We start from the raw sequence: 55,285 nt of genomic DNA on the forward strand, positions 1-55,285 counted from the left end.
GAATCCTGCATTCTCAGGAAACATGTTTGTCAACTTTGAGTGCAAAACAGAAAACAATAAAGAGAGAGCTTAAAACACTATCTCGAGAGAATTTCTCAGACATTCAAAATCGAGTGAGAGAGACTAACATGTTACTTAAATCTGTGCAGGTCCAAGCTTTGGCGAATCCCACCCTTGATCTGTTCCAACAAGAAAAAGATATTATGTCAAAATGGGAGTTTCTCAGGAAAATAGAAGAAGCCTATTTCAGACAGCGATCCCGCATTAACTGGCTAAAGGAGGGAGACCTAAACACTACATACTTCCATCGGATTATGCAAATGCGAAATGCTTTTAACGCCATTAGGTCTTTTACCTCTGTTTCTGGATCTGTCATTGATGACCCGCTTGAAATGAGTAACTTAGCCGTCAACCACTTCCAGTCCTTGCTAAATCCGGCTATCCTCCAGCCGCTTCCCGCTTCGTTGAGTTGGTTCCAGAGTATTTTAAGCTATCGATGTCCACCTGAGCTGAAACAATCAATGGTCAGATTACCAGGAGAGGAGGAAATAAAAACTGTGCTATTCAAACTCAATGCAAACAAGGCTCCAGGGCCGGACGGATTTACCTCAGCGTTTTACAAGTCTTCTTGGGGAATTCTGGGACAAGAGCTCACCTCGAGTATCCTTTAATTTTTCAATACGGCTTTTCTTCCATCAGCGGTCAACGCTACCATACTTGCTCTAGTCCCCAAAGCTCCTGGTGCTTCTTTGATATCGGATTTCAGACCCATCTCGTGTCTAAACACCCTGTACAAGGTTGTGTCCAAGTTGCTTGTCGCGAGGCTGAAGCCTGCTCTCCCGGATCTTGTACAGCCAAACCAAACTGCGTTTATCCAAGGAAGGCTGTTAGTAGAAAACACTCTATTAGCTGCTGAATTAGTAAGTGGATATCACAAAGAGAATGGAGCAAAGCGAGTTACTATTAATGTAGACATTGCAAAGGCGTTTGACACTGTTCGTTGGGAGTTTATATTTAGCTGTCTAAGAGGTATTGAAGTTCCTGAATTATACCTCAGATGGCTAAGAGCTTGTATTTGCACGCCATCTTTCTCTGTTGGATTTAATGGAACAGTTCACGGGTACTTCAAAGGTTCCAGAGGCTTGCGGCAAGGGGATCCATTATCTCCCTATTTGTTTGTCCTTGCTATGAACTGTCTATCAGCCTGTTTGGACAAAGCAGCGGCAGAAGGTAAGATCAAATATCATCACAAGTGTGAAAAACAGAAACTAACCCACCTGTGTTTTGCTGATGATCTGTTGATCTTTACGGATGGATCTGCCTCTTCAGTGCAAAATGTTCTACAGGTCTTGCGCGAGTTTGAAGCAGTCTCTGGACTAGCTATCAGTCTGCCAAAGACTAGTTTCTTTACTTCAGGTCTCTCCCAATCTGAGATTGATCACATCCATACTATCACTGGCATTAGTCACGGGCAATTACCAATTAGATACTTAGGCCTTCCACTTTGCACTAAAAAACTCACCTTATTGGATTGCGCCCCGTTGCTACAAAAGGTGAAGAGCCGGTTTAATGCTTGGACCACTAAGACTCTCTCTTTTGCTGGCCGGCTTCAACTGCTAAATTCGGTCATTGCTGGTATTTCTAACTTCTGGTGCTCCGGTTTTGTTCTGCCAAAAAAGTGTATTAGGTTATTAAACTCTCTGTCGAGTGCTTTCCTTTGGAAAGGCACTACAGAGGGTCACCATTCAGCAAGAGTCGCATGGACAATAGTCACAGCAGAGAAGAAAGAAGGAGGGTTGGGAATTAGAGACTTATTTACCTGGAACAAAGCGTGTATGGCGAAGCTCATTTGGCTTCTCTTCTTCAAGTCAGGTTCGGTCTGGGTTGCTTGGTTTAGATCTGCAGTATTGTCGGATAACATCAGCAAATTCGGGACTCTTAAACCTAATAGCAAAAACTCTTGGATAACAAACAAGTTTCTAAGGATTAGAGATGCAGTTTATCCATGGATTAGGCTAAAAGTGGGAGATGGAACTAGTTGTCAATTTTGGACAGACCACTGGAGTAAACTGGGAAGAATGGAAACTTATCTTTCTGATGTTGGACTTCATCAAATAGGCATCCCTCGTGGAGCTAGACTAGCTGATTTGTGGAGACGGGGGGCTTGGAGGTTACCTGCTGCAAGATCAGATAAAATGGTTAATGTGCATATTGAGATTTCAACTATTACCTTACTGCAACAAGCTGACTCTTACTACTGGTGGATCGATGATCACTCAAAAGACTCTCATACAACAGGAAATATCTGTTCAGCTCTAAGGGAGAAGTTACCGATTGTATCTTGGCATAGTATTGTGTGGATCTCTGGAGGAATCCCAAAGCATAAGTTCCTCGCTTGGTTGTTTGTCTTAAATAGATGCCCAACCCGTGATCGAATGTTGAGTTGGGGACTGCAGGTTGATTCCTGCTGCCTGCTATGCGCTACCGAACCAGAGAGCAGGGACCATCTCTTCTTTGACTGTTCGTTCTCTTGGTTGGTGTGGTGTAATGTTGCGGATCGATGCTTATACACCCCTTCTAGATCGTGGTCCGTTACTCTTCAGAGTCTTGGGTCATTCAGGGGACCTCGGGTCTTAAAAAAGCTCCTCCTTCTAGCCTGGCAAGCAACGATCTACACGCTATGGACGGAGAGAAATCATCGGCTACATCGAAGCAGCTACAAATCCTCTGACCTCCTACTACGCCAGATTGATACTACCATTAGAAACAGAGCCTCTAGCTTGCGTGACACGAACCCGACGCTCTCTCTTGATCTTTTTCATCACTGGTTCTCTAACTCTGCGAGGAGGTCGACCTAAGTGCAAAACCCTAATTTCTAACTGCGATCTGAAATTTCAACCTCTTCACTGATGAATCTCGGGGTGACAATAATTGAAGCTGGTTTGGGTGGTTGGTGAGCTCAACCGTTTTCTTGGTTTAATTACAACTACTGGTTCAAGTTGTGGTTCTCTTCTAACTAGGTTTCAAACACTCGGTTTAGTTTCTACCTATTTGGGCTTTCACATCTTTTATATTTAACTGGGCTGTGGCCCTGTAAAACTTTCTTTTGTCTTTCCTAAGTTTTTAATCGAATGCTTTTTAACAAAAAAAAAAAAAAAAAAAAAAAGATTAAAAGGTTTTTAATAATTTGGTAGTCTCCTTATACCGCCTGAGTCAACGAGACCTGGTCCGCTCTCTCACCCGTACAGTCTAATAATACTATCACGCGCTTACGTACGCGCTCCTTACATAGTTTATCATCAAAATCAAAAACTACCAAAATTTGATCTTTTGTTTTGCTTCGATCGTGTTTTTCTTTTTTAAATAAATTTGATCATCTTCTTCCCCTCCTATTTTTTTCTTGATTTTCAAATTCTCATCATCAAATTATTCTTTTGTCTTTCCCTTAAAAGATTCCCGGGAAAGCCAAGGAAAACGCGAGAAAATTAATAATCATTTCCTAAACTTTTTTTTTAATTAATGATTCTTAAAAACCTTCCAGCTCAAGTTTGGTAGCAAGTAAGCACAAACATTATTATTGATCTTAACTTTGGAGAAAGAAAGACTTTAAATTTCCTTCTGAATTTTCAAAAAAAACCCCTTTTTTTAGAAAATTAGTTGTGTTCTTTAAAGATATATATATATAGAGAGAGAGAGAGAGATTGATTAAGCTTTTTGAGTTTTATTGATTCTCGTGTCATATCAATTCTTCCCCCCCCCCCCCCCCCCTCACCACCGGAGAAGTCACCTAACTCGGCGGCGACTACAACATTCTTCCAGGTTCGTTTGGCTTCGAAAAATCGAATCTTATTCTCTCTGTGTGTGTGCCCATGAACTCAAAATTGTCTTCCGAGTAGACAAAAAGTATTGTCTTCCGAGTAGACAAAAAGTAAAAGTTTCCATTTTTATTTTAGAATTTTTTTTCTAGATTTCATTCGTTTGGTAGTTTCATCTGATTCAATTGCGTTTTTGGGTATGAATTTTTAAATCTAAAGTTGAGGTTTTTGATTTTGACTTGCAGTTGAAAGCAAAACCCTAGAAACCTAGTCTTCTCTTCTGGGTTAATCGGAGAAAGCTGATGAGGTCACGAGGTGATGTCTCTGAAGCTGATGGTAGATCAGAAGCTGGCTCTTCAAGAAGCGAAGATGATAATACACTTCTTAAGGAGAAAACATCAAGTTCGCTAAACGGGTCTCAAAGATCTGGCAAAAGTTTGAGAAATGACGAGCCTGGTGAGCTTAACTACGGTTCAGATTCTTCTTCTAAGAACACGAGCAGCAACCCTATTGAGTATACTGAGCAAGAACGAGCTGAGCTTCTAAGAAGGTTAGATTCAATCAAAGATCATCTCCTCCGTGGTGGTGGTGGTGGTAATGCAGTTGATAAAACTAAAGAACAAGATCAGAATCAGCCATTTCTTAGACCAGTTCATCTCCATGGTCCTAATCCTAACCCTGGTCCTTCTTATTACCATCCATATCCAGAGCCAGTTCCTTACCCTGGAATGTATCCTCAAGGTTACCAAGATCCTTATGGGTATCAAATCCATAGAAGGCCACCCCCAGTTCCTAATCCTAACTGGTATCCTCCTCCTGGTCATTACCCTAATCAGATGACTCGTCCATATCCTGTTGGTCAATATGTTGAAATTGGTTCTGATATCGTTGAGCCACATTCATACTATCCAGCTACACCAAGTAGGTATGGTGACTTGCCTCCGTACAGTCCTGTTTCTTCTCACCATCGTGGTGAGAAACTTACTACACAGTACAGTGATATGCCTCCCTATAGCCCTGTTTCTTCTTACCATCGTGGCGAGAAACTCATGGCACCTTACAGTCCGCGTGCCAATAACAACAGTTCGAGTTTTCAATCTTCGATGGGTTCTACAGGTCCTAGAGGTGGTTACGCAAGGTGGCCAAGTGATCTTGATTCCGAAATGGGTGGTGGTGCTTTTGCTCGTGGTTATGTTAAGAAAGCTGTGTCGGATACTGATGCTCGTCGTTGCCATCCTCTTGGTGGTGGTGCTCCTTTCATAGCTTGTCACAGTTGCTTCGAGCTGCTTTACTTGCCTAAGAAGAAGCTTTTGGCTCAGGAAAGGAGGCAACATAAGCTTCAATGTGGTGCTTGTTCTGAAGTTATTAGTTTCACAATCGTTGATAAGAAACTCGTTTTCTCTTCTGGTAATGAGGAAACCAACCTAGTCTCTGAAGAGGTTGAAGATAGAAGCACAACAAACACAGCGGTGGTAGAGGAACTTTCTTCTGTTGATTTCAACAACTCAGGTAGCGATCTTCAGTGTAAAGATGAAGAAGAACCAATACAGAGGAATGATCAGGATACTATGGTAAGCATCCGGTCTGAATCTCAACACTCGGATGATGAAGAGAGATCAAGCATTTCTAGTGATCAACAACAGAAGGAGGTCAAATCTGTTCGTCGGCGAGGTAAAGGCTCAAATGCGTCTGAATCAGCTGCTCCTGATACTAGTGCTAGTCTCCTTGAACTTTTTGAGTATTCTAATGTAAACCGAGCTGCACTCGCTTACGGAATGGCGCAGTTAGGTTATGAAAAACCGGATAAGCAAAAAAAGTCTTACATGAAACAGGACTCACCGAAACCGGAATCAGTAGCTACAGAGACAGAGGTTTCTTACAACGGATACTCTAACACAGAGATCTCTGAAGATTCAAGGTACTCAAACGGAAGAGAAGACAACAACAACAACAGACCAAGAAGCAGAAAGGGTAGTGAGTACGGGTCCACAGAGGTCACAACGAGGTCCTCTACTGATCTGAATGAAGATGAGATGAAGTCATTAGAGGTTTGGGTGAATGGACATCTTATACCGGAAGATCTTGTTAGCAGTGCTGAGAAAGTTGCTGGACCAATCCAAGCTGGAAAGTATTGGTAATAATACTTTCAACATTCATTGTTTCTCTCTTGGTTTTTGATTTTTGCCTGTTTCAGTTACTAATTTATGTCTCTGATTCAGGTATGATTACCGAGCTGGGTTCTGGGGCGTGATGAGTAAGCCATGTCTCGGTATAATACCTGTAAGTCCCTTCACATTGTTCTCTAGAATTAATTATTGTAACGGTGTCATCAAGTTGATGAAGAAATGGATGGCTTACTTGTTGTTGTTGCAGCCGTTTATTGAAGAGTTTAGCCATCCAATGCCTGATAACTGCGCTGCAGGAAACACAGACGTGTTTGTGAATGGAAGAGAGCTTCACAAGAGAGATTTCGAGTTACTAGTGGGTCGTGGTCTTCCTAAAGACAAGAACCGTTCTTACATTGTTGATATATCAGGAAGAATCCTTGATGGAGATTCAGGTGAAGAACTTAAGAGCCTTGGCAAATTAGCCCCAACGTAAGCATAAACACTTAACACACCAAAGTTAATTTTTTATGTTTTGAGATTTTTATTTGTTTTTAAAGTAAAAATGTTTGATAAACTTGAAAACAGGATTGAGAAGGTGAAGCATGGATTCGGCATGAGAGTTCCAAGATCATTAGCTTCATGAAAAGCTCTCCCACAAGTAATAGCAACACAACCAAATATGACTCTGCCTCTTTGTTACAATCTTCATATTATTTATTTGTTTTAAAAAAAAAAAAGTAATTGTAAAGTGTGCTTTTTTATTCACGACAAAGGGTTAGATTTTGATTTGACGATTGATTTTGTTTTTTTTTTTCTTCTAAAATTATCTTTGAGGAAAATATCTGTAATATTTTTTTTTGTCGCTGGTCTTGTACTCTTGTTAGTATAGGACGACGTAGACCTTTTTTTTTTTTTTTTAACTCTCCTCCTCACTGGTCAAACTGAGTTGCTCGGAGCTATCAGAACCCGGTTAGGAGGGGGTTATTAGTGTTATGAATATACAAACCGGGTTATCTCGGTGTAAGGTTTGTAATATTTATTTCCCATTCTTTTTCCTTTTCCTAACTGATTTGTGATTTTTTGGTCAAGAATACGATATCTTCATGTGTTGGAATGATATAAGTTTGATTATGAACTTTATCTTTTACCTAACTTGTCACCTCTTTTATACTAACTCTTTCCTTTTCAGTTTTCACTGATTCGTGATTCGTCCATATATGTAGAGTAGTACACTTCCTCGAAGGCTTATTACTGAAGTGGTCCTTCCTTACATGACAAAAAGACCGTAGGATCATGGCCCAATATCAATATCAACATAGGGAATCTATTCTTAACAGAGCTTCGTGGTCCGTTGGTTTAGTTTTCATGTATCGATATTTTCTTACAAAAATACAAAAATAATGAGTAAGAACAAAAAGATAACTAACCAGTAGCGAGCATGATAAAAACGAGTGAGAAAAGATTGTCCAAGGAATCCCTCTATGCAAAAAAAATTATAAGCAATGAATGGACTCACTAGTCACTAGAGTGTTTCCCATGTCTTCTCTAATCTTATAGTACTACTAAGCTAGTGTTAATTCATTCACACTAATACTACCATTGTAAAACTTCCACCGAATATTGAAACAGTAATACCATCATCATTCTTTTACCATACAAAAATTAAATAAAACTTGTAGTGCTTGCTAAAATAGTAAAATGCAAAGTTCCAAGATTCAAGAAAAGGTTGGTAAGTGTTGTAACGAAGGGCTGAGGAGATACAAACCAAAAGTTTAAGATAAAAGGTGTGAGGACCAAAAATAGGGCATGTTCTTCTTCACACATAACTCTCAACTTATTCCTAATAATATTTGAATATAAATATAAATTAAACAAAAGGACAAGGAAACCATTTTAGATTCTGAAAATCAATTATTTACATACCCTCTCAAATCCCCTAGTCATATTTTAACTTTCTTTATAAAAAAAACAAAAAACAAAAATACGTAACCTATAAATTTATATTATTGTCATTTTGTCATGATCTAAATTTAAACTCTCATAATATATATCTAGAAATTAGGAGGATATATTATAGTTTAATAAATACCGTCTAAATACCATCAAAAAATTATTTCGAAATGTCAAATTTATGAGTATCAAATATAAATCAATTATGAAAAATATAATCAAATAAAATAGGTTTCTTACATTTACTAAAAGTAAATAAAATGTTTTTTTTTTCTTCTCTCTATTTTATTATTATTTTTTAAAAAAGAAGTAAATAAAGAAACTAAAAACATCTCTTTCTTTCTTAAATCACAGAACGTTTTCATCTTCGAAGCTAAAACCATCTCTGGAGGCCAAGTATAAAAGGGACCATTGATTGAATAGCTTCACCAACTAATTTCACTTTACTGTTCTCTCTTCTTCTTCTTCTTCTTCAATGGAACAGCAATTAACACTTGTATTGCTTGATAGCCCAAAAGGCGCCAAGATTGTAGAAGACGCTTCTTTTCCTTCTTCTTCTTCTTCTGTTCCCTCCTCCTCCTCTTCCACTGATCATCGTCGTCATCGAACCTTGGTCAAGTTCTTCGTTTACTTGTCTTTAGTCGCTCTCGCTTACTATTTCATCATCTCCAGTTTCACCGTCTCTCCAATTTCCCCAAATTTGCCGGATACTTCTTCCGCAAACGGTAAAGCAATCATCTTTCTTTTGCAATTTTGGTAAAAAGATTACAGATTTTGTCAGATTACGGAGTCTTTAGGTTTCTTGGGTGTTTAATTTTGGAAACCCTAACCTCTAATTAATGGAAATTTATAAACTTTATCGAGTCGAGAATTTCTAATTAGGGTTACTGTGTTGTTGTGTTTAATGTTTACCATGTGTTTGATGAAATGTCTGTGTGAACGAACATTGTTTGTTTGCAGGTTCATCAGCAAAGTGTGATCTTTTCACTGGAGATTGGGTACCTGATCCATCTGGTCCTCTGTACACCAATCTCTCTTGCCATCACATTCAAGATTTTCAGAATTGTCTTTTGAATGGACGCCCTGATGTGAATTATCTCTTCTGGAGATGGAAGCCTCGTGATTGTGACCTTCCTCGGTTCAACCCATCTCAGTTTCTTGATTCTGTCAAGAACAAATGGTGGGCTTTCATCGGTGATTCCATCGCTCGTAACCATGTCCAGTCTTTCATCTGCATTCTCTCTCAGGTTTATTCTATATATTCTTTGGTTCTTAGGTTTCCTTAGACTACAAGTAATCAAGAATCTAAATTTATCTATTGCTCAGGTGGAAGAAGTGGAGGAAATCTATCATGATAAGGAGTTCAGATCCAAGATATGGAGATTCCCTTCTCACAACTTCACACTATCAGTCATTTGGTCTCCTTTCCTTGTCAAATCAGAAACACCGAACAACTCGGATATCCAGCTTTACCTCGACCAGCTCGAGCCCAAATGGACCGTGCAATACTCTAAATTCGACTACGTTGTCATCTCTGGAGGCAAATGGTTCCTGAAAACCACAATATTCCATGAGAACAACAATATCACAGGCTGCCATTACTGCCAAGGCAAAAACAACCTAACAGACCTCGGCTATGATTACTCCTACCGCAAAACCCTAAACCTTCTCCGTGACTTTGTCCTGAACTCAACCCACAAACCGCTTGTTCTGTTCAGAACTACAACGCCTGACCATTTCGAGAATGGGGAGTGGGACACTGGTGGGTATTGCAACAGAACGATGCCGTTTAAAGAAGGTGAGGCGAAAATGAAAACCGTTGATGATGTGATGCGTGATGTTGAGGTTGAGGTGTTTCAGAAATTTGGGAAAGGTTTCGGTTTGGGATCAAACATTAGACTACTAGACACGACTGGAATGTCTCTTCTCCGTCCAGACGGGCATCCGGGACCGTACCGGCATCCAAATCCTTTTGCTGGAGTTAAGGATAAGAGCCATGTTCAGAATGATTGTCTGCATTGGTGCTTACCCGGTCCAATTGATTCATGGAATGATGTGATGGTGGAAGCCATGCTTAACCGGGAACGGGAACTATACGATTTAATCGGTTAAAAGTAGTACTCGATGTTGCTTTGCTTGTACGTAGCTAGTTACGGTCTATATAGCCGTTCGTTTTCCCACTTGTTACTTTGTTAGTAAATATATATATGAAATTTGTAATGGTTCGTTTTACCAAGAATCCTTTAATATCTAAGGATGACTTTCGTAAAAACTAAGAAACTGATATGTCACTTCCAGTTGATCAATGAATTTACAAACATAATCAATTATATAGGCTAAAAATATTGAAATAATTAAAACAAAAAAGAGACATAGAAGCCTGTGATTATAAAACATCGCATCATCTACTTCACCACGCTTTATGTTTTGATTACTCAAATCTAGTGTGTATATCTCCAATCTTGTAACATCATATATTATTTATTACTCCCTCTGTTTTTGTTTAGATATCGTTTAAGGTTTATTTTTTTGTTTTAAATTACTTGTCATTCCCAACTTTCAAGGTAATTTTTACAATAAATTTTTAAAAATAATCTTATTTAATCTTTGCTCAAAAAAAAAAACCTTATTTAATCTAATACAATTAAAAGATTTGAAGAGTCACGTAGTCTATTTGCTATGGATATAAGAGGTTAAATTTGTCAACTTACAATGTTTCTTAATCTACTCAAAAATCTCTAAAATGACAATTAAACTAAACCGGAGGGAGTATTTTATAATCAAGTTAATAATGTTATTTTGGAATATTTTGAGAGTGTGTGCTAACCTTGAAAGAAAAACTTAGATGTATGCTATTTGAGGATAGTTCTAAACATTTATTACTACCAAAAAAAAAAAAAGTTATTCAACATTATTTCCTTCTTCAATTCTTCGATTAACACTGTCAGCTAGTCAGATCTCATAACTTCCTATGTTCTTTTGAACCTCATACAACTTCTTATATTTTTTGAGAATAAGCGTAACTTATGTAACAATGTTAATGAAGAATTGAAGAAGCTTTGGTGGGTTGATGGCATGGATATGAGGTATTTAACACCTTCTAGCATATATAGTTTACTAGAATCACATATGGACTTTGGTGGGTGGATGGCATGGATGGCTTTTGGTGATTCCTTAATGCCACTAAAATATATCTTCACCCATATTTCAAAGGTAGTAAGAGATTTTGCAATATATTACCATATATACCCAATTAGGTTTAAAAATTTAGCACGGATGTATGGCAACTGAGTGGTCATTCATGGATGTGTGGCAACTGAGTTGATGGAGACGATGAGCATATGTACATCATTCGCACCTTCAAACTCTGGAATGATATTTACAAACATCATCAAAAATTTAGCATTGACAAAGGTTAAGATGAATGAATAAATTGGTGTAAATAAACTGAATCAACAACAAAAATTTCTCGGCTCATCGAGTCAGGATTTAGGAGGGGTGTGATAAAAAACTGAGAGAACCTGACAAAAGAATAAGATAGTGTTTTAAGTGTTTATAGAAAAATAAGATAGTGCTTTAATTGTATTTATAGAAGAATAAAAAACACTACAAAAATATAGAGTATTTATAGAAGAATAAGATAGTGTTTTAAGTATTTATGCTATAATTGACTTAGACTTAATTTTATATAATTTTTTTTTAATAAACGATATCAATATGTTGGGCAAATTAAAAAAAATTATACACCGGGAAATATTTGCTTCTATAATAGCACAAGTACATATAAAATATTATGTTATTTTTGAGCGCCTAAACAAATTTTATGTGTCTACCTCTGGAAAAAAATCAATAAAAAATAAATTAAATAATGTTTTGGTTCTTCATTAATATTTCCTAAGGCAAAAGAGATTTCGGGGCTGTTATTGGAGAGGTGATTTATAAATCCATATTGAATTGTAAATTTTAGAAATCAAAATACATGGATTTTGAAATAACATGTTTTATCCTTAGATTTGAATCCTTCTATTTTACACTTTCAAATCCATTCAAATCCATTTAAAACATAATGTGGATTTTGAAATCCAAAAACAAATCATTGAATTAATAACATGGGATTTTAAGAAGTATTTATAAATCATAGAACCAATAACACATCATTTTGATAAGTATTTTAAAATCAATGATTGAATAACACATGATTTTTGTCTGGATTTCCAAATCCATTAAAATCATAGAACCAATAACCCCTCTTCATTTTATACTCTCTCAAGAAACAAATGGTTTAGTTAACATATGGAAAAAAAACAAATGAAAAAACATGGCAAATGCCAAAAAACTCTTTCTAAAGTATATAACAATAAACATAGTATAGGTAACATATGAAAAGAGAAAAAACAAATCAAGAGAGATTGAACAATTTTCACAGCAAAGCAAGGGGAAAGATATTGGGCCTTCGGTTAACAAATCTTTTTAAACATCAGAGCTATTGAGCCTTTAATATGTGAAAGGAATTTTGGCAACGTCGTTTAATTTTAAAGGAACAAATGAGAGAACTCGTGTCATTCTACTTAACCAGATGCAGCGATCCTGCCGTTTTCTTATAGCCTGTGGAGGTGGTCACTAATGACATAAGACATACGATGAACGTATATTCAGTAATTTGAGCAAGTTTTGAAAGATATCGAAACTTATTTTTTGACATTGGAAGATATCGAAACAAATAATGCATGATTTTAATAAATTTGTTTAATTTGTTTTCTAGTATTGATCATATATTAATTTGACTTATTTGGTAGATAACAACTCGTATATTGTTTGTTCATTATTATATAACTCGTCGAAATATATAGTATTAAATAAAATTATGAAACCATATCTGTTTTAAAGTTGTATTGATGTGACAGCCTTATAGACTTGGTCCTTTTAATTGATAGTATAATAATATGGGAAATTGGCAAAACTAAACTAAGAAAAAAACTAAAATTAAATCCCTAACTACTCTAACCATAATATGTATATAAACTACAATATGTACAATCTTGATTCTGTCAAGAACAAATGGTGGGCTTTCATTGGTGACTCCATCGCTCGTAACCATGTCCAGTCTTTCATCTGCATCCTCTCTCAGGTGGTTCTCAGGTTTCCTTAGACTACAAGTAATCAAGAATCTCGATTTAACTGTTGGATTTGTTATTTGGTCAGGTGGAGGAAGTGGTGGAAATCTATCATGATAAGGAGTTCAGATCCAAGATATGGAGATTCCCTTCTCACAACTTCACACTATCAGTCATTTGGTCTCCTTTCCTTGTCAAATCAGAAACACCAAACAACTCGGATATCCAGCTTTACCTCGACCAGCTTGACCCCAAATCGTATAGTTCCCGGTTAAGAGCCATGTTCAGAATGATTGTTTGCATTGGTGCTTACCCGGTCCAATTGATTCATGGAATGATGTGATGGTGGAAGCCATGCTTAACCGGGAACGGGAACTATACGATTTAATCGGTTAAAAGTAGTACTCGATGTTACTTTGCTTGTAGCTAGTTACGGTCTATATAGCCGTTCGTTTTCCCACTTGTTACTTTGTTAGTAATTTAAGATTTAACCCGCAGTACACTGCGAAACAATATTTTTAATTTTAAAAAATTTAAATTTCTATTGTATTTATTTGTTATTTTCTTATTGTTTTATTAATTTTTAGATTGTATAGTTATGAATATTTATTGGATTTTAAAAATATAAAATTTTACTGGTATTTGATATAAGTATTCCAAGTATAGGATTTTGGTAGTGTTTTCAAGGTTTTAATTCGTGTGTTATATGTATATAATACATTTATCTCCTAGTACACATTTAAAGTGTTTAAAAAAAAAAACAATTCCACTTAACTTCCTATATGGGATTAATGCCAACCCGTCTCACCAAAATCAAAATAAATTTTTGCGTAAAAAAAATTAAAATAAGTTTTTAATCAAGTTTAATTATATTAATTGTTTTTACCAAATTAGCATATTTTTATAGTTTATAATTTTCCTTGGCAATATATATAGTTTATGATAATTAATAAAATTTAAATTATTTTGGTAATTTCTCAAAAGATAAAAAATAAACCAAATTATATTGGGGGGGGGGGGGGTTCAACATATTTTACGTGACATTTTTTAAAATAATTATTATCATTATTTAGTCAATTCTTAAACACAAAACAAAAGGAAAAAAAAATAAAAAGACTTCAAAAACGTTTTTACGAAGAATTATTGATAAAAATCAAAAACTAAACAAATACCATTCAAGATTATTTTGCAAGAACTATAATCTATACCAAAAATAAAAAATAAAACCATAAAACAAAAAATCAAATAAAAACTGCAGAATAGTTGATATGTACAATTTTTTTTCACATTAAAGAGTATATAGACATATGAAAATAATTATTATAAAAAATGCTTAAATAAATAAGAAAGGGAAATTGGATCCCTTTAAAACATTGATATTGTTTCGACTGTATCATTGAGATTTGTAGAGATTATAGTAATCAAATAGTATAAATAGTGTTCAAAGTCGAAATCCTTATAAACCTAATCATGATGCAAGATTTGACTAGTACGTACTTTGAAAACAAATTGGCAAGTATCACCGAATGAAAATAACATTAGGGGAGAGTTCTCAAAAACACATATCGTCATCACATAAGAGGTTCAGTCATAAAGCATTGCAAAGTAAAGTAGTACTCGATGTTGCTTTGCTTGTACGTAGCTAGTTACGGTCTATAGCCGTTCGTTTTCGCACTTGTTACTTTGTTAGTAAATATATATATGAAATTTGTAAAGGTTCGTTTTAGGAAGAGTACTTTAATATTTAGGATGACTTTACAAACATAATCAAAACTAAGAAACTGAGATGTCACTTCCAATTGATCAATGAATTTATTAGGGATATAATATCCCACATTGGAAGTTAAGTAGAATCTTAAGTGGTATAAATAAGATATGAGCCTCTCCACTCATTGTCAAAATTTACAAACATAATCAAATATACTAGATATTCACCCGCGGTACACCGCAGGGCTATTTAAAAAAAAAAATGTTATTTGTTTTGTAGATTAACTATATTAATAACTAATATTTAATTTGTATTTTAAAAAAAAGAGTACAAACTTATAAATATAGATATATATTAGTTAGTGTAGAAAGTATTTTGTTTGAGGTTTATTGTTTTATATTATAGGAACTATAACATACAATTAAATAAGTAGTGATTTATAGATGGAAAATAATGTGTGTGTTTATAGAATTAATTACTATTGTTTTATAAAATTGGAAACTTAATATTAATTATAAACTTAATACTTAATGTTAAAGGGAGTTGTTCATATTGTTTTGGTAATTTTATTAGGATGGAAAATCTTGTTTTCCAAAATCAAAACTCAATATTAATTAATTAAATTAAAAAGAAATTAATAATTAATGAGTGGCATGCTTGTAAATATGTTCTAACTTCAGGATTTATTTGCTAAATGTATCCAAAAATGTATATATAGATACGCTAAAAGAATTGAAACAATTAAAACAAAAAATAGACATATAAGCCTATGATTATAAAAGGACGCATCATCAACCTCACTACGCTTGATGTTTTGATTACTCAAATCTAGTGTGTATACACTGTTTCGTCTAGTTTAGTCTACTTATTCATTTTTTTTATATGTAAGGTTATTTTGACTTTTGATTGCGTTTCTTTTGTTAGGTTCTCTCAGTTCTTTATCACACCCCTCCCGAATGCTGACTCGATGAGCCGAGAAATTTTTGTTGTTGATTGAGGTTATTTACACTATTTTTATTCATTCATCTTAACTTTTGTCAATGCTAAATTTTTTGATGATGTTTGTAAATATCATTCAAGAGTTTGAAGGTGCGAAGGATGTACATATGCTCATTGTCTCCATCAACTCAAATGCCATAAATCCATAAATGACCACTCATTCAATAGATTCACAAATGGTATGTACAGTAAAACCTCTATAAATTAATAAAGTCGGGACCATGAAATTGTATTAATTTATAGAGGTTTTAATTTATCGATAAATTAATAATTATTAATTTATAGAGAGACTTTTCAAATTTGATAAAAAAATATTAAAAATAAGATTTAAAATCTTTATAACTAATATTTTTATAAAATCAATTACAATGAAAATAACAATTATCATGTTTTGAAGATAGTATTCAAAGTTTTTTATATAGTAAAAATATTAAAAATGAACTCTTATAAAAATTAATGTGTAGATATATATATATATATATATATATTTAGATAGTTTTATATAATTATTAATTTATATTATTGATGGGACTATATATTTACAAAGAAATTTCAAAAAAAAAAAATTATTTTATTATATTATCGAATAGTGTCTAAAATTACACTAGTCCCAACTTGGGACCGGAGAAATTTATTAATTTATAGAAATTATTAAACATAGAAGCCTGTGATTATAAAACATCGCATCATCAACCTCACCACGCTTGATGTTTTGATTACTCAATGGTGTGTATATCTCCAATCTTGTGACATCATCTATCATTGATGTGGATATAATTTCTCATATGTCAATGCATTTATCATTGCAAGAAACAAAAGGTAGGACAAACAAGGGAGATATATATAGTCTCTCACCTTGCCAATGGGTATATATATATAAGTTTGGTAAACCTCTACTCCCCAAATTGAAGTATTTATAAGAAGTCAAACCCTATGGCAGAAGGAGCTACACTCATGCCTGACTAAACCAAAGCCCTACTCACAAATAGTATAAATTGTGTTCAAAGTCGAAATCCTTATAAACCTAATCATGATGCAAGATTTGACTAGTACGTACTTCGAAAACAAATTGGCAAGTATCACCGAATGAAAATAACATTAGGGGAGAGTATTTAAAAACTCATATCGTCTATTACATAAGAGGTTCAGTCATAAAGCATTGCAAAATTTTTTTTTCAAGTTACAAACATGGGAAGCAAAAGAGAAAGGGACAAGCGGAGGGAGGCCTAATTAGCCCTTAAGGGGAGGCTACGCTTTCCATGACGGGCTTCTTAGTCTTCTTCTTTGTCTTCTTCATAGTCTTCTTCTTAGTCTTCTTCTTCAAAACGTCGCGGAGGTGGAGTCTTAGCTGAGGCGGGGAGCTTGGAGTAGACTCAGACAGTTTCCCCTGAGTATACTCAGACAGTTTCCCCTGAGTATGAGATTCAGATTCAGATTCAGAGTCAGAGTCAGAGTCAGATAGCTGCTGCTTATCATAATCTCTTGGACGACGCTCATCGGCTTCAAACAAAAACGAAGGGGGGGGGGGGGGGGGGGGGGACGTACTAGGCCTCCAAACGAGCGACGTGTGGTGACGAGACGAGGAACAATAAAATTGCGAGGATACATATCGCTGAGAGATATAAAAAAAGAAAACGAAAAATAAATCAAAGCCTACAAAGCAATTCCGGTGTGCAAAGAAAAAAGTGAATCGATGATATCACAGATCGTATCAACCAACCAATTTGTATTCTCTCAAACGAAAATAGAATCTCAGCAAGTAAGTAACGCGATATTCCTAAGAAAACCCTATAGAATCTATATATGAACTTACTTAGAATTTAAGAACAAGACTAGAAGAATTACTCTCTTCTTATTAAATCTTTAGGAAAAATCTCTCAAAAACCTAAAGTTCTCTTGTTCTCTCAAACTCTCTAACTCGTTATATAGAGAGATCTCTAGAACAATTTCCTTTTCAAAATAGGCAAACTAACATTATTTAGATGACTCCTAAATAGAAATAATCCTATTCCATATCACAGATCAGGATGAGAAATAATCCTATTCCATATCACAGATCAGGATGAGAAAACCAATTTGCCACTTTTTTTTCAAAAAAGTGAATCGATGATATCACAGATCGTATCAACCAACCAATTTGTATTCTCTCAAACGAAAATAGAATCAGCAAGTAACCCGATATTCCTAAGAAATCTGAAATTTACCTTTTTTTTACCTGATTGAGACAGAGAGAGAGAATGAAATTTTTAGGTTTTCGTTATTGCAAAGGAAACCCCTCCCAAAGAGACAAGTGGCTGTGACTGGCTACTCCCACAAAAAAATCTCAAAACCCTAGCTAAATATTTTCATGAATGCCCTTTTTCAATCTCTTTATTCAAAAAAAAAATACTACTCTTTCCTTTTATTTTTAACGACGATTACGTCCGGTACGCTCATGTAAAAAAAAATTATGCAATTTGCTTTACTGGTTTATGCTCAAATGGTCAGTCGTCTTGGAACTTATTAGGCAATGCTTTCTCTCTCAGGTTTATTATATATATATTCTTTGGTTCTCAGGTTTCCTTAGACTACAAGTAATCGAGAATTTGGATTTAACGGTTGTTTTATTTATTTGCTCAGGTGGAAGAAGTGGAGGAAATCTATCACGATAAGGAGTTCAGATCTAAGATATGGAGATTCCCTTCTCACAACTTCACACTCAGTCATTTGGTCTCCTTTCCTTGTCAAATCCGAGACACCGAACAACTCGGATATCCAGCTTTACCTCGACCAGCTCGAGCCCAAATGGACCGTCCAATACTCTAAATTCGACTACGTTGTCATCTCTGGAGGCAAATGGTTCCTGAAAACCACAATATTCCATGAGAACAACAATATCACCGGCTGCCATTACTGCCAAGGAAGAAACAACCTAACCGACCTCGGCTATGATTAAAATGAAAACCGTTGATGATGTGATGCGTGATGTTGAGGTTGAGGTGTTTCAGAAATTTGGGAAAGGTTTCGGTTTGGGATCAAACATTAGACTACTAGACACGACTGGAATGTCTCTTCTCCGTCCAGACGGGCATCCGGGACCGTACCGGCATCCAAATCCTTTTGCTGGAGTTAAGGATAAGAGCCATGTTCAGAATGATTGTCTGCATTGGTGCTTACCCGGTCCAATTGATTCATGGAATGATGTGATGGTGGAAGCCATGCTTAACCGGGAACGGGAACTATACGATTTAATCGGTTAAAAGTAGTACTCGATGTTGCTTTGCTTGTACGTAGCTAGTTACGGTCTATATAGCCGTTCGTTTTCCCACTTGTTACTTTGTTAGTAAAATATATATATATATATGAAATTTGTAATGGTTCGTTTTAGGAAGAATCCTTTACGGGGGTAGGGGTGTCAATCGGGCTGGGCCGGCCCGGCCCGGCCAGAAACCCGTAAAGCCCGCATAAGTTTGAGCCCGGTCCGGCCCGGTCCAAAATATTCCGAGCCTATAGTTCAAAGACCGAGGCCGGCCCTAACAGGATTACAAGGCTTTTCGGACTTTTTCGGGCTTATCTTATCGATCAAAAATTCAAATTTATAAGCCTTAAAATGCAGTGTTTGAAAGTGCACTATAAAACAAATCAATCAAAAATTTAATGACTCATCTATATTCACTACAACCAATTTAATTTAATAGAAAAAGTTTAAAACTAAATAAAATTTTGATACTTTAACCAAATAAATCAATATATAATTCATATAAAATATTATTAATAAAAAGTATTAAGTATGGTTATTAAGTAAATATGAAAACTAGGATTAGAGTTTAAAACTTTATTTACAATAAATTGTTAATCAAATATTGCAATTAAACAAAAATGTTAACAAAAAGGTACAAGTATATTTGTTAAAGGCCTTTTCGGACTGGTCCGAGCCCGGTCGGGCTAAGCCCGAAAAACCCTATAGCCCAAAGAGGCTGAGTCCGAAAAGCCCGATTTTTTCTGGACATATATATTGAAGCCCGAGCCCGGTGTTTTTCAGGGCAGGGCCGGGCAGGGCCGCGGGCTTCGGCCCTAATTGACATGCCTAAAGTCATTAATATTTAAAGGATGACTTTCATAAAAACTAAGAAACTGAGATGTCAATTCCGATCAATGAATTTACAAACATAATCAATATATAGGCTAAAATAATTGAAACAATTAAAATAAAAAAGAGACATAGAAGCCTGTGATTATAAAACATGGCATCATCAACCTCACCATGCTTGATGTTTTTATTACTCAAATATGGTGTGTATATCTCCAATCTTGTGACATCATCTATCATTGATGCCAATATAATTTATCATATGTCAATGCATTTATCTCTTGAACACATAACGCCTCATATACCAAACCTTGTTGTTGTGACATGTTTTTGATTTTGAACTTCCACGATTTGGACAGTTTTTCTTCCATCATCTGCTGATATAAATGGTGGCCTCTAAGAAGCATTATGTCGAACATTTTGGTGTGCAAAATGATTGGTCGTGAACTATGTTGACTGCTTACCACTCTTTAACCATTTTGGAGACATCTAAACCTTCTACTTTCTCTTCTTGAGGAGGTTGACAAAACATCGATGCCAAAACAAGAGTGGAAATGCATTGTGAAATCGAATGCATGGCTCCATGTAAGAGATAGTTACCTGATGTTGAGATGTTTCTTTTTATGAGATGAATTGATGATGGCCAATCAATTCTTTGTGATGGACCCTTTCACCATTGGCGAGAGAAAGCTTATGAAACGTGTCAGAGAGAGAAGTGTCGAGAGACTCAATGTGAAAAAGCGATGGATGTGATTGGCGAGCTACATCGAGCTCTTCAAATGGATACAAATGCTCCACGACCGTAAAAATCATCATGGAGCATCTGTATCCTTCGCACCTTCAAACTCTAGGATGATATTTACAAACATCATCAAAAATTTTAGCATTGACAAAGGTTAAGATGAATGAATAAAGTTAGTGTAAATAACCTCAATCAACAGCAAAAAATTTCTCGGCTCATCGAGTTAGGATTCAGGAGGGGTGTGATAAAAAACTGAGAGAACCTGACAAAGGAAACACAATCAAAAGTCAAAACAACCTTACATAGAGAAACAAAATGAAAAAGTAAACTAATACAAGTGATCAAAATTTGTAGATTCTTTGTAATGCCATGACATATGTATTTTGGGTTAAAAGAGCCAGAAAGTTGAGAAAACGATTACACATATATAGAGTACATAAGCTGATTAACTACAGAGATATACACATAATATACAGTGTGTATGTTATGGGAAAAAATACATATACAAAGATTACCTTGTAAAAAATATCTCAATAAATATGGAGAAACTCACAAAAAACGATAGAGAAAGAAGTTGAAAAATAAATTCGCAGAAAATATACTACTGTGTATGTGTATGTTATGCAAACAAATACATCTGTTGACATAAAGTACGAGATCAATAGCATCCCAATAAATTTGGAGCAACTCTCACAAAAGACAAAGAAAGAAGTTCAAAATAAATTTGCGGAGAATATACCAGTGTGTATGTGTATGTTATTAAAACAAATACATCTGATGACATAACGTACGTGATCAATAATAACCCAATAAACTTGGAGCAACTCTCACAAAAGTGAAAAGACAGAGAAAAATGTTCACAAATAAATTCTACTGCTTATACTTGAACTGACACACTTCTATTTGATATAATTGTGATTACCTTTCCAAAGCACCTTCAAGGTATTGTGGCATGACTTGTAGGTAATACTGAGTATAATAGTCACATATTACCGCATTTGTGTCGCCTCCATGCCTTTTCAAGTAGTTAACAAACTAAAAGAAAAAAATATCAAATTAACCATCATGTTAACTAACATCTTGGGTTTCGGTTGCATTATACAACATCAAAGGTGAATTTACACTATATTACTCGAGAAATTTCTCTGTACATAAGAAGAGCAGGTGTTCTACAAGAAGGTAGAGATCAAGATCAATGCATGGTCTATATAATAAGTTGACAAAAAAATTTTAGTTCAACATATATAAGTATATACCAAGAAAATGGGCCAAGCTCTGTGCTTCCATAGGCTCAAGAAAGCTGCCAGCCTTTACAGCCATTGATGCAGGGGAAAAATGTCAAAAAAATTCCCAACTTTCAAATTTGGGACGCTTAAATCACCAACTTCCAAAATGTCATTTAAATGCTAAAGTTTTTGTTGGCTTTAAATTAAATAGATAACTTTTGTTGACTTTACCATTTTGAGCATGACCTTAAGTCAACTGACGGAAAAATAACATAATTAGGTCAACAGTTACAATTTCTGTTAGTTTAGAAGTAACATCATTTTGATTTTTAAAAATATAATACAGGTTAGGGAATCGAACCCATAACCCTCTGAGATATAACAATTGTACACAACCATCTACGCCAAAAGACTTTATTGTTCATAAGTCGACATACATTTTTATATTGGTTATAAACAATGCATAATTCACACCGAGAAGCTGAAGATTGTTGTTAAATCGCTACATCCACGACGGTAAATCATTTCAGATCTTGTAAATCTGGGATAATAGTTTTAGATCTTTGTAAATCGGCACCAAAAGATTTTTTTTTAAATCGTGATGGGTTTAATAAATTGTTTATCGAATCTTTGAAAGGTAGAATGAAAGCATGATTCAATATGAAAATAATAGTGTACCTTTGTTTTCTTTGCTAAGATTCTGTTGAATTAATGGTTTCGTTTTCAAACACTTTCTTCACTCTCTTTTTTCTTTTTTTAATTTGGGATTTTGTTTTGTAACATATTTATTTAACTATCTGTTGATGCATTTCCAATAAACTCTTTCGGCACAGGCGGCTGTGTATAAATGTTATATCTCAGAGGGTCATGGGTTCGATTCCCTTGCCCGTATTATATTTTTAAAAATCAAAACGACATCATTTCTTAACTAACAGAAATTATAATTGTTGACTTAATTCTGTTATTTTCCGTCAGTTGACTTAAGGTAATGCTCAAAATGGCCAAGTTAACAAAAATTCTCTATTTAATCTAAAGTCAACAAAAACTTCAGCATTTAAATGATACTTTGGAAGTTGGTGATTTATTTTTTTGACATTTTCCCCATTGATGCAGCTAGGCCTGGGCATTCGGTTAACCATTCGGTTTCGGTTCGGTTGTATTCGGTTTCGGTTATTTTGGATATAGTAATATAGTAACCATTTGGATATTTTTGAAATTTCGGTTCGGTTCGGTTCGGTTTCTTTCGGTTCGGTTTCGGTTTGGTTATTTAAATAAATAACCATAACTAACATAAATTATATTAACATTAACCAAATAAACCAAATATAACCAAAACTAACCGAATATAACCAAAATTAACCAAATATACAATAACAAAAATACAAAAAAGGGAAAAATATGGATTCAATTTTACAAAATAGTATTTAACTTTGTAAATTCAAAATAATAACATTTACATATATTGATTATTTAAAATATTTAATTGTTTTGAATCTAGAAATAATTTATATTTTAAGTTTATTTTATAGTTTTGCATAATATTAAGTATATAATATTTGATATCTTCTAGGTTTTCGAATATTTCGGTTAACCATTTAATTGTCGGTTCGGTTCGGTTCGGTTTCAGTTAGTTTGGATATAGATTTTTACTAACCATTCGGGTATTTGAAGAATTTCGGTTCGGTTCGGTTTGGTTTTTTTCGGTTCGGTTTCGGTCGGTTATTTGGTTATCGGTTATTTTGCCCAGCCCTAGATGCAGCTGCGAGAGAACATGTCTTTTTGAGCGTTGGATCATAAACAAGTACCACGCTAAGCCCATTCTTCAAAGTTATGGACTTGAACTTCTTCTCACTTTGAGGAAGAGGTTCAACAACCGGCTGTCCAAATAATTCTATAATCTTTCCCCAAGTGTGATTGGACTCTCCACCACCCATTTTATGTCTTCGAAAAGGGAAAAGAAAAAGATTAAAGAGAGGGAACAGTAAAGAAATTTTTTAAAAAGAAGGAAATATAGTGGAATTACAAACGTCAAGTTTTGTTTGTTTGTTACTTCGTTGTCCAAGGAGTAGAATATACTAAAAGGGAAAACGGCGAAAACCCAGACTATTTGCAGAACGTTTTTTCATACCTCAACTATGACATCATGCATTTTCAACCTGAACTGACCAAAAAACTCAAACTTTCTACCTAAACTTTATAAAATTAGCAGATTTCAACAACTCCGTAAACGACGTTACTTGGCTGTTTAACGGCGCTTAGTCAGATGCCAGCGAGACAATCACGTGACATCTAGACAAATCAAAACTACGTCGTTTTGATAGCCCAAATAAACAAAAAGAAAACGCTGCTAGCAAGAGTGCATGGAGGGTATCCATGTCTTCATTACAAAGGGAGATCTAATTACCTTGCACAAGAAAAGTGATTTTTTTAGCAAAATGGATGATGTAAATATATTGTTTGGGTGGGGGCAAACAATAAGACGTGTTATGTCATATTACTACATACTATTTGTGAATCTGTTGAATGAGTGGTCATTTATGGATGTATGGCATCTGAGCTGATGGAGACGATGAGCATATGTATCCTTCGCACCTTTAAACTCTGGAATGATATTTACAAACATCATCAAAAAATTTAGCATTGACAAAGGTTAAGATGAATGAATAAAGTTAGTGTAAATAACCTGAATCAGCAGCAAAAATTTATCGGCTCACTGAGTCAGGATTCACGAGGGATGTGATAAAAAACTGAGAGAACCTCACAAAGGAAACACAATCAAAATTCAAAACAACCTTAAATAGAGAAACAAAATAACAAAGTAGACTAACACAAGTGATAAAAATTTGTAGGTTTGTTATAATGCCATGATTTGTATTTTGGGTTGAAGGAGCCAAAAAGTTGAAAAAACGATTACACATATATAGAGTACATAAGCCGATTAACGACATAAATTTACACCGAATATACAATGTATATGATATGGAAACAAATACATATAAAGAGATTGCCTTGTCAATAGTATCCCAATAAATATGGAGAAACTCACAAAAAACGACAGAGAAAGAAGTTGAAAAATAACTTCACAGAGAATATACCAGTGTCTATGTGTATGTTATGCAAACAAATACATCTGATGATATAAAGTACGAGATCAATAGTATCCCAGTAAATTTGGAGCAACTCTCAGAAAAGACAGAGAAAGGAATTCCAAATAAATTCGCAGAGAATATACCAGTGTGTATGTGTATGTTATGCAGACAAATACATCTGATGACATAAAGTACGGGATCAATAATATCCTAATAAATTTGGAGCAACTCTCACAAAAGACAGAGAAAGAAGTTCAAAATAAATTTGCAGAGAATATACCAGTGTGTATGTGTATGTTACTGAAACAAATACATCTGATGACATAACGTACGAGATCAATAATATCCTAATAAAATTGGAGCAACTCTCACAAAAGATAGAGAAAGAAGTTCACAAATAAATTCTACTGCTTATACTTGAACTGACACACTACTATTTGATATAACTGTGATTACCTTTCCAAAGCACCTTCAAGATATTGTGGCCTGACTTGCAGGTAATACTGAGTATAATAGTCATATGTTACCGCATTTGTGTCACCTCCATGGCTTTTCAAGTAGTTAACAAACTAAAAGAAACAAATATCAAATTTAACATCATGTTAACTAACGTCTTGGGTTTCGGTGGTATTATACAAAATCAAAGGTAAACTTACACTATCTTCCTCTGGGAATTTCTCTATACCTAAGAAGAGTAGGTGTTCTTCAAGAAGGTAGATATCAACGCATGGTCTATATAATAAGTAGACAAAAAAATATTAGTTCAACATATATAAGTATATACCAAGAAAATGGACCAACCCATGTGCTTCCATAGGCTTAAGAAAACTGCCAGCCTTTACAGCCATTGATGCAACTGTGGGAGACATGTCATTTTAAGCGTTGGATCATAAACAAGTAACGCGCTAAGCCCATTCTTCAAAGTTATGGACTTAAACTTCTTGTCACTATGAGGAAGAGATTCAACAACCGGTTGTCCAAATAATTCTATAATCTTTTCCCAAGTTTTATTGGGCTCTCCACCACCCATTTCTTTTGTCTCCTAAAAGGGAGAAGAAAAATATCAAAGAGAGGGAACAATAAAAAAATTAAAAAAAAAAACAAAAAAAAAACCTAATGAAATTGCAAACGTTAAATTTTGTTTTGTTTTGTTTGTTACTTCGTGGTCCAAGGATTAGAATATACTAAAAGGGAAAACAGCCAAAATCAACCCAGACTATTAGCATAATACTTTTTATTATACCAATTATGAAATCATGCATTTATCAACCTGAACTAACTAAAAATTCAAATTTCATACCTAAAATTTTAAAATTTAGCAGATTTCAACAACTCTGTAAACGACGTTACTTGACCGTTTAACGGTGCTGAGTCAGATGCCAGCGATGCAATCACGTGGCATCTAGACATATCAAAACTACGTCGTTTTGATAGTCCAAATAAACAAAAAGAAAACCCTGCTAGCAAGAGTGCATGGAGGGTATCCATGTCTTCATTACAAAGGGAGATCTTGTTACCTTGCACAAGAAAATAGATTTTTTCAAAATGGATGATGTAAATATATAGTTAGGGTGGGGGCAAACAGTAAAACATGTTATGCCATATTACTACATACCATTTGTGAATCTGTTGAATGAGTGGTCATTTATGGATGTATGGCATCTGAGTTGATGGAGACGATGAGCATATGTACCCTTCGCACCTTCAAACTCTAGAATGATATTTACAAACATCATCAAAAAATTTAGCATTGACAAAGGTTAAGATGAATGTATAAAGTAAGTGTAAATAACCCGAATCAACAGCAAAAATTTATCGGCTCATCGAGTCAGTATTCAAGAGGGGTGTGATAAAAAGCTGAGGGAACCTGTCAAAGGAAACACAATCAAACGTCAAAACAACCCTACATAGAGAAACAAAATGAAAAAGTAGACTAACACAAGTGATCAAAATTTGTAGGTTCTTTGTAATATCAGGACATATGTATTTTGGGTTGAAGGAGCCATAAAGTTGAGATAATGATTACACATTAGAATTTACCCATGGTACACCACGGGTCAAATTTTTTTAATATAATTTAAATGAATTAATAAAATGAAATGATTGAATTTATTTGATTTCAATATAAATGTTAAAGTGTTATATATATATTTTGATGTGGTTGAATTTGAAAAAATATGTGAATTAAACCAAAAATGGTATTATAGGTCATCTCAGATTTATACATCGAAAATAAATATCACTAATTTGAATAAAATTACATTTATATTTCAAAATAAATTAATATTTGTAAGTGTTAATACAATTCATTAGTGAATAAGTTAGTTTACTTTGAAATAAATATAAGGTTTTCTATTGGTTATATATCTATAAGTATGTAATATTATTAAACTATAACTAGGATTTACCCCGTGGTACACCACGAGTCCATTTTTTTTATTTTTTTTGTTTGTTTTATAAATCAATAACCCCGTACATTCTGAAGAAATTAACAGTCAAATATTTATAATAAATAGATCAAAATTTAAGTTATATATATGTGTTAGTTTTGTTTAGTGTAAGATTATATAATTGTATTTAACTGTTAATTATAGGATTTAACCCACAGTTTACCGCAAAATAATTTGTTCTCTACATTATCATAAATTACTCAATTTAATATATCTAATATTCTAATATTAATAATGTTAGCAAAATAATGAAATGATAAATTATCTGTGTAACACCAAATTAATGATAATTAAATTTATATTCATATTGATCCAAATCATTCGCACAATATAATTTTATTGCGTGTTATTTTAACTTTTAATTGTACATATTCATTATATATTAAAATAACTCAAATGTAAAATAATATATATCTGGAAATACTTGTTTGGTTACAAAAATCCTAAAACAATTTTTAAAATATATATCCGTTTATAAGAATTCAAATCACATCATATGCTGAAAAAATCTAAAATTTTATTAACTTTATGTATTAAATAGTAATTTAAATAATTAAATATAAAATTAAATAAAAGTGAAAGGAGAATTCTATTTTAATATAACATATTGCTTTAAATTAGGTAGATAGATTTTAGGAAATTAATATTATCAAATAAGGAAATGATTGTGTTTGGTTGTAAGGATTGTAGAGAATTTAATTGGGACTTGTTTGGATACAAAGATAAAAGAGGATGACACAAAAATGTACTTCAAAAATGTTAAGATAGATAAATTATATTAAACTTTTTGAGGAATAAAACACATTTTTACATTTTTACAAACACAAAATATAACAATTTTGGTTACAATATAACTGAAAGAAATATTAACAATTTAATCAAATATATTTCTATAAACCTAGTGTTATAAAAAAAAAAAAACCAAAAAAAAACTATATACAAATGATTAAAGATATAATTAATCGATTGCAGACTCCTCGCCTGAGGGGAAAAAAAATGTTTAATCTCAGATATACAAAATATGGTAGAGATAGTATGTGAGAGTAATGTAGATAACTCTACATGATAGTCCATGAAACAAAAAATGTTTTAAAATAATTCATAGAAGACAACGGAGTTTGTAATTTTGATGAATAAACTTGCTTCTTTATTGCTTATGTCGTTATTTTACACCTACAAAAACAAAATATGTAATTAGGGAGATTATTCACATGACGTGAGTTGGAAGTTCTCAATGAATGTCTCTATTCATCAATAGGGAGAATTCACATAACGATTTATCAAATCGTTTTTGACAGTTGCATGGATCTTAGCATCTTAACAACTTGATAAATAAGAAACAACAAAATATTAGAAACAAAACAATAGTATCTATAATCGTAACAACATTCATAATAGGTGATATCTTGTAATCAGAAAAAATCAAGTCTAGCTTTGCTTATGATTTATGTAGTGAAGTGTGGTGCTTATAGGTTGTGTTAATGACATCTATTTATAATGTTGAGATGATGGTAGGGTTTTGTCATCGTTGGTTGATAAACGCTTGATGACCAAGTTTAAAAGATATTAAAATATCTTTAATTTTAAATTTTTAGAATGGTTGATTAGGTATCCCTTATATATTAAAAGAGAACCATTTTCTAAAAAAAATGCTGATGTGTCGTTGCCAGAAAGCTCCGTCTCCAATTTATTATTTGCCCTTAGTATTCCATAATATTACATAAAATTGTCACTGCTTTATTTTTGTTTGTCAACTGTAGTTATGTGATTTTATTTGATTTGGTTTTATATTTTGAGATATTTTAGGAAAGAAAAATATATTTAATACAATTATATAAAAATAAATCATCATTTAGTTTAAATTTTAAAATGTTATTTAACAAAATTATACTAATTACTAATTAGTTATGATTAGTATATATGGAAATAATAAAACCGAAATTGTATTTATAGCTTTTGTTAATCTACTTTAACACATCTAAATATGTGATTCTAATACTAAAATTCTAAATTACACATACACCACAGATTAAATCTAACAAAACACTTAAAATTTAAATCATTTAATTTTAATATTAAATGAAAATCTGTCAAAAGCTAATTTTATTACATAAAAAAAATTACTATTTTTTATTTTATTTTCTTTTTAATGTTGTTATCGTTAAATACACAAAAAATGGTAGTGATATTTAATTCTCAAAATCTCAATATTTGAGTAAGGGTCAACTTCTAGACGTCTAAATCTCTACTTTGGGATGATTATTTGAATTTTTTTGTAGTTTTTATAACATGTAAATGGTTTTTTTATATAAAAAATTCTGATCTAATAAAAAAGAACTGATATGAAATAGGAACAAGTAATTCAAAAAATAATGACATTATCTAAACTATTTCTCATAAAAAGTTGGATAAGAAATAGAGGTAAAGAGATGAGAGTATAAAATTTGGATGGTTAAATTTAGTTGTGGCTTTCAATTATCACATAACTAAATTCAAATTCAACGCTCTATTTATTTCAAATATCGGGACATTATATAATGGGTACGGGAAAGAAATGTGTAATTAAGAAAATTAGATTAAATACGTGAAATAAATGAAACTGAAACCGAATTCAAATTTGATTTAACACCCCTAAGCAAACAGTTGGAAATATTTGGATTAGTTTAGAATAATATACACGTAATATCACTTATCTATCTTCATTTTTTCTTATATATATCACTTATGCAAGTCTGAATAGAAGTTTACGTGAAAATTTTCTAATTTAAAAAAAAAAAAAATGCAAAAATAACTCCGCACGTACGTGCGGGTCCAAACCTATTATTCTAGTATTATGCTCGTATGTAGTTAATTTTGTTACTATATGATGTCAAAAGATCTTTTAACACTTTGGATTTAGTTAATTTTATTGCTAGATTTAGGGAAATTGTATATTGGATTAATAATATGGGAGAGTCATTAGCGAATAATTAATATCAATTTTTTTTTTGCTTATAAATCCCCTATATAATAAAACGGAACAATACAACATTGTTTTGTATACTATATAATTTTAATAAATTGGTTACAAATAGGTTATAGATTACAACATTGTTTCTCAATGATTTTTCAATCTCTTTTTGTAAGAACTTTCTTAAATTTTATAACATCCTCCTTCTTCACCCCTGCTTGGATTTTGTTACCATGTAAAAAGAAGTATAATCGGAAATCACTCTTAATCTGTGGAAGAATAATTAAGTTTTGAAATTTTGTTACCTATATATGGTTAATTAAATATTCTTTAGAGATTTGATGATATTCTTTCGAATATCATTTTTAAGAGGATCTTGAATTGAGATTTAATTAATAGTTACAACTCATATAACCTATAACCTATCAAATATCAAATTATTAATTTTATAATCTATATTATATAGTCAACAAAAAAAGGTTGTATACTTTCGTTTATCGTTATTGCATAATTTCCCAGATTAGAGCACGGATCGAAATTCCTTTTATTTATATTAAATTATATAAATTAGATGGCAATATAGGGGATATTACTAAAACTTGAATATTTTATAGATTGAATCATTTATATTTGTTTTTAAAAATTCAACATATGGTATATCCGGAAATAAAACTATTTTTAATTATAATAAATAATATGATAGTTTATTTGTTTCACAAAATAGATTCATATATAAAAATGAGAGGTGAAGTGTATAATGATAATTAACAAATTAATATGTTAAGTTAGATATCAAAAGATTTTATTTGATGAATAATTTAATAAAAGAAATTAATATGGTAAGTTAGATGATATCAAATGATTCTTTAGAATATTCTCTTTAAGATTTTTGGAAACAATAAATCCAGATTATACAAATAATATAAAACTTAATATATAACCTATTTGTAACCAACTTATTAAAATTATATAGTCTACAAAAAAATATTGTGTACTTCCGTTTTATTATATAGGGATTTGTTAATTATCATTATACTCCACCTCTCATTTTTAAATATGAGTCTATTTTGTGAAACTAATAAATTATCATATTATTTTTTATAATTAAAAAATAGTTTTATTTCTGTATATACCATAAGTTGAATTTTTAAAAACAAATACAAATGATTCAATCTATAAAATATTCAAGTTTAGTAATATTATTCTTTAAAAATAATTTCTATTGAATTAAAAATTTTACTGAGTAACGAGTCAAAATTTAAATATTTGAATTCAATTTCATACTTTTTAATTGAATTTTATAATTTTATATAATAGAAGAAACTTTAAATAATTTATTTTGAAATATTTTTAAAACATTGAAACTTGATATAAAAGTTAGAAACTATAAACACTCTAAATTGGTTTGTTATAGCAATGTCAATAATATGTCACTATAATATGAAAGAATTTCAAAAAACCAAGTATATTAAAACAAAAAGTATAACAAAATATTAAATTACTCATAATATAATAACTCGCTTTTTAAAAACCAAATTCACAAATTATATCTTATAATGACATTTAAGTCATGATGTATAATATACATTGTTGAAATAACTTCACGTACATAGACTAATACAACATATTAAAATTTTATTTTAAAATAGAAAATATACAAAATTTTGTATAAAATAAAATTTAACCAGTATTATAGCACAGGTACTTATCTAGAATCATTAACAATATAAAACTTACAAAATAAGTGTCTTTTCAATTCATCACATTTAGCATATGATTTTATTGCATAATATTTTATCTAAAAAAACGTTTAAAACAATCATATATATTATATTTTATATAAAAATTACAATATAAATAAAATGAATTTCTAGTAGTTTTGTTATAAAATCGGATGATTACCTTAACTTCAGTCTATATTTAATATTGTTTCCAATTTCGACTAACATAATCAATAAGGATCTGATTGTGATTTCGGGTTGTACACTTTAATGTTGAACCAACCCATTAAAACATGTTTACAAAAATAACCTTAGCGACTTTGATTAATAGTGAAATACGTACTGGCATTTGTGGAAATCTTTTTTTAAAAAGAGATGCACAAACATGTACTTCAAAATGTTAAGATAGATTTATGTGTTAGTTTTGTTTAGTGTAACATTATATAATTGTATTTGACTGTTAATTATATGATTTAACTCGCAGTTTACCGCAAAATAATTTGTTCTCTACATTATCATAAATTACTCAATTTCATATATCTAATATTCTAATATTGATAATGTTAGAAAATAATGAAATGATATCCGTGTAACAACAAATTAATGATAATTAAATTTATATTCATATAGATCCAAATTCTTCGCACAATATAACTCCATCGCGTGATATTTTAACTTTTAAGTGTAAATATACATTATATATTAAAATAACTCAAATGTAAAATAATCTATATCCAGATATACTTGTTTGGTTATAAAGATCCTAAAACAATTTTTAAAATATATATCTATTTATAAAAATTCAAATCACATAAATGCTGGAAAAAAATCTAAAATTTTATTAACTTTATGTATTAAATAGTAATTCAAATAATTAAATATAAGATTAAATAAAAGTGAAAGGAGAATTATATTTTAATCTAACATATTGCTTTAAATTAGGTACATGGATTTTAGGAAATTTGAAATTAATATTATCAAATAAAGTGGTTGTGTTTGGTTGTAAAGATTATAGAGGATTTAGTTGGAACTTATTTGGATACAAAGATAAAAAAAAATGGCACAAATGTGTACTCCAAAAATGTTAAGATAGATATATAGAGTACATAAGCTGATTAACTACAAAGATTTACACAAAATATACAGTATGTATGTTATGGAAACAAATACATATACAAAGATTGCCTTGTCAATAATATCCTAATAAATATGGAGAAACTCACAAAAAACGACAGAGAAAGAAGTTCAAAAATAAATTTGCAGAGAAATATATCATCATGTATGTGTATGTTATTGAAATAAATACATCTGAACAAATAACGTACGAGATCAATAATATCACACTGACTTACAGGTAATCTATATATACATTTTTGGAGATAATTATGAAATAAATCCTGAAGTTCAGTACTATTTACAGGGAATGCCACTGACATTTAATATTTAATTAAATTCATTTTTTTAATAAAAACTAATTGTTATACATAGTAATTGTTAGAGGAACATATGCCATAAATTTTGGTTTAATTGTTACAAATAAATTCGAAATGTATTTATAGAAACTAATTAGTTCTACCTAAATTATTAAATAAAATAAATATACCTTTTTATATTTTAACACCTTTTCAAAAAAAATATTATTTATATGTTAAACTTAATAAAAATTAAAATATTATGAATCTTTAGATTTATAAATGTTAAAAATCTCATAAAAAGGGTTTATTTCAAAACGGGTTATAGCAACATTAACATAAATTTTAAATATTATTAATCAAATGCTAGAACATGGGTTAAATTTTAATTAATGTATAAATATAAGGGATAAATAATTAAAATATGCAAAACATTAGTCATATACTCATATATATAGTTAATCTACTAATCAAATTATATTTTTCTTTTTAAAAATAAAATATAGCTCCGCGCTGTACCGCGGGGTAAAATCTAGTACTGAGTATAATAGTCACATGTTACCGCATTTGTGTCGCCTCCATGCCTTTTCAAGTAGTTGTCAAACTAAAATTAACAAATATCAAATTAAACATAATGTTAACTAACATCTTGGATTTCGGTGGCATTATACAAAATCAAAGGTAAACTTACACTATTTCCCTTTGGGAATTTCTCTGTGCCTAAGAAGAATTGGTGTTCTATAAGATTCTTTTCCAACAATTATATGATCATTGGATTTAATGAGTACTAGATTTTGGTTAAGTTTAGTTTAGTTTTTGTAATTTTTACTTTAGTGCAATCTGATTTAATTTTATACTTGCTCATGTTTCATTATGTGTCGATCTTTAAGTAGATAAATGGCTTTACCTAATTGCATTGTACTTTTACGATTTCTGATTGTAATCATATACATAAAAGTAAGGTTTCACTCTCTCCTTATTGGTTCATTTAAATTTAATTTTTAAAAATTTAATATTTCTTTTAATTAAACAACACATTTAGTCATATACATTAATGCATACTTTAAATTCATTATCTACTACTAAATTGTAACTGAAATTACATAAATTGTGAATTGACTTCTTCTGCTCTATTTATTTTCATTTAAACACACTATTAACTATAATTGTAACTCTTCCAATTTAATTATTTTAGAAATGTAACTTCTATCATTTTTGAAACAACCCGACCTTTTTTTTTAATAATTAAATACAATATAAACAATTATGCAGCCTATGCTACTAAATTAAACCAACCCAAACCACGACTCCTCATTAAACCAATAACAACCAGTACAAACAGCGGAAACATACCAACCATACAAAACCATTACAACATCAATACAATAACAATCCTAAGCATTCTATCCATCAACCTAGCATATCTCTATCCAAGGTTCCAACAACATATCCAACAATCCAATAACACACAAACGAGACCCTAGATCATCCTCCTCCTCATCGCCATGATTCCACAACACAAACCTGCACACCACAAACAACAATTAAGATGCGTAAGTATTATCACAAATACTTAGTGAGGCTATCCTCCCATCTACTGGGCTATACACACAAGCAACTGAGAAACCAATGCTTAACAACAGACAACCAAACATAAACAAACCAGGAAAATCACGAAACAAGCAACTTGGTGTCGATCGACACTGGCCAAACATGGTGTCGATCGACACTCCCTTCGCAGACGCGAACTGCACGAATCCGAACGACGAACCTCCGTTCCAATCCGCCTACAATCTGTCCCAAACTCTCCCAAAAGCCTCAGGAACCTATAATAACCATAACACAACCACCACAAGCAAGAACAACACCACAAAACACAACAAATCAAGCAAACAAAGGATTCTCAGGCTTAGATAAGCCATGGTCATGCACTCACCTTATCAACTGATTATAACAACCAATACAACCAGTTGAGACCCTCCTAACGTCTGAAACAGCCCAGAAACGCCCTACAACAAGCCACACAACCAAAAACGACTTATAGTAAAACTGGACAGAAACATCAGAAAAGAACAGTCTCAAAGACGAAACCCTAAAACGAAAACCAACCGTTAACTAACAAATCTCTCCGGTGAAAAGCTATCTATAGACGTCACGAACCTTTCCACAAAATTTCAGTACGATCAGGAATCAGACGAGACCACTATCTCAGTTACAATCCCCGATGGTTCCAACTCGCGTCTGAGAAAACGTGACTCACAAAACTGCCAATAACTTATCGAGTTTAAATCCAAAACTACTTCTGTAAAAAGGAGAATGACGATGAAAGACTTGGGAATAAACCTACCAAATTTCATTACCTTTGAGAATGATTTGATATGCAGAAACTGTTTCCTCCCAAACCCTAACGATTCTGCTCTTTCTCCTTTAATCTCCTTCACACCACAATAGGCTCTCTCCTCTCTCTCTATCTCTGCAAACGGCGACCAGACACCCTAAAACCCTTAATTTGTCGCTTCTCCACTTATATACTCGGTTTAGATAACTAAACCAAACCAACTAAACCAAAATCGCGAATTAAAACAAACCCGACGAACCCAGAAATAGTGGTGGCGATCGATGCCACAAGGGTGTCGATCGACACTCCTACCAAAACTGCATAATTCGGTTCGTGGATGTTACAATTCTCCCCCATCAATAAGGATTCGTCCTCGAATCCCGCAACACCGTCCATCCGTCAAGAACCTCCGTGCCACCATCAACACGGCCCGCACGTCCTCCGACCGGACTAAATACCGTCAGCCAAGTATTCCCGTGCACTGTCGCAACAGCCCGCACACCTCCGACTGAACCATGAGGTCTCCCTCTAGTCAATATACTCACATCCTAGACATTATTTGCTCACAACTCAGTGCTTCCCCCGTCCGTGGTCACAACCAACGAATCATGCCGGCTCGCTATCAGGCTAACCACCTTAAGCTACGGCATCCAGGAAGTCACTCACACTCCCCCTGCTCTCAGGTCGCAACCTTCGAGTCATACCGGCTCACAGCCAGGCCATAGCCTACAGCTACGGTATCCAGGGAGTCTCACACGCCCACTCCCCCCGCTCTCGGGTCGCAACCCTCGAGACATACCGGCTCACTGCCGAGCCGCGGCTCACAGCTACGGTATCCAGGGAGTCTCAAAATCCCGCTCTTGGGTCGTCACCCTAAAGCACGTTCTCGGATCATCATCCGAAGCAAACATACCACTCCCACTCTCTGGCCACAAAGTCCATCGAGCTATCGGTATCACATGAGTTGGGCCCACACAATCCTGAGCAAACAAGTCTGATGTCATCGAGTATCTCCCGACTAGATCTACCTCAACTCTTTCCATTTCTAGAAACTTCTATTTTTAGAAACTTTCCTCTTTTAGCAGCGCGCCTTCACGAAAACTCATATCCCGAACACCACCATGACCACCACCCGGTCACCCTGGAACACCCTACCCTCAAGGTATTTTCCATACACTTTCCAAAAATAACAAAGCTCTAACTCCTATAAAACTTTCCATTTATAGCAACCTTCTATTTATGGAAACTTTCCATTTATAGAACTCCCGAGCTATTTCCTTTCCACATGACACACGAGTCAAAAAAAATCCAAACAAACTCCATTTGCAATACATCCACTTACACAAGTCACCGCCAACGGTATTTCCTGATACCGGCGTGATCCACCACTTTCCAACAACTTTTCAATAGCCAATTGCACCTCCCGCACCGAAGCTCAAAACACTACACAACTAACAACACAAAATCACTTACCGTGGAATCTCATTGAAGGCTCGAAGAGGATGATACTAGGAGTCCATACCACAAACAAATTGACTAACTATGCATACTCAATTTCTTCACACAACATCATGCATCAATCAACAGGAAAATAATTCCACCAATTAAATTCTTAAACCGCTCTAACTCATTCACTTAACCATCCTAGAACCGTAAGGGCTCTGATACCAAAATGAAACAACTCGACCTTTTTTTAATAATTAAATACAATATAAACAATTATGCAGCCTATACTACTAAATTAAACCAACCCAAACCACGACTCCTCATTAAACCAATAACAACCAGTACAAACAGCGGAAACATACCAACCATACAAAACCATTACAACATCAATACAATAACAATCCTAAGAATTCTATCCATCAACCTAGCATATCTCTATCCAAGGTTCCAACAACATATCCAACAATCCAATAACACACAAACGAGACCCTAGATCATCCTCCTCCTCATCGCCATGATTCCACAACACAAACCTGCACACCACAAACAACAATTGAGATGCGTACGTATTATCACAAATACTTAGTGAGGTAATCCTCCCATCTACTGGGCTATACACACAAGCAACTGAGAAACCAATGCTTAACAACTGACAACCAAACACAAACAAACCAGGAAAATCACGAAACAAGCAACTTGGTGTCGACCGACACCAGAGAGGTGTCGATCGACACTGGCCAAACATGGTGTCGACCGACACCTAACTGGTGTCGATCGACACTCCCTTAGCAGACGCGAACTGCACGAATCCGAACGACGAACCTCCGTTCCAATCCGCCTACAATCTATCCCAAACTCTCCCAAAAGCCTCAGGAACCTATAATAACCATAACACAACCACCACAAGCAAGAACAACACCACAAAACACAACAAATCAAGCAAACAAAGGATTCTCAGACTTAGATAAGCCATGGTCATGCACTCACCTTACTGATTATAACAACCAATACAACCAGTTGAGACCCTCCTAACGTCTGAAACAGCCCAGAAACGCCCTACAACAAGGCACACAACCAAAAACGACTTATAGCAAAACTGGACAGAAACATCAGAAAAGAACAGTCTCAAAGACGAAACCCTAAAACGAAAACCAACCGTTAACTAACAAATCTCTCCAGTGAAAAGCTATCTATAGACGTCACGAAGCTTCCCACAAAATATCAGCACGATCAGGAACCAGACGAGACCACTATCTCAGTTACAATCCCCGATGGTTCCAACTCGCGTCTGAGATAACGTGACTCACGAAACTGCCAATAACTCATCGAGTTTAAATCCAAAACTACTTCTGTAAAAAGGAGAATGACGATGAAAGACTTGGGAATAAACCTACCAAATTTCATTACCTTTGAGAATTATTTGATATACCGAAACTGTTTCCTCCCAAACCCTAACGATTCTGCTCTTTCTCTTTTAATCTCCTTCACACCACAATAGGCTCTCTCCTCTCTCTCTATCTCTGCAAACGGCGACCAGACACCCTAAAACCCTTAATTTGTCGCTTCTCCACTTATATACTCGGTTTAGATAACTAAACCAAATCAACCAAACCAAAATCGCGAATTAAAACAAACCCGAGGAACCCAGAAATAGTGGTGTCGATCGATGCCACAAGGGTGTCGATCGACACTCCTACCAAAACCGCATAATCCGGTTCGCGGATGTTACAATTTTTTATCCTATAAATAACATTTCTCACATCCTCCTCCACCATATCCCAAATCCTAAATCTTTTTTTTGTTTTTTTATAATGTTCTTGCATAGGTTGAAACCCCAATTATAAGTTTGATTATATTTTTTGTTTACTATATATTTAACATTGTTTTGAATTTTATTGTTTCTTTCTTTTATGTACTTCTTTTTTTCTTATATGATTTTGTTTTAAAATACATATGTATTCTAATATGTATAATAAAATTTTGAGTACCATAATAATATTTTGGTTATAACCATCTCATAATAAGGGAATCAAACTAAAGAAAACATCTTAATTCTTTAGTTTGGATGTTTGATCTCTCATTCTTTCATTCTCTCATCCTCTTCAACTATTTCTCAAATCTTTTTTTTTCTGTGTGTTTGTTGTTGTTGTTATTGTTGAAATCAATTCAAACTTGAGCTTTGTGAATTTTTAGTCGGTTCAGATTTTATGTTTTCCTGTGATAAAGTAGTAGGTTCTCAACACATAAGGTTTGTGTAGGGACCTTGTTGGTGGGCGGGTTTAAGTCCCATGTCATGTTTGATTCTGGAGCTTCTTATAGCTTCATTACTCCGGAGTGTGCAGAGTGTGTGGGGATCAGCGGGGATCCTGGAGAGCGTTCAGGAGTTGTCAGACTTGCGGGAGGCGAGTTCCTGAGAGTGATTGGACGAGCTAGAGGAATTGATATTCAGATCGCAGGAGAGTCATGGCCAGCGGATTTGCTTATCAGTCCAGTGGAGTTATATGATGTTATCTCGGGATGGATTGGTTGCATCGGCATAGGGTGCATCTGGATTGCTATCGGGGTAGAGTGGAGTTTGAGCGTCCATGAGGGAAGTTGGTGTTTCAGGGTATTAGACCGACTTCGGGGAGTCTCGTGATCTCAGCCATTCAGCCTGGGAAGATGATCGAGAAGGGCCGTGAGGCTTATCTAGTTACTATATCTATGCCAGAGTCAGTGGGGAATTCTACGGTTAGCGGTATTCCGGTAATGGAGGAGTTTGAGGATGTGTTTCAGTCTTTGCAGGGATTACCACCATCTCGGTCGGACCCTTTTACCATTGAACTGGAACCGGGGACGATGTCGTTATCCAAGGCTCCTTACAGGATGGCTCCAGCAGAGATGGCAGAGCTGAAGAAGCAGCTAGAGGACTTGTTGAGTAAGGGATTCATCCGTCCTAGTGTATCACCGTGGGGAGCGCCAGTGTTGTTTGTGAAGAAGAAGGATGGGAGTTTCAGGTTGTGCATTGATTATCGGGGTTTGAACTGGGTCACAGTGAAGAACAAGTACCCTCTTCCTAGGATCGATGAGTTGTTGGATCAGTTGAGGGGTGCTACTTGGTTCTCCAAGGTAGATCTGGCGTCGGGTTATCATCAGATACCGATAGATGAGGCAGACGTGAGGAAGACTGCTTTCAGGACGAGGTATGGGCATTATGAGTTTGTGGTGATGCCTTTCGGGTTGACTAACGTGCCAGCAACGTTTATGAGATTGATGAACAGCGTGTTTTAGGAGTTTCTGGATGTGTCTGTCATCATTTTCATCGACGATATCCTGGTTTATTCTAAGAGTCCTGAGGAACATACAGTGCATTTGAGGGCAGTTATGGAGAGGCTGCGGGAGCAGAAGTTGTTTGCCAAGTTGAGCAAGTGTAGTTTTTGGCAGCGTGAGATGGGCTTTCTGGGTCACATTGTTTCTGCAGAGGGGGTTTTTGTAGATCCAGAGAAGATTCAGGCTATAAGAGATTGGCCTAGACTACAGAATGCCACAGAGATCAGGAGTTTCCTTGGATTGGCAGGATACTACAGGAGATTTGTGCAGGGGTTTGCGAGCAGAGCACGTCCTATGACTAAGTTGACAGGGAAGGATGTTCCTTTTGTTTGGTCAGAAGAGTGTGAGGAAGGCTTTGCAAGCCTGAAGGAGATGTTGACTACTGCGCCAGTGTTGGCTTTGCCTGAGCAGGGAGAACCCTATGTGGTTTATACAGATGCATCTAGAGTTGGTTTGGGGTGTGTTCTGATGCGGCATGGGAAGGTGATTGCCTACGCTTCGCGGCAGTTGCAGGTGCCTGAAGGCAACTATCCTACTCATGATTTGGAGATGGGTGCTGTAGTTTTTGCCCTGAAGATTTGGAGATCTTATCTTTATGGTGCAAAGGTACAGGTGTTTACAGATCATAAGAGCCTGAAGTATATATTCACTCAGCCTGAGCTGAATTTGAGACAGAGGCGGTGGATGGATCTTGTGGCGGATTATGATTTGGAGATTGCCTATCATCCTGGTAAGGCTAACACGGTTACAGATGCTCTGAGTCGGAAGAGGGTAGCTTCGGCTCAGGAGCTGGAGATGGAGTCTCTGGTTGGAGAGATTAGTGCTTTGAGTTTGTGTGCTGTTTCACAGGAACCGTTGGGTTTGGAAGCAGTTGATAGAGCAGATCTTCTGAGTAGGGTGCGGTTGGCTCAGGAGAAGGATTTGGGGCTAGTGAATGCCTCTAAGGATGTGGATTCAGAGTATCAGGTCTCAGATAATGGTATTATCTTGGTGCACGGTCGGGTTTGTGTGCCCAAGGATGAGGAGTTGAGGCAGGAGATTCTGAGAGAGGCTCATGCGAGCAAGTTATCTATTCATCCATGAGCGATTAAGATGTACCGTGACCTCAAGAGGTATTATCATTGGGTCGGGATGAAGAAGGATGTTGCTAGTTTGGTTTCGAGGTGCGATGTGTGTCAGCTAGTGAAGGCTGAGCATCAGGTTCCTGGCGGTTTACTGAAGAGTTTACCCATTCTTGAGTGGAAGTGGGATATGATCACCATGGATTTTGTGGTAGGATTGCCAATGTCACGGACTTTTGATGCTATTTGGGTCATCGTGGACCGGTTGACTAAGTCAGCACATTTTCTGGCCGTTAAGAAGACTGATGGAGCAGCGGTCTTGGCTAAGAAGTATGTGAGAGAGATAGTCAGATTGCATGGGGTGCCAGCGAGCATTGTGTCTGATAGGGATTCTAAGTTCACTTCGGTGTTCTGGAAGGCATTTCAGGCGGAGATGGGCACTAAGGTGCATATGAGTACAGCTTATCATCCCCAGACAGATGGACAGTCTGAGAGGACGATCCAGACGCTGGAGGATTTGCTGAGGATGTGTGTGTTGGATTGGGGTGGCCATTGGGCAGATCATTTGAACCTGGTAGAGTTTGCTTACAACAACAGTTATCAGGCGAGTATTAAGATGGCTCCTTATGAGGCTTTGTATGGGAGACCATGTCGTACACCTTTATGCTGGACTCAGGTGGGGGAGAGGAGCATGTTTGGTGCTAGTTTTGTTCAGGAGACCTCAGAGAAGATTCAGGTTCTCAAGCTGAACATGAAAGAGGCTCAGGATAGGCAGAGGAGTTATGCCGATAGGAGGAGGAGAGATCTTGAGTTTCAGGTAGGAGACAGAGTGTACCTCAAGAAGGCCATGTTGCGGGGTCCGAACAGGTCATTGTCAGAGACTAAGTTAAGTCCGAGGTATATGGGTCCATTCAGAGTGATTGAGCGGGTTGGACCAGTGGCATATAGACTGGAGTTACCCGAGGTTATGCGTGCATTCCATAAGGTTTTCCATGTGTCTATGTTGCGGAAGTGTCTCCGTGAGGGTGAGCGAGTGTTGGCTAAGATTCTTGAGGATCTTTAGCCTAACATGACTTTGGAGGCGAGACCAGTGAGGGTTCTCGAGAGGAGGATCAAGGAACTTCGGAAGAAGAAGATTCCTTTGATGAGAGTCCTGTGGGACTGTGATGGTGTTGAGGAGTAGACTTGGGAGCCTGAGGCAAAGATGAAAGCAAGGTTCAAGAAGTGGTATGAGAAGCAAGCCGCAACTTGAGGTTGTTTAGCCTGGAGCGGGAATGGAGTATTCCAGCCCATCTCTCTTGTTTACTCGGTCGCTTGGGGTGGTTGGTTGTGCGACTCAGTAACAAGATGAGGTGGTGCTCGGGGTACAAAGTTTCCGTGAGGCGGAGTTTTTGGAGGAAAGTTTCCTGAAATAGAAGTTTCCAAAAGTGGAAAGTTTCCAAAAAAGGAAAGTGCTAAATATGGAAAGTTTTACGGGAATTAGAATTTGTCCATTTTAGTGGTGGAGAGCCTTGGAGAGGCTTGGGTGGCCTTAGTGGCGGACTTTCGAGTCAGTGTGCCCGTGTGGGGCAATATTCTTTTGTTATTGTGTGGCCTTTGTGGCAGTATTCTTTTGTTATTTTGTGGCCTTTGTGGCAGGCTGTCTAGCCAGAGTGCCTGTTAGGCGGTCCTTCGGGACAGACGGTCCTTCCGGACTGATGGTCCTTCGGGACAGATGGTCCTTCCGGACTGATGGTCCTTCGGGACAGACGGTCCTTCTGGACTGATAGTCCTTCGGGACAGACGGTCCTTCGGGACAGATGGTCCTTCGGGACAGACGGTCCTTCGGGACAAATGGTCCATTGGGACAGATGGCCTTTGTGGCGGGCTGTTTAGCCAGAGTGCCTATTTAGGCGCTCCTCTTTAGGATATTTGTTTGGCCCTCGTGGCATGTATATGATCCTTGTGTGGTCATGGGGTATTCCAGTGAGGGGATATGTGGTTGGTAGGACATTGAGATGTTTTACGCGAGCCACGGGAAGGAAACCTGGATAGGGATAGGACTCAGACACGTTCAGAATTGTTTTCTCGCGACTCTTGGGGACCTTTGGTTCTCCTAGTACTGCCATACTCGGAGACTTTGTGACTTGGGAGTATGGTTGGTATATCGACTTCGGACGACGGTCCGGAGGCGCGCTGTAGGGTGACGACCCGAGAGACGAGTTGGATTTTTCCTTATATATTATGGCATGCGGGTTTAGGCCCGATGAGGAGCCAACATTTGGCATGCAGACTTAGATCTGATGAGGAGCCAATAAAACTCAAGGTTTAGGCCTATGGGTAAAGGAAAGTCCAAAAGTCGAGAGCAAATGACGCCTGGAGCGTGAGTCTATCGCCTAGAGGTGATCTTCTGTAGATCGGTCAGAGGAGTGCGGGCCGTGGAGACGGTTGCACGAGAGTCTTTGGCTGATGGTTGTTCAAGATTCGAGGACGAATCTAGATTGGTGGGGGAGAATTGTAACACCCGCAAACCTTTTATTGGTATTTTGGTGAGGGTGTCGATCGAGACCATAGGAGGTGTCGATTGACACTAGTTGTAGTCGGTTTGGTCGGTTCGATTTTAATCATCCAGTTTGCGTGGTTGGTTTAGGAAATCCCTAAAAATCGAGTTGTCAAAGGGGGAAAACGACCTAGGGTCGTGTTTTTGTGTTGTTTTGCCGCTTTTAGAGAAAAGCAAAAGAGAGAGTTGGTTCTTGAGCTTTTGAGAGAGATTGGTGAGATTCCTTGCTGTTCTTGGGAGATCTAAGGCTGGGAAGGTGCTAGAAGCTTGCTAGGAGTGAGGGAATTCGTTCTTATTGGTCAGAATCTTTCTGCAGAGAGGTGAGTGCATGACCATGGCTAATCTAAGCTTTTGATTCACTTGTTCTTGCTTGTTTGTTGCTTGTTTGTGTGTTTTTCTTGCTGGGATTGGTTGATACATGTTCCTACGGATGTATAAGGCTTGGGTTTCGAGTATTGGACGATTTGGAGGAGATTTGGGAGTGAGATTCGACTCCCGACTTCGCGCGGATCGCAGTTGCAGAAGGAGTGTCGATCGACACCACTTGCTGTCGGTCGACACCAGCAAATTGGGCATCGATCGACACTGTGGGGTAGTGTCGGTCGACACCAAGGCCAGTGTCGGTCGACACTAGGCTGGTGTCGTTCGACACCTCCCTTCCAGCGAGACGATGTTCGATTTCCTGGTTTGTTTGTTTGTTTTGTTTGTTGCTTGTTTGGAACATTGGAATCATTGTTGCTTGTGTGTATAGCCCAGTAGATGGGAGGATTGCCTCACTGAGTGTTTATCAAATACTCATGCATCTCAATTTGTGTTTGTGGTGCAGGTAAAGGCAAAGTGTGATCGTGGAATCAAGGCAATGAAGAGGAGGATGTTCTAGGGACTCGATTGGATGTTGTCTGGCATTGCTAGGTTGCTAGAGTTGAGTCATTAGAAACATTGCTAGGTTGCTGGTTCCTTGTTTCTTGTTGTTTGGTATTTGGTTATTGCTTATGCTATGATATTGGATTGTTATTGGATTACTATTGGTTTATTATTGGATATTGGTTTTGTTATTCCGCTGTTGATTGTGAATGTGGTTAGGTGGCTAGTGGGTGTGGGATCACTAGTTGTAGTTTAGTTATATATATATATATATTATTTATTATCTATTAAAAAAAGGTCGGTCGTTTCAAAATTGATGATTGAAAACTAAAAAAAGAAACTAAAAAGATAAAAGCTTTCTTGGGATTTTAAAAATCTTTAGATTGAAGTTCATATGATGTTATAAGAAAACTAATTTAGATTCAAAATAATATGAATTTGAATTTTTATGTATGAGTTTATATCAACAAAAAACCAAATCATGTGAAAGTTTAAAATTTCATTGGGCCACTTGGTATTCCTTTTATAGAAAAAACAAAACAAATTAAACATTTATTTCTAATTAACTCACATTTAATGTCATGTGTAATTCTACATTTAACTCAAATGTAACTCCTATCCAGTATTATTATAAATTTCATTTTTTATTTATCTTTCAAGATAAAATGTCTTTGGTTAAATTTTCATAATTTTTATTTTTGTTAGCTATATTTATTTGTATATATATATATATATAGCTTCTATTTATATTTCTTTAAGAAATATTTATACACGATATTTTTACACAGTTACTAATTTTTTTTGATAATTTTGTTTGATACAATTTTACTAGAATACAATCTTAAAATCTATTATTTGATTATGTTATTATTGTTAATAGAAAAAAGAATAAAATATTTTTTTTATATATAAATATTCAAAAATATAATAAAAACAATTATTCATGTAATCACGCATTGCGTGGACTAATACCAATAAGGGGAGAGTAAGGGGAAAGACTATTAGGCCTTGGGTTAACAAGTCTTTTTAAACATCAGAGCTATTGGACCTTTAATATGTGAAAGGAATTTTGGCGAAGTCGTTTTAAAGGAACAGATGAGAGAACCCGTGTCATTTTACTTCACCAGACGGAGTGATCCTGCCGTTTTCTTATAGCCTGTAAAGGAATCGTTGTTGTCATTAATGACATAAGACATACGATGAACCTAAATTCGGTAATTTCAGGAAGTTTTGGAAAATATCGAAACTTTTGTATTTTTGACATTGGAAGATATCGAAACAAATAATGCATGATTTTAATAAAACTGTTTAATTTGTTTTCTAGTATTAATCATATATTTTAATTTGACTTATTTGGTAGCTATAACAACTATCTCTATATTAGCAAAAGAGAAGTACAAAATGTTTTCCGGGTCGGGTCAAAAAAGAAAATTACCCGAAATTGATTTTTTCGGATTTGGGTTGGTAATATCCGAAATCTACAAATGGGTTATCCATTAAAAAATTTAACCGAAAATATCAAAGTAAAATTTAGCTATAATGATGCAATCTGTAATTATGGTTCTCTAACAAAAAGTAAACTATCAAAATTAATGTTTATGTTGTAAAACAAGTGTGATTAATCCATCAACACATGTCTTTACACTTTTACATGTGTCATTGCCAGGTTAATAAGTGGTATGACTCATAACTTGTTTTAGGCCTGGGCAAAATACCCGGATCCGAATATCCGATCCGAACCCGATCCAAAAAACCCGATCCGAATCCGTATCCGAAATTATAAAATACCCGAACGGGTTCTAAATCTCTAAATCCGAAAACCTGAATCCGAACCCGATCCGAACCGAAATCCGAACGGGTATCTGAATATACCAACATTTATTAATATATAGTAGTAATATATTAGTAATATTTATAATTTTAATAATATAAGTGTTCAAAATATTCAGATTTTTAGATATTTTCGACAATTCGAAGTATTTAAATTGTTTCTTAGTAAATTTGGATAGAAAATACTCTAAATTTTTAGATATATTGCGTATTATTGAATAATTTAGACTAACTTAGATACTAAAATTTTGAGTTTTGTGAACTTCGGGTAATCCGAATCCGAACCCGAAATACCCGAACCGAATCCGATCCGAACCCGAAATCTAAAAATACCCGAACGGGTCCTATACCTCTAAACCCGAAAACCCGAAAACCCGAAATACCCGAACCGAACCCGAACGGGTACCCGAATGCCCAGGCCTAACTTGTTTATTCCATTATAAATAGGAATTGTACAAACAAGAGTAAGACAAAAGAGAGGAAGATGTAATAATAACAAGTAGAGAGAAGAATTTCTTTCACTTACCTCTCGTCCCTTTCTCTTTATTATTACAGTGTATATAGTTATACATACATATCCACATATACATATATAATATAATAATTATATTTTTGAGTTATGTTTTACAACACGTTATCAGCACGATGTCTTTACCGCTGGAGCTTTTACGAGGTAAGTAAATTCATATTGTTTCGGTTTATATTTATAAAACATAAATATTATAGACATCGTGAAATTATACATTTTTCTGGATTAATCGTCATAAGTTGTAGGCGTTGCCTCTTTAACGATCAAATCTATAGCTAAATGCCTAAATCATATCCGGATAGATCGTTAGATATATGGTAGGCTCTGCCTCCTTCACGATAAAAAACAAAAGTTGTTTTTTCCGGATAGATAAATCGTTTTATATGGCAGGCTTTGCCTCCTTCCAGATCTAACAAAAGACTATGTCTTTTCCGGAAAGATTGTTAAAAATGACAGGCTATGCCTCCTATACGATCAATATAAGGCTATGTCATTTCCGGACTAATCGTTATACATATAGAGGTTCTGCTTCATTAATGATCAAATAAAAAAGCTTTGTCTTTTATGGATTGATCATTATATATGATAGGCTCTGCCTACGATCAAAGAAAAGTTATGTCTATTAAATTCTTATATATAAGGCTATAGCTCTTAATTTTATTTTCTGAATTTATATGTTTGTTTATTTAATTTTATTTATTCGTAAAGAATAATTATATGTGTTATATAAGATTTAAAGACAATGAAATGTCTTTAATCAAAAATATATATTTCTCTTATGAGAATATATTAAGCACATGTTAATATATTTTAGACAGTGCAAAAAAGAATTGGAAGGTCTAGATGAGTTAGTCTCTCGACTTCCAAAGACATCAGATTCATAATTATCGATGTCTTGTGTTCTCCAAAGTCTCAAATAAACTCATGGAGTTTCAAAGACATTTTGTCTGCATAAAATTATTATATTGAGACAATAAATAAACATGGTATCGCATGTTCAACCATATTGGAGACACACATATATATAATTGCATCATGCAAAAACAAAGATGACAAAATAATAGTAAAATATGAAATTTACTAATGCTTGCTTTAAGCATAGCATAACTAATCAATCCATCATGATCTATAAATGATATTAAATATCATTGAAATTTATGAAAAGAAAAAGAAGCTTATTCAAGCATTGCATGCCTCCATTCACATTTTCTGAGGTAATATAATTTATATTATATTCGTATCAGTTTATTAAAATTAATTTTAAAATTCTATTTATTATTTATGGAGTTGATGGTTGTATACCTCCTCCTTAATTCTGTGGTAGGCTATGCCTCCAGAATCATATAATGTTGGCTCATTCACCATCATTTTTGGATTAAAAAGCTCATTGTATATGTATATATATGATGGTTTGATTGTTTTAATAAATCCCCAAATTAAACCCCAAATATAGCCGATCTAAAAATAAGATTCGGTCAAAGGTGAATAGACATAAAAATCATCATCTTGAGAGGGGGTAATACTAAGCTCACATCTTATAAGGATCTAACAAATTAGACATAACCGAAATCGGTATGTTGTTGATCCTAATGTGGGATTCAATACGAGATGAATGAACTCTTGATCATCTCGAGGGGGAGAATTCAAGGAATCCCACATCGACAATAAGTCGATAAACTTTGGTAAATTTGACACCCTATAGCGATAATAACTATGATGAAGTCATATCCTATAGTTTATCACATATATATGTTGCATGTGATAAAGTGGAACATCCATGATGTTCACTCTTGAAATGAGTTATAATGAATCATTCATAGCGTAACCCATAGAGATTGCAAAACGGTTCTTGGTGATTTAATCTCCATGTCAAAACATGGAAAATGCAATTTTTCATGTAGTCAATATTATATATGAGACCAACAATTTATAAAGAAATATTTCTCCCATGTTATGTATTCATGGTTGGAGATCAAATATTTCTCATTTTGAATCTTATAGGTATGTGATATATATTTTAAAATGCTCCTCCACACCGCATATAAATATCATCCACAGAGGATGTAATATAGAGATGCAAGAGATGAATCTCTGCTCTAGTAATGTTAAAGCCATCATATAAGAGATGTGCTTATTGCAAGATTTGCATATCATCATGTTAGATGATAATGTTTCTCATCATTATGGGAGAATCATCGAATAGTTTTTGGATCTTTGAACAAATAAATATAATGAATGTGAACTTGAAAGTTCAAAAGATCACTATTCAAAATTTATATTGCAAATCAAATGCAAAAAGCTGATGGATGAGATTTCATATAATTATTGATCCTCACATAAATGAATATGAACTTGTAGTTCTGAGAAATCTCACTTCCCAACTAAAAATGCTCCAATAAAAAATGTCTCTGACGGATGACATACTAAGTCTATGATACATAAGAAACATGATAGACTACTTTGGTTCCTAAGATAAATAAAATCCTCGAAAAAGGAGAAAATTAAGAAGAGGATTATATTCTCAAAAGAGGAGCAAATGAACTCATAAAGAGGAGTAGATAGACTCTTTAAGAAGAGCTAATAGACTCCCAGAGAGGAGCACAAAGACTCCTAAAGAGGAGCGAGATACTTCTCAAGAGAGGTAGAGAAACCGATTGATATGGTTAATAACAAAATCAGGTAACCGAATAAGATCATTTATATAATGATTAAAGAGATCTCGATTAACCATGTTGTTATGGGAAATATGGAACCAAAGACATACATGTCGACAATAAAATTATTATCGCGCAATGTGATTAATAAGGATCATAAATCTCTGCTCTGTGAGCGTATAGAGATATATATTGGCCAATAAAGAGGTAATCAAGTCTACATTAAACTCGTATGAAAGACGAGTAATTTTTGGACTAGTGGTCCAAGCATCAAAATGGTATAATGATATATAACAAAATGGTGTGTCGCGCCATGTTTTGTTAAAATACCTTATCAAACAAAATGGATGCTATATGAATGACTCATGGGATGCCTCATGGGATGCTTGAAGAGCTAATCCCGAAAGATATATGATATGATAATATGTTCTCGAGAACTCATTGATGACCATCAAAACCCCTTAAAGGTTATTTGGAATAAAAGATCTTGGAAACATCTTTCGAAATAGATGCTTTAATAATCACTTCTAATAGAATTCATATATATATATATATATATATATAGTCATATAAGATTATATATAAATGCTGACGAGCATTTATATATCTTATGAATTGTGCATAGCATTTTCTATTAATCTCTTTGCAGCATATGACTCATTCTCTATAAGTATATTTTGAGTATGAGTTAAAACGTATCTTCTATTGCAAAGGTATGATTAACTTGGGCTTAATATATTTTGGAATCCCCAAGTTTGGTTTAGTTGATTTTGCAGATGGAAGATCTATATCGGATTAATATAAAGATAAAGCGCAAAACAACGACTTCACGACATTTCAGTGATAGACTTTGGCCGTCGCTTGTTCAAGTCATTCCAAAATAATTGTGCTTCATATGTCGTATCAAGAATCCCTAGTGGCTCGGATGATGCCCGAACGTCAACCAATAGTTCTCTATACCTAAGATTGGAGCCTCATAACATGTTGGCGAAGAACTTCAAACAGAGGGTTCGATCAGCATCAACTAGTTAATGCTTGTTGAGACCCATTAACAAGAAGCAACAGAAAGGCAACAACTTTGTTTGAAGACTCTGTTGCATATATCCCCCAAATCAAAGGAAGCTACACCAAGAGCGACAAAAGAAGACATATTCCTCTCTTAAAGTCAAGAATTCGAGAAGAATAAAAAGTTGATAGCCAGTCCATCAACTCAAGTAACAATGTAGCAGAGTTACTTACAAAGGGGGAGAATATGATGATTCGCGTGGCTGCACTCTTTTTCCCTTATCATGGTTTTTATCCCATTGGGTTTTTCCATGACAAGGTTTTTAACGAGGCAGCAAATAATACGCAAAAGATCGACCTCAAAGACGAATGTCAATGGTGAAGGTGTATCTCTCTTCAGAAGAATGAAGAGAATGATCGATATGGATCATCTACGGAAGATATGAAGAAAATTAGACTCGTTTGTTCGAAGCAAAGAATGATCGATATGAGTCATCTACGAAACCTATGAGGAGAAAACTCGTCTATTCCAGGGGGAGATTGTGTCACTGTACTCTTTTTCCCTTATCATGGTTTTTATCCTATATGGTTTTTCCAATGATAAGGTTTTTAACGAGGCAGTACACAATAAGTAAATAGTGATGGATAATCAAGGGGGAGTGTTGTAAAACAAGTGTGATTAATCCATCAACATATGTCTTTACATTTTTACATGTGTCATTGCCAGGTTAATAAGTGGTATGACTCATAACTTGTTTATTCCATTATAAATAGGAATTGTACAAACAAGAGTAAGACAAAAGAGAGGAAGATGTAATAATAACAAGTAGAGAGAAGAATTTCTTTCACTTACCTCTCGTCCCTTTCTCTTTATTATTACAGTGTATATAGTTTTACATACATATCCACATATACATATATAATATAATAATTATATTTTTGAGTTATGTTTTACAACAGTTTATTGTTAATTGATCGAATATTTATTGTTCCTCTAATTTAGGAAACTATCAAAATTAATATCATAAATCAATACTATTGTTATCAATGTCGTATTTTTATTTATAGAAGTATAATTATATCAGAAACAATATTTCGGGAATATATTTACTTTTGAAGATATCATATCTTTACCAAATATCTTTTTGCCAAAATGATCCTAATTTTTAGTTTCCAATATTTTTTTCAGTTAGGAAAGTTTCAAAAAAATTCTTACGAAATTAAATAAAAGGTTTCTAAAAAAAAATCATTCTAATCAATTATTAATACAATATCGATTACAAAAAGTATATTCAGTTAATTAGTTTAAGTAATTACCTTAAAATTCGAAATTATCATTAAAATTTATCTACAAGCCAAAAAAATAGTACTATTCTAGAAGACTTCAATTTATTAATCCTAAAAATCGACAAATATTCCTCACTATATAAAGCCATACATTTGTTGAACAGAGCATCAATTGTTTCATTCCAATTTTTCTATATTTTTCTGATGTTTTTATTTATTTATCATTTTTCCGTTTTCCATATTCATGTTTTTTTATCCAATATGATGTATATTAATGTTTTTAATTTTTATTTTACAGGAACATATCAAATTCATATGTTCTTATGTGATACAGGTATGTACAAATTTTCATTCAAAATTTTTCTAATTATGATGCTGATTATGACTATCAAAATCAATTATGAATTTGATTAGTATTTTTAATTGTTTTCAGGACATATGAAGCATTACGAAAATTATCAAATTACTATATTCTTATGTGAATCAGGTATATGCATAATTTGACTTATTAGATGAACTATTTTACATTTGTGTAAATTTTTGAAATATATATATATATGTATATATTTTAATTTGTTAAAACCAAATAAATGATTTTATTTGTGAACATAAAGTTCTCTCATTTTGCTTTTATTTATGTTAATTACAGTGCAACAATAATGAAATCATAAAAAATTAGGAAGTTAGTAAGTAAATCAATATTCCGATTGTTATTATTTGAAATTTTGATTTTTTTACGGTAACCTCTATTTTTTATATATTTAAAAGCTAATTATACTCCTCTTTTAGGGATTTTAAATTTCAGTTATATTCTAATAAGTCAAATCTAATATCACTACTAGCTGTATTCATATGTAATTAAATTATTTTTAATAGTCTGCTCTTAGCTATATATCACTCCTTGCTGAACATTATACATTTTCTAGCCATATTTTTCTTTTTTCTAGCCACATGAGCTAATCTTTGCATCTTTTATGCTACTAATATCAACCTAATTTTTTTTGCTTTTACTTTTTACCCTTTCAGGAAACTCAGAGAATCTAAAGAAGAAACCTCTAAAGATCTACCCTAAGCAAAACTCATCAACATAAAAAATAAAACCAAAGTTTAGAGAAAATTCTAACAACACAAAAAAAAAAAATTGATAAATTGTTTTGCTAAGTTTGAGTAAATGATAAAATAGATTTGAATTTTTGGGTAGATGATAAATTATTATTTTGGTAATTACATCATGTATTGTAAGTATGTAGCTTTTACAAACGAAATCTTTTTATAATATTTTATGTATATTCCTATATCTACTGATCAAAATGAATTATCTATTCTTTTGTGTTTCTATAATCGTTTCTAAACTTTGTAATATTTGTTTTATTAAAACTCTATATATTTTTATTTACTCACTTTTTTCCTATTATTATCTTATCTAAACTCATTACTCAAATATATGATTTATTGTAATGGACTGCAAAATAAAAAATATAGCATATTCCAATTAATTAAGATGTATATATATATATCGATGAATATTCTCCCGCGCTGTAGCGCGGGTCCGATCCTAGTATTCAATAAAATTATGAAACATATCTATTTAAAAGTTGTATTTGATATGACAGCTTTATAGACTTGGTCCCTTTGATTAATATAATATCTAGATTAAATATACTAATAATCTAGATACTTGTTCATATAATCTAGATATTTGGTTTTTGACACATCACAGTAATTTGTCATATGAAACGAATTCACAAAAAAAAAAAAAAAAATCGAACGATTGCAAGCAGAGGCTAATCAATGTAATAAACAAAAAAATGCTAATCCGGAAACAAACAAAAAAACGTAAGACAGATCGAGATTGAGAGAGATTAATCGGAGACGGAGCAGCAGACTAAGAAAAACCATAGAGAGATAGATGTTGAGAGAGAAGATGGAGAAGAAGATTATCATACACAAAGTAGAAGATTAAGAAACATGGCTTGAAGCAAAACGCATCCCTTGATTCTATTGTTCGATTCTCTGTGCCTATTTCATTTGTGTGAAATTGAGATTAAGGAGTTTTTAAATTTGTTTTGCACTTTTTGTATCGTGAATCTGATGTATGAAATTGGCGAAGACCCCTAATTTTGATTATGGGTAAGATGAACTTGATGCAACACAAGCTAAGATGGCTCTCTAGAGTAACTTTCTCATGTGACATAACAAACAAAACCTATTGAACGACTTTGATATTTTATCGGATTGTTAAAATGCTTTTGTTTATATTTCTATTAATGAAGTAAAAGCTGTTTAAGGAAACATATTTAGTTATAATTTAGTTATACTTTGATCCATATAGTATAACAAACACTAAATTCTAATCCGCGATACAACGCGCAGCGAATCATTTATTACAATTTTTTTTAGTTTTAAGTTCTATTTATTTGTTAATTTTGTTAGTTTAGTTTAGTGTTTAAGATTGTATATTGTATTTTGATTGTAACTTTAAGATTGAACCCACGGTATACCGTGAAACAATTTGTTTTTTACATAATATTAATTTCAACTTAGTAAATATGTATATTACTCAATACTGATAGTGTTGACAATAAAAAGAATATGATGTTTTTGGCCGAGTAGCTTTGAATTAATGATATTTTAAATTTCTATCAATATCGATCCAAACCCGTCCCATCATATAACCATGTCCATTGATATTGTAACTCGATGTGCACCGCAGAATAAACATTTTTCTTTACTAATATCATCTTAATTTTAATATTTATTGTTTTATTTTATAAGGATTAGATGAGTTAATATGATATTTATTAAGATTGTAACCATTTAAACATATATTTTTGAGATTTTTGCTTTTTATAAAATTTACAAATTTAAATATTTATCATATGTATAATTTTTTGTCAAGTTTAAATATTTTTAATATATGAAGTTTAAATTTTTAATAAAGTTGTTTGGATAAATGTTTAAATATTTTTAATATATAAATGTTTAATAAAGTTTAAATTTTTCAAAAAATTAAAATATTTGTAATTTTTAAAATTATTATAAAGTATAAATATCATATTTATAATATCTA

General features: G+C 33.9%; 2 protein-coding genes, 2 long non-coding RNA genes and 1 pseudogene across 5 annotated transcripts; 4 read left to right on the forward strand and 1 right to left on the reverse strand.

Annotated features, from left to right (window-relative positions):
- The first annotated feature begins 3,201 nt into the window (after window positions 1-3,201).
- Window positions 3,202-7,058, forward strand: LOC104712573 (uncharacterized). Its single transcript, XM_087478872.1, has 5 exons — window positions 3,202-3,819; window positions 4,061-5,949; window positions 6,035-6,095; window positions 6,189-6,412; window positions 6,509-7,058. Exons 2-5 carry the CDS (start codon window positions 4,118-4,120, stop codon window positions 6,564-6,566), a joined length of 2,175 nt encoding a protein of 724 aa, XP_087334998.1. The 5' UTR covers window positions 3,202-3,819; window positions 4,061-4,117; the 3' UTR covers window positions 6,567-7,058.
- A 768-nt stretch (window positions 7,059-7,826) lies between these two features.
- Window positions 7,827-10,145, forward strand: LOC104712584 (protein trichome birefringence-like 26). The gene is made up of 3 exons (XM_010429511.3): window positions 7,827-8,598; window positions 8,834-9,120; window positions 9,200-10,145. Exons 1-3 carry the CDS (start codon window positions 8,349-8,351, stop codon window positions 9,983-9,985), a joined length of 1,323 nt encoding a protein of 440 aa, XP_010427813.2. The 5' UTR covers window positions 7,827-8,348; the 3' UTR covers window positions 9,986-10,145.
- A 2,757-nt stretch (window positions 10,146-12,902) lies between these two features.
- LOC104746900 (protein trichome birefringence-like 26 pseudogene) lies at window positions 12,903-19,004 on the forward strand (annotated as a pseudogene). The gene is made up of 2 exons (XR_015583530.1): window positions 12,903-13,001; window positions 18,314-19,004. The product of XR_015583530.1 is annotated as a protein trichome birefringence-like 26 pseudogene (transcript).
- A 14,624-nt stretch (window positions 19,005-33,628) lies between these two features.
- LOC147948053 (uncharacterized) lies at window positions 33,629-34,173 on the reverse strand. Its single transcript, XR_015574696.1, has 2 exons — window positions 34,045-34,173; window positions 33,629-33,957 (listed from the first exon to the last, which is right to left on the reverse strand). It is a non-coding gene; the product is annotated as an uncharacterized LOC147948053 (long non-coding RNA).
- A 17,553-nt stretch (window positions 34,174-51,726) lies between these two features.
- LOC104712593 (uncharacterized) lies at window positions 51,727-53,611 on the forward strand. The gene is made up of 3 exons (XR_755535.2): window positions 51,727-52,549; window positions 52,649-52,702; window positions 53,242-53,611. It is a non-coding gene; the product is annotated as an uncharacterized LOC104712593 (long non-coding RNA).
- The last annotated feature ends 1,674 nt before the right edge of the window (window positions 53,612-55,285 follow it).

This window comes from Camelina sativa, chromosome 2 (genome assembly GCF_030686135.1).
Source record: "Camelina sativa cultivar CO46 ecotype springtype chromosome 2, ASM3068613v1".
NCBI classification, from domain to species: domain Eukaryota; kingdom Viridiplantae; phylum Streptophyta; class Magnoliopsida; order Brassicales; family Brassicaceae; genus Camelina; species Camelina sativa.

What these genes read in the sequence shown, in the direction of transcription:
- LOC104712584 (XM_010429511.3), top strand. Translation starts at nt 8,349, where the DNA reads ATGGAACAGCAATTAACACTTGTATTGCTTGATAGCCCAAAAGGCGCC. An exon ending in GGATACTTCTTCCGCAAACG is followed by an intron (nt 8,599 to 8,833) that starts GTAAAGCAATCA and finishes GTTTGTTTGCAG; the next exon opens with GTTCATCAGCAAAGTGTGAT. An exon ending in TCATCTGCATTCTCTCTCAG is followed by an intron (nt 9,121 to 9,199) that starts GTTTATTCTATA and finishes TCTATTGCTCAG; the next exon opens with GTGGAAGAAGTGGAGGAAAT.
- LOC104712573 (XM_087478872.1), top strand. Translation starts at nt 4,118, where the DNA reads ATGAGGTCACGAGGTGATGTCTCTGAAGCTGATGGTAGATCAGAAGCT. An exon ending in ATCCAAGCTGGAAAGTATTG is followed by an intron (nt 5,950 to 6,034) that starts GTAATAATACTT and finishes TCTCTGATTCAG; the next exon opens with GTATGATTACCGAGCTGGGT. An exon ending in CTTGGCAAATTAGCCCCAAC is followed by an intron (nt 6,413 to 6,508) that starts GTAAGCATAAAC and finishes ACTTGAAAACAG; the next exon opens with GATTGAGAAGGTGAAGCATG.